The sequence below is a fragment of the Strongylocentrotus purpuratus genome, unplaced genomic scaffold (assembly GCF_000002235.5).
Source record: "Strongylocentrotus purpuratus isolate Spur 01 unplaced genomic scaffold, Spur_5.0 spur5_scaffold_7, whole genome shotgun sequence".
Classification (NCBI taxonomy): domain Eukaryota; kingdom Metazoa; phylum Echinodermata; class Echinoidea; order Camarodonta; family Strongylocentrotidae; genus Strongylocentrotus; species Strongylocentrotus purpuratus.
In genome coordinates, this window is record NW_022145613.1 from 23497018 (window position 1) to 23569106 (window position 72089).

At 37.0% G+C, this 72089-nt stretch overlaps 4 protein-coding genes and 1 long non-coding RNA gene across 5 annotated transcripts in view; all 5 read right to left on the reverse strand.

Annotated features, from left to right (window-relative positions):
* Positions 1–10757: 10757 nt before the first annotated feature.
* Positions 10758–17970, reverse strand: LOC115919887 (insulin-like growth factor-binding protein complex acid labile subunit). Its single transcript, XM_030974474.1, has 3 exons — positions 17611–17970; positions 11958–12559; positions 10758–10896 (listed from the first exon to the last, which is right to left on the reverse strand). Exons 1-3 carry the CDS (start codon positions 17962–17964, stop codon positions 10758–10760), a joined length of 1095 nt encoding a protein of 364 aa, XP_030830334.1. The 5' UTR covers positions 17965–17970.
* A 7187-nt stretch (positions 17971–25157) lies between these two features.
* Positions 25158–34377, reverse strand: LOC115919888 (protein artichoke-like). The gene is made up of 3 exons (XM_030974475.1): positions 34139–34377; positions 30238–31413; positions 25158–25691 (listed from the first exon to the last, which is right to left on the reverse strand). The coding sequence occupies exons 2-3, from the start codon at positions 31393–31395 to the stop codon at positions 25173–25175; spliced, it is 1677 nt and encodes a 558-aa protein (XP_030830335.1). The 5' UTR covers positions 31396–31413; positions 34139–34377; the 3' UTR covers positions 25158–25172.
* A 6821-nt stretch (positions 34378–41198) lies between these two features.
* On the reverse strand, positions 41199–49801 carry LOC105441126 (insulin-like growth factor-binding protein complex acid labile subunit). Its single transcript, XM_030974476.1, has 2 exons — positions 49436–49801; positions 41199–42017 (listed from the first exon to the last, which is right to left on the reverse strand). Exons 1-2 carry the CDS (start codon positions 49787–49789, stop codon positions 41199–41201), a joined length of 1173 nt encoding a protein of 390 aa, XP_030830336.1. The 5' UTR covers positions 49790–49801.
* Positions 49802–59926: 10125 nt separating this feature from the next.
* LOC105437498 (leucine-rich repeat-containing protein 15) lies at positions 59927–64821 on the reverse strand. Its single transcript, XM_011664145.2, has 3 exons — positions 64701–64821; positions 62389–62783; positions 59927–61054 (listed from the first exon to the last, which is right to left on the reverse strand). Exons 2-3 carry the CDS (start codon positions 62662–62664, stop codon positions 60221–60223), a joined length of 1110 nt encoding a protein of 369 aa, XP_011662447.2. The 5' UTR covers positions 62665–62783; positions 64701–64821; the 3' UTR covers positions 59927–60220.
* A 6150-nt stretch (positions 64822–70971) lies between these two features.
* LOC105437499 overlaps positions 70972–72089 on the reverse strand; it is a 2018-nt gene continuing 900 nt past the window's right edge. Inside the window, exon 3 of the long non-coding RNA XR_004062138.1 lies at positions 70972–71619. This is a non-coding gene — a long non-coding RNA (uncharacterized LOC105437499). The remainder of the gene's footprint in view (positions 71620–72089) is intronic.

The window sequence follows — 72089 nt, forward strand, 5'->3', positions numbered from 1 at the left end:
CCAAGGTGATATATGCACTCCATCTGAAGGAGTACCAGTAAACCTCATGGAAGGGAAAGATCCAGTGTATCAAAAACACCCAGACTTTGTCACTGACATACTTAGTAGATTCCAGAATGATGACGTTGGGAATACGTGTAGAACGGACAAAGTGATAGTTAATGTTGGACATCGACTGTGGACTAAACACAGATCCAAAAAAGACAAGAAACTTGAAGTAAGAAAATCAGTTATGGCTGATATGAGAAGACTTGCCACCTTATACACTGAGTTTAAGAAGAAACACGAGGTTCATGGGACTGCAGATCTCACAATGGGACATGCTGGAGACATGTTCAGTAGAGAGCACTTCGAATCTTTGACAGAGGCAATCCAGACGCTCACTTATGATGAAACTGAAGGCAAACTAAAGCCAGGACTGAAACTCTGCTTGTACTTTGTGCTGAAAAAAGCTAGCAAAATCACTAAAGCTAGTTTTCTTGTATCCAGGCTAGATGAAGATGCATCTGAGATTGACAAGTTCGTAGAGATTCTTGACTTGAACCAGAATTTGATTTTTGGGGATGCACACTACGAAATCCAAAAGAATCGCCAAGTGCGTTTGAGGAAGCCTGCAGAGCTCCCGCTTGAGGCTGACATTGAAGCATTGAAGACATACACTCAAAAGAAAGTCACAGAAATCATCTCTGATGAGTTCCTGGTTTGGGATTATCACACATTTGTAGAGTTACGAGATCTGACTTGCTCGCGATTGACATTGTGGAATGCAAGGCGTGGTGGAGAACCCAGCAGGCTTACAACCGAAGAATGGAGAGATGCAGAAGAGGGTGTATGGATGCAGAAAGACAAGATTCATGAAGTTAAAAATCCAGCCCATCAGGAACTTTTATCTCAGCTCAAGATATGCTACCAGACTGGGAAGGGCACTAATCGCTTGGTTCCAGTCCTGTTCCCAAGAGACACTGTGAAACCTGTGCAACTTCTATGTGATCAGGAAATCCGGCATACAGCAGGAATAAGACCTGATAATAAGTACATATTCGCTTGTACTCAAATGTCTCATGACCATGTTGGAGGGTGGCATGCTCTAAAGAATGTCTCAGACAACATCAGCCTTTCGTCCAACGTTACGGTGAATGCCACCAAGAACAGGCACAGAGTGTCTACAATTTACGCATCCCTCGACTTGCCTGATGCTGACTTGGAACTATTTTACCGGCATATGGGACACTCCTCTACAATCAATCAAACAATCTACCAGACCCCACTTGCCATCCAAGAAATCACCCGAGTAGGGAGTCATCTCCATCATATAGATATAGGAGGTAGGTAAACATTTATACAAATTTTGCATTGGTTCAATGTACCATATTATATGTACAGCAAATTTATGATTATCTCGAGTTCAGATTTATAACAGCGAGGCAGTAGTAATAGAAATAAGAGCTGATATAATTTTGAATTGGGATAGCATATAGGATAATAACATCGAGCAACAAAACAACCAGTAAATGATACACCCAATTGTACATTTATATGAAAACAATTGCAAAATATTGATGGAAAAAACTTGCACCATTTCATATTCCCAAATCTGAAGCAAACCTAACGCAGAAAACAAAAATGTTCATCAAGTGATATTTACTATTTATTTATTTCATAAACTCTTTGTGTTTGGTATATATTTATTTTGTATTTGTTTGATTGCACTATTACAAATTTGTTAATTTGTTTATGCTCTCTCTCTCTTATATTGACTGTTGTTATATCGTGTATGCAAATTATTGATGTTCGCATTTTATATGTCTTTCCCTTCCCATAGGAATGAGGGCACGCAAAGAATCTGAAGCGTCTGATGACGATGGCTGCTCAAGTGCACCAGCGACCTCAAAGGATGGCTGCTCTACAGCACGGGTGAACTCTAAACATGACGACTCAACTCTAACGGTGACCTCTGAGGATGGCAGCTCAACTACACCAGCGACCTCAAAGGATGGCTGCTCTACAGCACGGGTGAACTCTGAGCATGGCAACTCAACTCTAACAGTGACCTCTGAGGATGGCAGCTCAACTACACCAGCGACCTCAAAGGATGGCTGCTCTACTGCAACATTGACCTCTGGGGATAGGTCTTCAGGTAATATGAAAGCGAAGTGTTTTTATGCCTCCGTTACGAAGTAGCCGGAGGCATTATGTTTTCGGGTTGTCCGTCCGTCCGTCCGTCCGTACGTCTGTACGTACGTCTGTACGTACGTCCCGTTCTTGTGATCGCGTTATCTAAAGAACCGATTGATGGATTCCTGCCAAACTTTGGTAATGTATGTATCTTGCAGAGCCGATGAACTGATTAGATTTTGGGGTCACGAGGTCAAAGGTCAAAGGTCACAGGGCTCATTAGGTATGCAAAAACAGCTCGTGATCGCGTTATCTGAAGAACCGATTGATGGATTCCTGCCAAACTTTGGTCATGTATGTCTCTTGCAAAGCCAATGAACTGATTAGATTTTGGGGTCACGAGGTTAAAGGTCAAAGGTCACAGGGCTCATTATGTATGCGAAAACAGCTCGTGATCGCGTTATCTCAAGAATCGATTGATGGATTGCTGCCAAACTTAGGTCATGTATGTTACTTGCAGAGCCGATGAACTGATTAGATTTAGGGGTCATGAGGTCAAAGGTCAAAGGCCAAAGCGCACATTATGTATGCAAAAACAGCTCGTGACCGCGTTATCTCAAGAAGCGATTGATGGATTCCTGCCAAAATTAGGTCATGTATGTTACTTGCAGAGCCAATGAACTGAGTAGATTCTTGGTTCATAAGGTCAAAGGTCAAAGGTCATGGGCTCATTATGTATGCAAAAATAGCTTGTGAACGCATTCTCATTAGAACTGACAGATGGATTACTATTTAACTCAGGACATCTTGCAGAGCCAATGAACTGAGTAGATTTTAGGGTCATGAGGTCAAAGATCAAAGGGTCATATATGTATATGAGAAATTGCTTGTAATCACGATTTTCTGAGAACCTGTCAATGGATTACAATTGAACTTGAATTCGAAAAATTTCTTCTGTTTTGGTTTGTAAAATTGCTCTATGACGGAGGCATCATTTTCGACTGCGCGCAGTCGAATTCCATCTAGTTTTTTTTGCACATTGTTGCTTTGATATTAAACAGGGAGTTGTTCCCATTAACTCTGCAGTTCAACTATCACATGTGCTGAATTCATAGTTGTATTGTATTGTTGAGAATCATAGGCATGAGTTCAAAACTTGGTTCTTGTAGAATGAATCAGTTCATAAAGGTTTCAGCATATGATACAATGGAGATTCATGAAGAAAAAAAAAAGTAGTAGATTCATGCATTTATATGACAAATATTGGTGTAAAACTAATTGGATCTGCTCAGGAACGCAACACTGTATGGGAAAAGTTTATAGCTGACCATAATGAGAAGTTTTCCCAGCAACCATTGTAAATACTGAAAGATTGTGTGATATGGATACAATTTGAATCTAGCAACTGCGAGAGTAATGGTAAAGGTGTATTTGGCCTAGACATTTAAAAGTTGGAGGGACACATGGGCTCTAACTACCTGTGCGCATGCATACAGCTTGTTGATTGATTTATTCCATATTTTTTAGCCCATGTGAGCAGAATGCTCAAGTGAGATTTTGCCATCCGTTTTGTTTGAAGGGGGTATACTGGAATCAGCGTGCAGTCGGTTGGGCGGTCGCGCGGTCGGTCGAATCTTGTGTCGTGAACTACTTCCTCAGTTTTTGAACAATTCTAGTGAAATTTGGCACAAATGTTTGCCTTGGGGTGTTGATGAGCAGACACACTATAGGCCCCTGAGCAAATTTACAAACTTTTTTTTCCCCCTTGGGGCACTATGGGGAGGTTGCGAAATTCAGGTGAGCATCTAGTCTACTGGGCTCTTTTTGAGTATTTTTTATTTTATTTTTGCCACATCATATGAGATGGGGATTTGAGGTTTGCAAAACATTAATCACCCTGTTTAAATTACAGTATCTTTTGCCCATAAATAAATTGGTACATGTAGGTGTCCCGATGCTGTGGTTATGTTTCATGAGATAAAGCAAATTCAGGGGAGGGTAGTCATGCAAGCTGCAACCGGAGTGTTGTGCGTTTTAAAGTATTTTTCTTCTTTTCAAACATCTTTCATAGATGTAGGCACAACATGTGACAAACTGTGAAACATGTCTGAAGCGTAGAAGTATATAAGGCTTATATGTTATGTCATTACAGCCCGAAGGTACAACCGCTGGTCAAAGCAGGGAAGCAAGCAGTGCAAGCAGTATTTCTCTGCAGCAATCAAACAAGGGGAACCATTACCAGGTAAGCTTCTTTGTGTTTATGTTTAAGTGCATCTTTAGGCAAAGGGTTGAGAAAAGTTGTAATTTTGTTGTCATTTTAAAGGGCAGGAAACTGGTATAGCATGTATTAGAAGTGTGCATATAATTTATATAAAAATCAGAATATTGTGTTCCAAGAAACTAAGTTCCAGGGATCCCCAGCTTTCAGTTTTGGTAGCTTCCATTTACTAGTTTCAAGGTCTAGTCATTATTATACCCCTGCCAAACGAAGTATATAGGAATCAGCGTGTTGGCAGAAGTTGATGACAGTGGCAGAAAGTGCATTGCCATGGTAATGGCATATTATGACAAACAAAGGGGGGGGGGGGATCTTGCGTCGCGAACTACTCCTTCAGTTTTGAACAATTACGTGATAACTCAAGTATGACTTGATGGAATATCATCAAACTTTGAGTAGGACTTGGCAATTAATAAATTTGATTTTGAGTGACACTGCAATAGCTGGGGGGGGGGGGGGGGAGGGGGTTATTCCCCCATCCATCAGATGTTCTTCGTTTACGCGATAATTTGAGTATGACTTGATTGATGTCATTAAACTTGGTGAGACGGTCATGTAGGACATGACAAGTAACTCAGGACTCATTTGATTTCCCCACCCCCATCTCGGACCTCGGCCATATATCAATGTGTGGCATGTGTGTATACATGGATTATTTGTTTTACAAAAATGCATAGTCAAATTTATTGTTATTCCTATTTGATTATGCACATATGCAACTTTTTTTTCCAGAAGTTCTACTTTTTTTCTTCAGTTTCCAGCATTTATGGAGAAAGTGCACTTAATTGACATTAATTGGCTTTTCATGTACTCTGAAAGATAGCTTAGTCAAATTAATAATAAGTATTGAAATTTCATATGAGTTGATAGTGCAAATATGCAAATTTGTTCAATATAATGCAGTGCGTGAGAGGGCAGAGGCATACCAGTCGACTAGTTCCTATTTAATAACCTAAGATAGTATCGATGATGACAAAGGATTTAGAATGTATTGTTCTTATTTCATACCCAGGGAGGAAGGCCTGCACCACTTTCCTGCAAAGACATCAAATCACCATGGAATGGCAGGCGGTAAGAAATAAGGTGATGAACGAAAGGAATAAAGCAAAGAAAAACTTTGATGACAGAGAGAGGAGCTTCCTAAACTAATAATATTAGTTGGGTCAGATCATATGGTCTGATTAACATCTTTTGTTGCCTTTTTTGGCACAATACATGTACCTTCACCTGTATATTCCAGTAGGTATGTGGCTTCTAAATGAATATTCATGAAAGAGCTTGCACAAGGACTCATCCTCGTTTTGTTTCAGTGTCAAGCCTGGTCCTTTATCTGCACATGCGCAACCTGTAACTTGCTCTAATTTGTGATAGAGCTGAATTGATGAAAGTCTAATATGGTGGGCAAAGAGGTCAGTTGAAACATTGGTGTAATGATGATTAATGAGCCTGAATGAAGTTAGTTTATTTCGGTTTTCCCTGCCATTGACTTAGTGTATGTATTAAAGAAAGTGCTAAATGGTTATATAGTGGACATTTTGTAACCTGGATGTATGCAAGTTAAATGAATATTAAAGGTAATACAAAGTTTTGGGAATATTTCACTAGGGTCGGAGAATAACGTTTAAATTTTCATTATCATTGTAAAACCTTGTGTACGAAAAACCGCCTCTGAATAAATTGGGCTCTAAAACGCTTTGGATTTCGAGATATTCTAATATGAAATTTATCGGTGCTCCCGATAAATTTCAAATAGCGCCTACGGTCATATAACGGTAGCTGCGACCATGAAAATCTCGGAATATGCAGTTCTGATATTAGGTTTCCAAAAGAATAGTCAAGAAACATTGCTTTAAAGCTAAAGTAATATCAATCCGGAGAGGGCGCTATACAACATAAAGAGTTTATTATCTACAATTTCATCACTTTAGACTCGATTACAACAGCGACAACGATCATTGTGTTTTGTTGGATCGTATATATGCTTCCAATATGTACATTTGAACAAAATTCATGACCCCATACCAAAACTTTGTATTACCTTTAAATTTAATTCAGGATCAAATGAAGATGACATGTATCTAATTAATGATGTAATGATGAATACTGCTTTCAGTGCATGATGAAGGTTTGGACATTAGAAATGATTGGTTGCACACTGTACAGTGAAGTGTAGTTATGCAGTCAAACTTCAAGTTCAATTCAAGTTTATTAGAGTGAACTACATATTATTAGACAAAGGGTATTTATAGTACTTGATAATGATGTCAGTTTGAGCACAATCCCTTTTCGAAGTGTTTTTGAAGAGCATCAACTTGATTCCACAAGCACAGATATTACAAGACACTTAGATGTCATTTTACTATCTAATCTTGCATATATATGGATTGCACGTTTGTATCTAGTTGAACTTTTGTTATTGTTATTCCTGTTATTGGAATATTTTACAGCATTGCCTTTTATATGGTGTACATATTTGGCTACATCAGTGTTCTTTGTGACAAGAGTAAATAATGCTAATTTGCTCATTTAGTGCTATAATAATTACATGTGTTAATGTTTTTATTCATGAGAAATGTAGGAAAAGTATAACGATTACATTCTGACCCACTAGGTTGTAGTGTTGCATAACATTGGGCACTGTCCCTATTCATCCCAGAATAGACATCGAAATATGAAAATGACTACATCGGGATTAATTTCAGAACCGAAGATCTCCACATGTATGTTCTTTCTTTTGCTTTCATTTGTGAGGACCCAGACCAAAAATGAGATGACTTCCTTTACTAGATTCAAAAGATACAGGCAAAGTTTTGACCACATCTTAATTTTACACCTTTTTTGAGAAGCTCTGTTTTCGTTCATGCACGAGTGGTTATTCATTGGTTCATGTCAAGTTAGTCATGGTTGGGTAGAGTATGTATGTTCCAATTATATGTAGAATTTCAAGGTTAAGCATTATTAGTTTTATAAATATTTTAGAAATATAAAACTACTACTGCTACTACTACTACTACTTCTACTACTACTACTACTACTACTACTACTACTACTACTACTACTACTAGTCTTGTATTACTACAACTACTACTAGTAGTACTACAGTACTACTACTGCTGCTGCCACTGCTGCTACTTTTGCTACTACTACTACTACTACTACTACTACTACTACTACATTGGAACCTCTTTATAACGAGGTCCTTGGGACCATGAAAATTACCTAATGTTATATCAGGTTTCTCATTATATCAGTGTAAAAAACCAAAGAAATATAAAGAGCTGGGACCAGCAAAATTACCTCGTTATAAGAGGATTTTGTTATATCCGATATCGTTATAACGAGGTTCCACTGTACTACTACTACTACTGCTACTGCTGCTACTACTACTACCACTACTACTACTACTACTACTACTACTACTACTACCACTACCAAGGAGGTTTACTACCAAAACCACCACCACACTACTTTGTTCTGTCTCTCTCCCCTTCCTCCCTCCCTTTCCCTATTTCCAATTTTCTGTCTCTTTCTTGCCATTTCTTTATTTTCTTGCCTGATGATGTGATACACTGAAATATTTTCTTGTATTGTCTGTGCAATTTAAATTGTTTCTTTAATATTCAATGTGACTATTAATTTAATATTTTGCATTGAGATCTCTCCCATTTATATAATATATGTATTCTACTTCATGCTTATTTATAATTTTGAGCATGTGCCCAATTTTATTGCTTGATTTTAGACTTGCTCAATTAATCCATGGTTTACCTTTGTAATAAATTCCTTGCTAATAAAATAACTAAATAGTTCCCGCGTTTTGTTTTTGCTTTTGAATGTGACCTTTTGTGGATGACCAGTTGAAGATGTGAATGCATATTTTGATTGAGTTTGTGTCCATATACACATGTCTGTGAGATTCGTTGTGTCTGGTTCGTTTTGTTTGGCTTGTGCTAAACGATCGGGTCGCGTTCGGGTTCCTTTTTGAAAGTTAGCATATGGTGTCTTCACATGCAAGATTCTTTTTCCTTTTCATATTTTTCTTATAGTATACAAATCCATTCATATGACATTGATAATGATATTATGATTTATAAAGAGGATAGTTATAATTATGATAATGGGATGAAGATGGTAAAAACTGTTGCGCACCTGTTGCGCCCTGGATCCGCCACTGCATGTCATATCGAGTATTAACAAAAACAAAGGACATGTGCGAATATACCTCCACACAAGAAAAAAATGATAAAAAAAACATTAATAATAACATAGACAAAATAATCGATAAACTTGTACTTCAAGGAGACACAAATATGTCTCCATTGAGTGGGTGTTTCCTAGAAGTAATGCATGTCTTCAAAGACCCAGGAAGTTTCCAGTTTGTGGAATTAAATCAAATAACAATAATAATAATGATGATGATAATATTTCTATAGATCTGACATTTGGGAGACATTTTGGTGTTATTATACCTACTTATAGGAGACACCCACATGAAGGAGACATTTTCGTGTTAATAAACAAGAATTTATAACAATGTTAATAGAAATGATAATAATGATAATAGTTATTATAATTATAACGATAATAGTAATTTAATATAGACTAAGCCTATGTGCAATCCTTATAACCCTTTAGGCTTGTATGAAGACTAATAGTATGTTCAAAAATCTATAAAGCAAAACATACATTTTAATTATGTTACATTTATATATATATATACATATATGTGTGCATGCTCAGTATCACTATCATTAGGAGACATGTCTCCCAATAGTATGAGAAAGACAAAATGTCTCCCTTTTGTTGCTCAGATAGTAATGAAACGTAAAGGAGACATAAATTACGACGGTATATCTTTTACCGAAAAAGTGTGTCTTTGAGGGTAAAAAGTAATTAAGTAATTGAAAGACTCTGGTTTGAAGATCTTTTCTGCGAAATAAAAACGAAAGTTTGTATGCTTGTTTTAACTTTATGGTACCATTTTGCTACTGTCTCCAAAATATTGATTTTTATCACATGTCTTCCGTATGTGCAATCCATAGTTATATATATATATATATATATATATATATATATATAAGAAGTTTAGAATTAAATGTACCCTTTAACATGGTATTGTCTACTGATAATGACAAAATTCACACGTTTTGTTATTATTTGTTTATTATAATCAGGGAGGTGATCACCCCCTGTTATAATTATTTCCAAATCGAGGAGTGTGAGATTTTGAGAATGCATTGCAATTTTGCAAATACCCACCCCAATCCAAGGATGGTCGCGACTCCTTCTCTTCTCTTCCACACCCCCCCCCCCTCTCTCTCTCTCTCTCTTTCTCTCTCTCTCATTTTCATATCTGTCTAGGCTTTCTAGCATACGTTCGCTTCTTTTCTTCTTCAGTCATGTAATGTCTCCCACAGCATGTTTCAGAATGGAAATAGATATAACCAGACCAATAAATAATACAAAGGGAAAGGATTGTGGAAAATACAAATTTATTAGTTGCGTCATTGTTTAGGTATAAACATTTATCTGTTCAAGGAATGAATGAATTCAACAGTAAGACGATTACCAGAGATAGAAACAAAACTGTTCATTTTAAACATCGATATATATTTTTAGCACGCTTCATTAAATAGCATAATTAAGAATCTGAAATAGCATGAAAGAAATAATAAAACAAAATGTATATTTATGAAAATGGTTGTAAACACAAATCTCATTGAATTAATTTTGTTTGCGACTTGTACTTCTCGTTATACGCCACATGTCGCACTGGCAAGAAACACAATTGTATCACTTCGATAAAGAAGAAAATGTATGTATATGTATGTATGTACAGCTAAAAGTTCAAGAACACGAATATTACAATTCCAAATGGGATGATCGATGATTATAATGTATTTTATTTTACATCGGACCACTGGGCCCGTCTTATACAGAGTTGATATTAATTGCAACTTATATATGTACATAAGAGATAGGAGATTGCAAATTTGGGATTGATTTGGATCAATCGCAACTCTTTATAAGACGGGGCCCACAATCTCACAAACAGGCACGGGCAATATTTGCACCATTTACAAAAAATAGAAGATTTGCTATAATATACATGTATGTACATCTTTAACGCTCTAACGATATATTACAAGCATTATACATAGGCCTATATACAATTTACAAATACAAAAATATCAATTTAAACAAAAAAGGAATCGGAAAACTAAATGATATACATCTGGGGCCTGCTATGCTATGCTACGAAAGCGCACCATACCAGGGAAAAAGGAGATATTGACACGAATTTCACTGCTTTCCACTTCTCTTATCAAATTTTTTTTTTAATTTTTTTTTTTTTTACTACATATCAGTTACTACCCTTCACTTGTTTCGATTCTCCATTGTATCTTTTGCGTAAATCCGATGACTTAACTTCTATTCCCTTATTGCCACACGCTGGTGTGCCCGGTGATAGAACAGCCCATCTGTATTCGTACAAGTGTGGGCTGATGAGTTGGAGATTCGAGAGGGAAGGTGGTTAACATTTTGGCTTGAGGGCTGGTAAGTTCGTTGTCGCCGAGCCACTTGATGAAATTAGAATATACAAACACATTGCAAATCCATTGGCAAAATTTAGTCTCATAGTCCTGTTTTGAGATTGACATTTCGATTCTCTCAACTTCTGGTTTGATACTTTTAATGTGTTTATTGATTCGAATTCTCTGAATATTTCTTAGAATGGATTTTTGCTAATGTATAAGATTTGTATGTATTTGAATAAAATCTATTTCAAATTGGCCAAGAGATACAATAATAATATTTTACTTGATTGTATATGTTAAGTTCTATATTTTTATCTTTAATATATAATCAATAAAGGAACAATATATGTATTCAGGCAAAACTTTCTGTGATTTCTGAACTATTATTCAAATTTATTTTTCTCCTGCTTTTTTTATGACTGCCCTCCTCTACGATTATTTCTTTATTTTGTGTCAGATCTGTGCCTCTAAGTTTTCTTTCACGTTTTAATGGTGTGCGTTCATTTACGTCTTCTTCTTCTTCTTCTTCCTCCGATGAAGTAGTTCTCCCTTCGTTTAACTCATTGACTACAATTGCCTCATCCTGTACTTGTGAAATGAATTTGCCCCCACCCGAGATTCTATGTCCGTTACTTTCAGAGTATTTATTTTCTTTTGTATCATTGGAACGCCTCTTTAGAAAAATTACCCTTAGGATTATGAGAGAGACGATAACGATTATGACGACTATCGCTACAACAACAACCACAATGATGATAACATTCAATTTACCATCTATTTTACTAGTTTCAGTTCTTCTAGTGACATCTTGATACATCTGATCAGCAGCCATTAGGATGTTTCTATTCTGACCGTCATCATGGATGACGTTCAACGTAGAAGTTTCCATACTTTTAGCTACTATCTCCTCGCAAAAAGAAAAGTTCAAAGAACTTATATTGTGATTTGCTAGTCCATTTGGATTAGAACATATTGGATTATCAATCTTGACGTCTTCATCGTTGGTTATTGAGAGTTGTTGATACCACTGACGTAACGGCTCCAGGCCACAGATGCAATCCCATGGGTTGCCTTCCAGAAACAGAATTTCAACATTGTTTGTCAAGATTTCCAAAGTCACATTGTCAAGTTGAAGTAGACTGTTCCAACGTAAGTCCAGACGAATGTTTGGAAGATTAAGAACATTGCCAATGGCAACCAATCTGTTTCCAGAGAGATCAATGGTCATCAGATGATCCATATGCACAAAGAGATCAATGGTAAGGGATGAGAGAGAATTGTTGGACAGGTCTAGGTAAACTAACGATGACAGGTCTTTGAAGATATCTTCAGGAAGATCAAGGAGTTTGTTCATGCCGAGGAAGAGACGTTCAAGGTTCTTTAATTCTTGGAAGACGCCTGAAGTCAGTTGAGATAGGTGATTCTGGTAGAGGTCAATAACCTCTAGCTTCGGTACGAGTTGAAAGGTCCCGTTTTCTATTACTCGTAGCGAATTCCTACTCAGGTAGATGTTTCTGAGTCGATTTTCTGTTCCATTTAGCGCATATCCATCGAATGTTTGTAGATTGTTGTAGAGAAGCTTGATTGACTTGAGTTGAGGTGCCCCAATAAATGTATTTGCTTCGATCTGGAGAAAGTAAGACAGAAAGGCCTTGTAAATAATCTCCAGCATAACAATTGATATGTTTACTGTACTAGAAACCTGTGAAATAATTCAAGGAGGGGGGGGGGGGGGGGACTAGGCAGTGAAGCCCACTTTGGGAGACCAATACCAATATTGAGAAGAACATCACCTCACATCGGATAGCGAGTATGTAAAGAAACACAGGACTATGAAAATGTGCTTTATGTGCCCATTTGGTAATTAGAGGCGATTCCTCAATGGAAAGACCCAATAAAGTCATTGGATTGTACAATGATGTGTAATAATTTGTTATTGTGATCAGTGAAACTTTACCTCATCTGAACTTAGAGGGCAAAGGTGCCCTTTGTGCAAACAAAAAATAGCTCATTTATGTGCAATAAAAGCCTTTTTCCCTCCAAAATATATAATACAATGCAATTACTTTATATAATTATGAGATGGGTTTCTATTTGAAAAAGACATTAATGTAGCTCTACAGGATAAATTACCCCATGTCGGCTATTTTGAAGGGGGACAAAATGGGCACAACGGACCACAGTGACTAAAATATGAAATTAATTATATATGTACTACCCCTCAGGAGCGGCGGAGCGACTTCCGAAGGTGGAGAGGGGGGGGGGGACCAACAAAAAAGGGCACTTTCTGGAAATTGGTAGACATTGGTATATACCCCTGTGTGCCATCCACGCCAAGAGGGTTACCATCATGCCCAAAGACATTCCCATTCCTACATTGGGATCAGAGGCGGCGCTCCCGGGGGTGAGGGCAGGGGGGGGGGGGAGGGGGCACAGTGCCCCCTCCCCCCCACTTTTTGAAGTACCCCAAAAGTGCCCCTTTTACTTTTAAAGGTGCCCCTAGTAATTTTTTAAAGTGCCCCTTCCCCTTTCCACCTCTGATAAGTGCCCCTTTTATTTTCACACGTACCCCTTTTCCTTCGACAAGTTACCATTTTCCTTTGCAATAAGTGTCCATTTTCCATTCTCATAAGTGCCCTTTTGCATCTCTAGTAAGTGCCCCTTTTCGCGTTTGATGAGTGCCCCCTTCACCTCTGATAATTGCCCTATTCAAATCTGAGAGGTGCCCCTTTTACTTTGACAAATACTCCCTTTTTTGTAAGAAGTGCCCCTTCCCCTTTTGATAACTACCCCTTTTTAACTCGGATAAGCGCACCTTTTCATCTATGAAAACAGTCCCTTTTCATTCTCATAGCCCCTTTCCATCTCTGGTAATGACTCTATTAAATTCTGAGAGGGACTCGTTTTACTTTGAGTGCCCCTATTCCTGCTGATAAGCGCTCTTTCCATCTTCGATAACTCCCCCTTTTGTGTTGACACGTGCCCCTTTTCCTTCCTAAAAAATGCTCTTTTCCTTCTTATAAGTGCCCCATCCCCTTCTCATAAATCCCCCTCCACCTCGCGATAAATTCCCCTATAAAAAATCTGAGGTCGCAGTTGTGTTTTTTTTTGTGTTATCGGCGTTTCATTCTTTTTGAGAATATTTACGCCTTTCAATTTTTTTTTCTCGTATACTTTCTGTAAAATTCGTTCTCTTCATAAATCTCTATTTTTTTAACATATTTTCATTTCTCTTATCCCTTCTTCTTCCCTTTCTTCCTCTTCCTCTTTTTTTAATAGCTTAATCAGTGCAAAAACTACATCTTTTAAAGGAAAAAACACAATCCAGATGGGGGAAAAAGAAATTTTCTCATAATGGAAGACTAGAAAGACCTTTGATAAGTAACTTAATTATATCATCTATAAATGCGAGCGAGCTTTCGGGGAAATGGCTCGTGGTTGCTTTAAATTATGGACGTTTAATGATGAAAGTAAGTGATAAGACACTGATTAGAAATGAAAAGAAGCACGTGTCAAACTACAAAGGGTAATTATCAGAGGTGAACATGGGGCACTTCTCACATCAGAAATGAGGCACTCACTAGGGACGAAAAAGAGCACTTATGAGAATAAATAACGAGCACTTATGATAAATGAAAATGTCCATTTGTTGAAGAAAAAGGAGCACCGATCAGATTTTTTAGGGGCATTTATCGGAAGTGAACGGGGCTTTTATGCAAAAGGGGAAGTGGCTCTTATCAAAAAGAGAAAAAGAGGCACATGTTAAAAGAAACGGGGCACTTATCAGAGATGAAAAGGGGTAATTATAAGAAGGGGAAGACGCACTTATAAGAAGGAAAAAGAGCATTTATTAGAAAGGAAAACGGGTAGTTTGTAGAGATGAAAAGAGCACTTATCAGGTGGGGAAGGGGCACTTGTCAAAGTAAAACGAGCATCTCTCAGATTTGAAAATGGGCAATTATCGGAGGTGAAGGGGCACGTATCTGAAGTGAAAAGGAGTAACTTCTCGTACCTGAAAAAGTTCACTTACCAGGGTTGAAAAGGGGCACTTATGAAAATTAAAAGGGGCATTTATAAAAAGGGGAAGGGGCTCTATTTTATAAAAATGGGGGGAATTATCATAAGGAAAAGGGGAACTTATTGTAAAAGAAAGGCACATGTGAATATAAAATGAGCGCTTATCCGAGTTAAAAAGAGGTAGTTATTCAAAGAGCCAGTGGCTCTTCTTTCAAAGGAAAAAGGGCAATTATCGGAGGTGAAGGGGGCACTTATTAGAATGAAAAGGGGCATTTATAAAAAGGGAAAGCGGCTCTATTTTATAAAATTGGGGGGGGGGGGGCTTATCGTAAGGAAAAGGGGAAATTATTAGAAAGGAGAAGGCACATGTGAATATAAAAGGAGCGCTTATCCGAGTTAAAAAAGAGGTAGTTATTCAAAGAGCCAGTGGCTCTTCTTTCAAAGGAAAAAGGGCACTTGTCAAAGTAAAAGGGTCACCTCTCAACAAATTTAAAGATTTGTTAGGTCTCAATGCGAAAAATTACATCTTCTAAAGAGGAAAAAACCCAATCCTGATGGGGTTATAAGAAAATTGCTAATAATGGAAGAATGAAAAGACCTTTGATAAGTAACAAAATTATATCATCTATAAATGCGAACGAGCGTAGGGATCAAGCTTTGGGGGAAATCGCTCCTAGAGTAACTTCTCGTACCTGGAAATGGTCATTTACCAGAAATAAAAAGGGGGCATTTATGAGAAGGGGAAGAGGCTCTTTTTTAATGGGGCACTTGTCAAAAAGGAAAAATGTGAAAATAAAAGGTGTGGTTTCCCCTGTTTAACTCGGGTTAAACAAAGGTAGTTATTAAAAGGGGAAGGGGCACTTCTTACAAAAGAAAATTGGCACTTGTCAAAGTAAAATGAGCATCTCTCAGATTTGAAAATGGGCAGTTATCGGAGGTGAAGGGGGCACTTGTCTGAAGTGAAAAGGAGTAACTTCTCGTACCTGGCAAGTGTCATTTACCAGATATAAAAAGGGGGCATTTATGAGAAGGGGAAGGGGCTCTTTTTTAATGGGGCACTTATCATAAGGAAAAGGGGCACTTATTTGAATGGAAAAGGGGCACATGTGAAAATAAAAGGTGTGGTTAGCCCTGTTTAACTCGGGTTAAACAGAGGTAGTTATTAACAGGAGAAGGGGCACTTCTTACAAAAGAAAAGGGGCACTTGTCAAAGTAAAAGAGGCACCTCTCAGATTTGAATTGGGCAATTATCAGACGTGAAGGGGGCACTTACCGAAAATTAAAAGGGGCACTTCTCGTACCTAAAAAGGGGCACTTACTAGAGATTAAAAAGAGCACTCATGATAATGGAAAAAGGCCACTTATGTGAATGGAAAATAGACACTTATAAATGGGCACTTGTCGATGGAAAAGGGGCACATGTCAATATAACAAGGGCACTCATCAGATGCAATAAGGATCTGGAATCATCTGCCAGGCTCAGCAGTTGCTCAGCCGCTCTACCCTCCATCAGAATGATGCAGCCCCCTGTTGGTTCCCACATACTAGCTTGGTTTTTACTTGCACTGGACTTAGCACATTTTACTGTAAATTAACGAGTGCTTTGTCCACACACCATTCCTGCAATTCATGACACTCCTTGTAGTTACTCGCCTCACCTACCATCCCAGCATAGATTCCCGAATGAGCTGCCAAAGGGATTACCCAACCAAGTACCAAGGTGAAAAGGGGAAGGGGCTCTTTTACAAAGTAATATGTGCACTTGCCAAATTAAAAGGGGCACTTTCCTATGTAAAAAGGGGCACTTTTGGAGTGCTTGAAAAAGTGTGGGGCACTGTGCCCCTTGCCCCCTCCTCGGAGGGCCGCCTCTGGCACTATGCCCCCTGCCCCCCCCTCACTTCCCGGGAGCGGCTCCTCTGCTACCACTTCTGCTACAGTCAAATGTGCTCACACCTGTACTGTGCCATCACAATGTGCACAGTATTACTGATCTGAGGGGAATACCCGGCCATTGTGTTTGAATTTCAACGGCCGTTTTGAATTTCAGTTACCATTTCATTGGTCGTAGCCTACAGTATTTGAACACAACATACAAGCAATTTATAGTTTCAATGTACTACGCTTGAAATCCTGTGCATCGGAGTAACTTATGGTTAAGTTGAATTAGACTACAACTGTCTTATTCAAACAGTCTCAACGGGTTTCCATACCCCCAAATAGGAAATACTGAGAACATACATGCAGGTCTATGGATCATATACATGACAATTATATTTAATTCAACCTTGGACTTTAGTTTACAAGTCTACGTTTCAAATATTTGTTTTCTTTCGATGACCTGTCCAGGTCCTCGGTAGATTATAAAGACAATACCCCCACAACTCAAAATTTCTCCTGAACTCTATGAAGAGAAAACCAAAATACACTCCATATTTTCCATTGAACTCTATACACTACGGGTTCATTGATATTTTCTCTATCTCTCCTTCTCTTTTGTTCTGCCTTATTCTCCTCTCCCCCTCTCTCTCTTCTTCAAGTGGAGTCTCTTCAATATATCTCAATCTCTATAGATACATTCCCTTATATTGCTCTAACTAATAACAACATAATTTATATATATATTTACATTGATAATAGTACTAATTACAAGGCGGTACTTACGTGTGATATGTTGTTGTTAGACAACAAAAGGTACTTCAGGAAAGGAAAGCCTCTGAATATCTGAGGTTCGATCGTGGTGATGTGATTGTAACGGAGAGACAAATACGAAGCAGCATTGCATTCGATGGGTATAGTGTCCAATGATCTGTATTCACAGTTGGCCTGCTGGAAAGCTTCAACGTATGAACATTTTCTATGACAAGGCGACGAGCGTTGAGATTCAACGCACTGACACAGGCACATGATCAAGATGGTAAGAAATATAGTAAAGGATTTGACTCCTTGCCCTGAAAATGACGCTATATACACAGAGAACACAGACATTCTAGAATTTGTAGTTTTAACGGAGGCCATGTTTAGTTTGTGATCGTTGCTTGAGTGTACCAGTATCAAATGAAATTAAAACGGCCCGCGGTCGATTTGTATACATATTCATAGCACTATTGTCAACACTACTATTGGTTGAATCATATCATGTGATCCAGCCTAATTGTATTTAAAGGTAACTGCATACATTTCACAATTTACCGCCAAGTTCAAAGTGCACACAGTGCTGTTTATTGTATCTAGTAAACAATAAATGCTTTTTTGAAAATATGACATGAATATGACGGTTTATATTAATTATGCCACGTACTCTGGTGATCTCTTTTGCCGAACCACAACGATCTCGTGTTTTCAACGTAAGAGGAAGAAAATAATCATCCCGAATGTTTGACCCCCTCCCCTCTGAAGCCAAGGTCTTGTTGCAAAAACAAAAACAAACAAAAACTGGACTATTTTTTATTTCATGATTTAGCCGCTTTTCATGAAATTAAATTACCATCCTGTGAACAATCAGGTTTGCATCTTTAAATTAATGTTTAATGCATTGCTTCTTAAAATCAAAATAAACTTATCACCAAATTCTATGATCAACCAGTACTTTGTCCAAGACAATGACGTAGTTAAACGGGTTCATAGGGGCCCCTAAATAAAAGAAGAGAAGAAATAGAAAGAGAGAGAGAGAGAGAGAGAAAGAGAGAGAGAGAAAGCGGGACAGGGGAGAAGAACATGGAAAGGGAGACGATATCAGAAAAGAAGATGAAATGACCTCTCCCTTCTTCTCTTTACTGTATTTCATCCACCAACCGTTGCCATCCCCTACAATGATGCAGGTGCCAGCTCCCATTGTCTGGGCCCACGCTACGCCACACAGTTCAAAATAAATACTCATTGAGGCAATGATGAGTTGAAAATGGTTAACGAGGCCACACAATTCAAAATAAATACTCATTGAGGCTATGATGAGTTGAAAATGGTTAACGGGGCCACACAGTTCAAAATAAATACTCATTGAGGCTATGATGAGTTGAAAATGGTTAACGGGGCCACACAGTTCAAAATAAATACTCATTGAGGCTATGATGAGTTGAAAATGGTTAACGGGGCCACACAGTTCAAAATAAATACTCATTGAGGCTATGATGAGTTGAAAATGGTTAACGGGGCCACACAGTTCAAAATAAATACTCATTGAGGCTATGATGAGTTGAAAATGGTTAACGGGGCCACACAGTTCAAAATAAATACTCATTGAGGCTATGATGAGTTGAAAATGGTTAACGGGGCCACACAGTTCAAAATAAATACTCATTGAGGCTATGATGAGTTGAAAATGGTTAACGGGGCTATAACATATATATTATTTAGAAGGGGGTTTAGGGTGTGCCTTCAAACGCACCCCAAGTGTAAAAAATATAATGATGGGGTTTGTTGGAAACAGGCTGATATTTACAACATGTAGGTTACTTTTTGGCTTGACAACTGTAAATGTACGAATGAGTCTCGGAGTAATCAGACTAATCCCACTTCACACGATACAACTGCGATGTCGAAATACTAACGGAAAGTTCAAAGTGCGCAGTGCTCTTTATGTATCTAGTAATCAATAAATGCCTTTTGAAAATATGACATGAATATGACGGTTCACTTAGTTCTATTATGCCACTTACTCTGGTGAGTGGTGACGAATCACAATGATCCCGTACATGTTCATGGTTTGGCCGCATCTAAAAGAATTGGAGATTGTTAGTTTTTTTCTTCTGTTGAGAATTAATCGAGGGAGATGAAACATAATAAAAAGATCGTTCAGGCCCGCTTTTAAAGATGCTACTTTGTGGATGGGCTTTATAGGTTGAACCAATCATTAGTCATTGTCAGTGCACATGTTCATATTACTACAGGGTGAAGATAGAATATAAACAGAATTGCTGTTTCTCGAAAAGGATGCAAAATATCCATATTTCTGTATACATGTCTGCGAACAGGAGTGTCTGAAGAAACAGAGTCGGTAATTTGGGAACCTCGTGTTAGAGGCATGTCGTTATCAGTCTAAAGAACGAAGAAAATCAACGGGAATAGGAGGAAAATAATATTATTTACGTAGTGAGTATGAGCAGGAAAAAGAGTAGGGCAAAGGGAGGGGGAGGGGGGGGGGGGGCTATCACGATGTATTGAAGAGCCGCATCAAATTGGTTGAACTTGTAACTTATAATAACATAATTAAATACTTTGATTTGATAGGGGTGTCGTGATCTAGTGGATATGTCTTATGGATCATATAATTCGCAGTTCGAGTCCTGCCACTCTTCACCCAGTAAATGGGTACCTGATAGGTATTTATTCCATGAATGCTTTGAGCGCCACAGGGCAGATGGGCTGAAGCCAGGGTAATAATACTACTTCAAGGGTGTCTTGAGCATAGCCTGGAAAGGATACGTGCGTAATACAAATGTAAATCTTTATTATTATCAAACTTGAACTTGAGAATTTTCATCCAATATTAATCATATAGCAATAGGTATAAACCGTTTTATACAATAACATAAAAGTATAAAAGGAAATGCAATATAGCATGAAAGCTATTTGTCAAAGATATATATATTATACAGAGAGAGAGAGAAAAGGAGAGAGAGAGAAAGAGGCAAAGAGAGAGAGAGAGAGAGAGAAAGAGAGAGAGAAATCAAGAAAGAGATATTACACGGTATTTCTACTGATAAGGCCAACAGCAGGGGTGGGCGGGCGGATTTATTTATTTATTTTTTTTTAAATTTATTTTTTAATTTTTTAATAATTTTTTTAGCTTCATTTTTTGATTTTTTTTTTTAAAATAATTTTTTTCCAAAAAAAAAAAATAATAATTGGGATGTCAAGCATTTAAACAAACATAGTCTATAAAACACTTTAACCCATTGCTTACTAGAACCGGGTGGTCCCTGTGGGAATTAGAGAATTCAGTAGTCAACAGGTTAATATGGTGACTAGTTTAATGTACAATGAATATCAAGACCAACACAGAAAGTATTTTTGGCTTTGAAAGACAGCACCTTTTTAATCTCCATTGTACTACTTATAGCTACTTGCGCCCTCTATATAGCAAACAATGCCTAATCGGTAACCATTGGTCCCCCATGGTCCTCTTTATCTTATGTTAACTGAGAGCTGATTTTAAGAGATAACCACCTGTCCAGTGACCTTGCAGGGTGGTCTAACCCCTCCTGTAAACTAGTACAGATGAGCTTAAAATGAGTTTAAGAATGCTCAGAACCTGAATTGAATGAACGGCATTTTGACATAGAAAAATAAAAATAGCAAGTTTAATAAATAATAGTTTTTGGCTTTGAAAGACAGCACCTTTTTAATCTCCATTGTACTACTTATAGCTACTTGCGCCCTCTATATAGCAAACAATGCCTAATCGGTAACCATTGGTCCCCCATGGTCCTCTTTATCTTATGTTAACTGAGAGCTGATTTTAAGAGATAACCACCTGTCCAGTGACCTTGCAGGGTGGTCTAACCCCTCCTGTAAACTAGTACAGATGAGCTTAAAATGAGTTTAAGAATGCTCAGAACCTGAATTGAATGAACGGCATTTTGACATAGAAAAATAAAAATAGCAAGTTTAATAAATACAGAATTGCGTACTGAAAAGACCAAACTGGCAACGGGACGCATTTTTTTTTTTTTTTAAAGTACATGTATGTACAGCTTAAAGTTCAAGATCAAGTACTTAAGATTTCTATATGGTTGATCAAAGATTCTAGTGTATATTTTTTTACACCTTCGAACGTGTTATAATTGACTTAAAAATAAATCAATATATTATTGTATATCGGGACATCGATCCCTCCACCAACAGCTTACAAAAACTGATAATGAAGACTTGGTAAACACGTAAACCGTCAGAAAAGTTATGCCCGCGAGACCGATAGTAATAGTCTTATAGGGTGTCCGTTTCGTGCGTATATCCCTGATTAATTTGTTTCAACGAGTAACATATTGCTCCGATTGTCTCATTTTCGCTCGCGTGAACATTGCCAGCACAAACCACTGACCTCTACCTCCTACACGGATCATCGCACATTCCCTTTCACTATACGTTATGTACTATGTACAGAAAGTATTTTTGGCTTTGAAAGACAGCACCTTTTTAATCTCCATTGTACTACTTATAGCTACTTGCGCCCTCTATATAGCAAACAATGCCTAATCGGTAACCATTGGTCCCCCATGGTCCTCTTTATCTTATGTTAACTGAGAGCTGATTTTAAGAGATAACCACCTGTCCAGTGACCTTGCAGGGTGGTCTAACCCCTCCTGTAAACTAGTACAGATGAGCTTAAAATGAGTTTAAGAATGCTCAGAACCTGAATTGAATGAACGGCATTTTGACATAGAAAAATAAAAATAGCAAGTTTAATAAATACAGAATTGCGTACTGAAAAGACCAAACTGGCAACGGGACGCATTTTGATCCTTGCAAATGCATAAATGGTATGTTTGGCATTTAAGATTGCTCCCCCCCCCCGTAAAAAATAATAATTGAATTACAAAAAAAAAAAAAAAAAAAAAAAAAATTACGAGCGGGCGGTCGAGGACAACCAAATAATTTTTTGTTGTTGGCCTAATGAAAAAAATTCCAACGTTTTGTTATTGTTTATTATAATCATGCCATTTTTCGGGAGGAGTATTCTCTCAATAACTGGACATACTTGAACCTTTTCCGCAAGATGAAGAGCATATTCATAACTTTTCCAAATCGAGGAGTGGGGAGATTAACAATTATGAGAATGCTTTGCTTTTATGCAGTGTACCCACCTTAACTACGGAAAGTCGCAACTCCTTTCTTTTCTCTTCCTCACCCATTTCTCTCTCACTCTCTCTCTCTCTCTCTCTCTCTCTCTCTCTCTTTCTCATGCATACTTTCGCTCCTTTACTTCTTCAGTCATGCATTGTCTCTCCAAGATCCCATTTTCTATATCCATCTTAATATTATCTACTTGCCTTCATCACAACTTGCATGTCCGCAACATTGTTCAGAATGCAAATAGACTTGACCACACCAACAAAAATACGGAGGAAAAGACATTTGGAAAATACAAAATTTTATTGCGTTGCTTGTAGGTATGTACATTTATCTCTGCAAGGAGGCATAATTTCGACATTAAGGAATTGCACGAAATGGAAACAAAGCTTTTCATTGTAAATATCGACAGATTTATAAAACGCTTCATTAATTACTAAATAGGTTGTAACCAAAAATTTAATTGGGTTTTTGTTTTGGACTTGTAGGTTTTTTTAAAGTACATGTATGTACAGCTTAAAGTTCAAGATCAAGTACTTAAGATTTCTATATGGTTGATCAAAGATTCTAGTGTATATTTTTTTACACCTTCGAACGTGTTATAATTGACTTAAAAATAAATCAATATATTATTGTATATCGGGACATCGATCCCTCCACCAACAGCTTACAAAAACTGATAATGAAGACTTGGTAAACACGTAAACCGTCAGAAAAGTTATGCCCGCGAGACCGATAGTAATAGTCTTATAGGGTGTCCGTTTCGTGCGTATATCCCTGATTAATTTGTTTCAACGAGTAACGACAGTACCGGTCTAATTTAGGCGATTTTTGCCGTTGTAAAGCACATTGGTAACAGTACTGTGTCCCAAAATTATGATAATATCTTGATGAACTTCATCATGATATAAGCAATTCTTCAAAATATTAAACAAAAAAAAATCAAATGTACTTTAAGAAAGACGGCATGCACAAACCAGCAATCAACAATGGTAATGTTTATCGCTGCGAAATTATTTCTTTATGTAGAGCTGTATTGTTGCATCGTCACCATTATGATTTTTCCATAAATAAGCTTTTATTGTAAATATCACTATTACGTTAATATTTTCATGTAGCTACGTTTCACTAAAGTATTATAGCTGTGTAATATGCACAGGATTTCGAATTAGTTCAAATTTTCCTCCAGCAAAAATTTGCTCCTAGACTGCTTACATTTAAGCTTATATTTATTACCGTTCTGTTGCAATTTCTCACATTTAACGACCTATATTAACTTCCCAAGTGGTGATATATTATCTGGAACATCGATAATTGACTTATTGCTATGATACAAGAAAACTGCATAATTTTCCGTTGTGATATCAAATGGGAATAATAAAAATGATGAAGATATTGACCTTCCAATTCTTATAATAATTAAATGCTATCATTGTATACTCTAACGCTAGTACGCTACAATAGAAGCAATATGCATACACAATATAAGTACACACATGTCATTATCAACAACAGACAATTTTTATCGGAAAGCCAATGATATGTACATCTAGGGCCTGTTACGTAAAGGAACACGTTTTTTTAAAGCTACGACCCAAAGAAAGATATTTACACAAACTTCACTGCTTTTCATTTCGGTTATCAAAAAGATTTGTTCTACATTTTCGGTTAGTACCCTTCACTTGTTTCGATTCTCCACTGTTTCTTTTACGCACTTCCGATGACGTAGTTTCTCTTTCCCTTCTCCCACATGTTGGTGTGGACTGGTGGGTAGGAGATTCGAGAGAATGACCCGTCTGTAATTTGGCAAGTTTCAGCAGATGAGTAGGAGATTTGCAAGGAGAGGTGGTTGATATTTTGGCTTTAGGGGTCGTTAGTGCGGGGTCGCCGAGCCACTTGATGAAATTAGAATATACAAAATAAAACACATTGCAAGCCCCTTGGCAAATCTTAGTCTCATGGTCCTGATTACAGATTGATATCTCGTTTCTCTCAACTTATGGTTGGGTACGTTTAATGTCTTTATTTGGATTTGAATACTCTGAATGCTTCTTATATTTTCTTACAATGACCAGTGCGATTATGAAAAGTAATAGTACACCAAACACGACTACAGTAGCAACAATAATGACCACCTGACGTGTGTCATCTCTGTAACTTATTTCAGCATTTTCTTGTACATGTAGACGGTCAGTGTTTACGACATCATTCTTCCGACTATCAACTGATGAGGTACTGATTTTGATGTTCATCTCGGGTATTTTCATCCTTGCTGGCGTTTCCGTACATAAAGTAGCATTCAAAATGCTTATTGTAAGATTTGCTACTTCACTGGGACCAAAGCATACGGGACTATCAATCTTGACGTCTTCATCGTTGCTTATGGATAGTTGTTAATACCATTCACGCAATGGCTCCAAGTCACATCTGCAATCCTACGGGCTGCCTTCCAGAAACAGACGAATGTTTGGAAGATTAAGAACATTGCCAATAGCAACCAATCTGTTTCCAGAGAAATCAATGGTCATCAGATGATCCATATGCACAAAGAGATCAATGGTAAGGGATGAGAGAGAATTGTTGGACAGGTCTAGGTAAACTAACGACGATAGGTCTTTGAAGATATCTTCAGGAAGATCAAGGAGTTTGTTCATGCCGAGGAAAAGACGTTCGAGGTTCTTTAATTCTTGGAAGACCCCTGATTCTAGACCCCCTCTACCAGAAACTGACTTCAGTTGAGATAGGTGATTCTGGTAGAGGTCAATAACCTCTAGCTTCGGTACGAGTTTAAAGGTTCCATTTTCTATGACTCGTAGGGAACTCCTACTCAGGTAGATGTTTCGGAGTCGATTTTCTGTTCCATTCAGCGCATATCGATCGAATGTTTGTAGATTGTTGTAGAGGAGCTTGATTGACTTGAGTTGAGGTGCCCCAATAAATTTATTTGCTTCGATCTAGAGGAGGTAAAATAACATAACAGATTTTGTTTGAGAAAGGCCTTGTAAAAAGATCTCCAGCAAAGCGATTTCCTATATCAATGTAAAGATCTAATAAAGCCATTCGGTTTTAGAAAAATGTGAAGTTATTCTTATTGTGATCAGTCAAACTTTACCTTAAACTTCTGACTTTGTTTCATAGATTTTTAAATATTTTTTGAAACATTTGTTTTCCAAACTTGCTCCACCTAAAAAACCTCCAGATCTCATTCCCCTTGTGACATCATCTGTCAGTCATCAATGAGCTAACTTGAGAAAGTGGCATGTAACTTTGCCAAGGTTTACCACCTGTTACAATACCACAAACAATAGCAACATATAAGTTGCTATGCCAGACATTTCAGACTAAACTAATATTCTAGAATAGACAATGGTATGTAATTTCCCCCAGCTTAGCACACGTTCATAATATAATTGCATGCTTCCATACATATACAATACATCATCATTGCCTTTGTCTTCCTGGTGATGCTACAACATGTCTGACGTAGCAACTTGTATGTTGCTATTGTATTACGTATTGTAACTGGTGGTCGACTTCGGCAAAGATACATATCACTTTCTCAAGTTAGCTCATTGATGACTTACAGATGATGTCACAAGGGGAATGAGATCTGGAGGTTTTTGGGGTGGAGCTTAGCAAGTTCGAAAAACAAATGTTTAAAAAAATATTTTAAATTCTATGAAACAAATTCAGAAGTTTACATATCAAAATATGAGATGTATGCAGGACTGCACACCAACATGAATACACTTGTATTTCGATGTCATGGGCCCTTTAATGTAGATCTACAGGATAAATTACCCCATGTCGGCTATTTTGAAGGGTACGAAATGGGCTAAACGGACCGCAGGGACCAAATATGAGATGAATAATAATTATTCAGGTACACTCGCCGTACCAATCACGTGTGCTCATACATGTGTCATCACAATGTGCACAGTAGACTATATCTAATCAGAGGGGGATACCCGTCCATTGTGTTGTGCATTTCAACGGTCGTTATCAATTTCAGTTTCCATTTCATTGGTCGTACAGCATTTGAACACAAAAGACAAGCAGTTTATAGTTTCGATTTACTACGCTTGACATCCTGTGCATTCGGAGTAACATATGATAATTTTGATAAAAGACTAATTAAAAACAGTGTTATCCAACCCGTGTCAACGGGTTTCCATATATACCCCCAACTACAAAGTAGTGAAAAAATACAAGCAGGTCTATGGATCACAAAACATGATAATTGGACTTTAGTTTACAGGTCTACATTTCAAATATTTGTTTTCTTTCGATGACCTTTCCTGGCCCTCGAAAGATTATGAAGAGAATACCCCCAAAACTCAAATTTTTCTACTAAACTCTATGAAGAGAAGACCAAAATACACTCCATATTACCCATTGAACTCTATACACTACGGGTTCATTGATATTTTCTCTAACTCTCCTTCTCTTTTGTTCTGCCTTATTCTCCCCTCCTCCTCTCTCCCTTCTTCAAGTGGAGTCTTTTCTAGAAATCTCAATCTCTAATTGTCAGATACATCTCCTCAGGCGCGTACGCAGGATTTTTTTTTCGAAGGGGGGGGGGGGGTTTCAAAATTTCGTAACGACTCAGCCAGCCGCTGAATAAGCGGGGAAGGGGGGGGGGGAGGGGTAAGAGCACATTTTTTGGTCACCCAATAGCACAATTTTTAAAATATTTTTTTATATTTTGTATTAAAATTAAGGGGGGGGGGGGTTTCCTCCAAAACACACCCAAAAAAAATTCCCCTTATATTGCTCTAACTACTAACATCACTTATAATATATATATATATTTATAATGGTACTAATTGCAAGGCAGTACTTACATGTGATATGTTGTTGTTAGATAGTAAGAGATACTTCAGGAAAGGAAAGCCTCTGAAAATCTCAGGTTCGATTATGGTGATGTGATTGTAACGGAGAGACAAATACGAAGCAGCATTGCATTCGATGGGTATATAATATAGTATCCAATGATCTGTATTTACAGTTGGCCTGCTGGAAAGCTTCAACGTACGAACATTTTCTATGGCAAGGCGAAGAGCGTTGAGTTTCAACGCACTGACACAGGCACATGATCAAGATGGTAAGAAATATAGTAGAGAATTTGACTCCTAGCAGTAAAAATGAAAAGGACTTATACATCTAAAAAATATAACTAATTAGGAAGACTTCCTCAAAAAAACGAATGATAATAGGTCCTTAAAAACGTACTTTAATGGGTTGACTGTAAAATATACTTGATGTGACCAATACAATTATTATGAAAGAAAGTAGTGATAAACGAAATGGCAATTTTTTCTTTCTAGCCCTTCACCTTCTATTGTTTATTCTCTTTTCTTTCTTTTGTGGGCGTGGAACTTTTTTTTTTTGGGGGGGGGAGGGCAGCATCCCCAAGCCCCTGCAGTAGGCCAGTATGTCTAGTTCGTCCTCCTTCATTTACCTCCCTTCTGTTTTGGATAGCGAGAGAGATACAGAGAGAGAGAGAAAGAGAGAGAGAGAAAGAGAGAGAGAGAGAAAGAGAGAGAGAGAGATAAAGAGAGACAGAGTTAGACAGAGAGAGAGAGATTGTTTATTGTACTATATATTGTAATACTTTATGGTTTATATATGTTATTTTAATTTTGGATATTTTGGTAGAAAAACTAAATCAAATCAAAATATACATTTTATATAATTATATATATATATAAGAAGTTTAGAATTAAAAGTACCCTTTAACATGGTATTGTCTACTGATAATGAAAAAATCCCCACTTTTTGTTATTATTTGTTTATCATGATCAGGGAGGTGATCACCCCCTGTTATAATCATTTCCAAATCGAGGAGTGTGAGATTTTGAGAATGCATTGCAATTTTGCAGATACACATTCTTAACTAAGGATTGTCGCGACTCCTTCTATTCTCTTCCACATCCTTTTCTCTCTCTCTCTCTCTCCCTCTCTCTTTTTTTTTTTTCTCTCTCTCTCTCTCTCTCTCTCATTTTCATATCTTTCTAGCATAATTTCGCTTTTTTGTTGTTGTATTGGCTCCCACAGCATGTTTAAGAATGGAAATAGACATAACCATACCAATACATAATACAAAAGGAAAGGATTTTGGAAAATACAAATTTTATTGCGTGGCGTCATTGCTTTGTATATACATTTGTCTGTTCAAGGAATACATGAATTGGATATTTAGACGATTGCAAGAGATAATAATTTAAACTGTTCATTGTAAATATCGAGATATTCTTAGTACGCTTCATTAAATAGCATAATTAAGAATCTGAAATAGCATGAAAGAAATAATAAAACAAAATGTATATTTATGAAAATGGTTGTAAACACAAATCTCATTGAATTAATTTTGTTTGCGACTTGTGCTTCCCGTTATGCGCCACATGTCGCACTGGCAAGAAACACAATTGCATCACTTCGATAAAGAAGAAAATGTATGTATATGTATGTATGTACAGCTAAAAGTTCAAGAACACGAATATTACACTTCCAAATGGGATGATCGATGATTATAATGTATTTCATTTTACATCGGACCACTGGGCCCGTCTTATACAGAGTTGATATTAATTGCAACTTATATATGTACATAAGAGATGGGAGATTGCAAACTTGTGATTGATTTGGATCAATCGCAACTCTTTATAAGACGGGGCCCACTATCTCACAAACAGGCACTGGTAATATTTGCACCATTTACAAAAAAGAGAAGATTTGCTATTATATACATGTATGTACAACTTTAACGCTCTTACGATATATTACCAGCATTATACATAGGCCTATATACAATTTACAATTTGGAAAACTAAATAATATACATATGAGGCCTGCTATGCTACGACGGCGCACGATACCACGACAAAAAGGAGATATTGACACAAATTTTACTGCTTTCAACTTCTCTTAGCAAATTGATTTTTGCTACATTTTCAATTACTACCCTTCACTTGATTTAATTCTTCATTGTGTATTTTTTCGTAAATCCGATGACTTAGCTTCTTTTTGCCTTTTCTCACACGCTGGTGTGGACCGGTGAGTACGAGCTTCGAAAGAATGGCCGTCTGTATTTTGGCAAGTTTCGGCTGATGAGTTGGTGATTTGAGAGGGTAGGTGGTTAACATTTTGAAATTAGAATATAATATACAAAATAAAACATTGCTAATCCCTTGGCAAAATTTAGTCTAATGGTCCGGCTTTGAGATTGACATTTCGTTTCTCTCAACTTCTTGTTTGAAACTATCAATTATCTTTTTTTTAATTTAAACTCTCTGAATGCTTCTTAAAATGATTTTTGCCTATCTATAAGATTTTCATGTATTCTAAAGTGGCAAGGAGAAATTATACTTGATTGTAAATGTTATATTGTATAATTTGTATCTTTAATATTGTATAATCAATAAAGGAACCATGTGGAAGGGTTAAACAGTATATGAATTTAGACACAACGGTGTGTGTTTTCATAACTATTATTCAAAACAAATTTTTCCTGCATGTTCTTTCCTTTGGTGTCAGATCTATGTCTCCACGATTTCTCTCGCGTTTTAATGGTGTGCGTTCATTAACGTCTCCTTCTTCTTCTTCCTCCGATAAACTATTTCTCCGTTCCTTTGTCTCCATTTGTATACTGGTTTTGTTCCCACCCCAGTTTCCTCGTCCGTTACTTTCAGAGTTTTTATTTGCTTTTATATCATTGGAACGCCTCTTTAACAAAACTACCCTGAGGATTATGAAAGAGACGATAACGATTATTACGACAAACGCTACAACAACCACAACAATGATAACATTCAATTTACAATCTATGTCACTAGTTTCAGTTTTTCCAGAGACATCTTGGTACATCTGGTCAGTAGCTATTAGGGTATTTCTAATCTGACTGTCATCATGGTTGACGTTTAACCTAGAAGTTTGCGTACTTTTAGCTACTATGTCGTGGCAAAGAGAAAAGTTCAAAGAATTTATCAACTGATTTGCTAGATCATTTGGATGAGTACATATCGGGTTATCAATATTGACATTTCCATCTTTGATTATAGAGAGTTTTTGATACCATTGACGCAACGGCTCTAAGCTACAGGTACAGTTCCATGGATTGCCTTCCAAAAGCAGAAATTCAATATTGTTTGTCAAGATTTCCAAAGTCACATTGCCAAGTTGACGTAGACTATTCCGACATAAGTCCAACCGAATGTTTGGAAGATTAAGAACATTGCCAATAGCAACCAACCTGTTCCCAGAGAGATCAATAATCATCAGATGATCCATATGCACAAAGAGATCAATGGTAAGGGATGAGAGAGAATTGTTGGACAGATCCAGGTAAACTAACGATGATAGGTCTTTGAAGATATCTTCAGGAAGATCAAAGAGTTTGTTCATGCCGAGGAGGAGCTTTTCCAGGTTCTTTAATTCTTGGAAGACCCCTGAAGTCAGTGGATATAGGTGATTCTGGTAGAGGTCAATAACCTCTAGCTTCGGTACGAGTTGAAAGGTTCCATTTTCTATGACTCGTAGCGAATTCCTACTCAGGTAGATGTGTCGGAGACTATTTTCTGTTCCATTCAGCGCATATCCATCGAATGTTTGTAGATTGTTGTAGAGAAGCTTGATTGACTTCAGTTGAGGTGCCCCCATAAACGTATTTGCTTTGAGCTGGAGGTAAGATAAGATAACACATTTTGTTTTAGAAAGGCCTTGTAAAAAATCTCCAGCATAGCAATTCAATGTAGAGATCTAATGTATAGACAACTATGGAGTTATCCTTATTGCGATCAGTCAAACTTTACCTCCGATAGTCTAAACTTATATGACAAAGGTGCCAATTGAGAGAAACAAAATATGTAGCATCTCCCTCTTCTATGTGCAATAAAAGCCCTTCTACCCCACAAAATATTTTGTTGTCATTTTACACCCATTATACACTGAAATTACTTTAATTGATAATGAGATGGGTCGCTATTTGAACTCACTGTCGCTCATATAGTTGGAATATTTTTGTTGAACCCCAATTGATGGAATTATTTTGAAGAAAAAAAAAAAATAGATCTAGATAATAGTATACATTCTCAGATTTCATTGACTAATTATTTGCCAATGTGTGTTTTGCGTGACTGCTAAAACATGTGTATGCTACTATGCTTATCAACTAGGGGACCTACCCCCTTAAGTCATAAATAACAGTAATGAGGATTAATGCCCCACAAAAGGGCACTAATATGGCACATCGACACGGTTTTGATCCTGGGGCCTCACAGATGAACATATTTTGATACCTTGTCAGGTCCCGGAAGCTTAGGGGTTTAAGGCAATAAATTACAGTCAGATAAGCATTCAGGGGCCCGCCTTAGGGCCCTGGTGGGGTCGAGAGGGCGTAGCCCCCGGAAGCTCAGGGGTTAACTATTCTTTCTTTCTTGCACTCTTTCTTTCTATTTCTCTTTAATATACTTTTTCAAAAAAAAGGGGGGGGTGGGGGGAGGGAGCTTGAGGCTCCCGATCCCCGCCGTTCCCCGGGCCCTGAAATGTAGGCATCTCAGGAAGCATATTTCTTGCCTGGCTGTAAATTTAGGAATTTGTCATTTTCCAACAAACGCATAAAAAAGTATAATTTACTAAAAAAGTGAGGAAAAATCTCGGAAAATTATGTCATATCAGCGTTATTTGTAACCACCGTTATGGAATTAGAAATAAACCACGTTTGAATTTTATTCTTGTAATTTATTCAAACGCATTCTTGAGTTCTAAAGCGTAACAATGGGATGTGTAACATTCCACTTGGCTTTGAAGTTCTATGCTCCGAACCGCGCTTCCACTGCGGGGACTTTCGGAAGCCAGGCACCAGTTTTACATTTATTACAAAATATTAAATTACCGGCAAAATTTTAGTGTAAATCAAAAACTTTATATGGGGATTTTATTGGGAATAGTGCATCAAACAAATTTTCAAATTTAAAACTCCGTCCTTCCTTTAATTTGTGTGCCAGAGTTGGTAAAAGAAAAATTACGTCCTGTCAAAAACTCAATATTTTAGGATGATGCGCTAATTTGTGCATGCTTTAATGTCCCGTTATTTGATCCATGGTTTACAATCTTCAATAACATTAAGTTTGCTAATGCGTGTTTTCGCGTGTTTTTTGTATTTTTCAAGTTTAAAAAAGGATGAAAGTACACAAGTTTGTGTTCGCTTGTTCTACTCTTTACACATTCAACAATGGATGAGAAATCATTGGAAGGGACAGCGAACAGTTGCAGTGATACCATTTTCTGATGTAGGAATTCTAACTCCCGAAATGTCATGCGCTCTTTTATCTCACCACCTGGTCAACAGTTGCAGATTAGCGCATACCTTTTCGGCGGCTTGGAGCATGGGGTCAAAGGAGAGCGGCTTGATTCCAGTCCTTCTCTATCACGTCCCTGCCCTAACCTATGTCAACGTGCACTAGCGTGTTGGTTAAAATTCACAAACGTCGGCATACGTTACTGCTATACGTCTGGTGTACGGAGGCATAAAAAGATATTAATGTAGATCTACAGGATAAATTACCCCATGTTGGCTATATTTAAGGGGGACATCTCATATTGGGTCCCTGCGGTCCGCAGGGACCCAATATGAGATGAATTATCCATGTTCTATAACTGTATCTGAGGGGATACCCGTCCATTGTGTTTGCATTTTAACGGCCGTTATCAATTTCAGTTTCCATTTCATTGGTCGTACAGCATTTGAACACAAAAGAAAAACAGTTTATCGTTAAGATGTACTTCGCTCGACATACTTGGAATTTGGAGTAACTTATGGTAATGTTGAATTAGACTACAACTGTGTTATCCCACCAGTTTCAACGGTTTCCATACCCCGCAAATTAAGGCACATAGTGAGAATATACATGCAGGTCTGACAATTGGACTTTAGTTTACGAATCTACGTTTCAAAGTTTTGTTTTCTTTCGATCACCTTTCCTGGCCCTCCGTAGATTACATGGGCGTAGATCTGTAATTGATACCTATTGTTCAGGGGGGGGGGGATGATCTATTCATTCACCCCCTGAACAATAGGTATTACGTAAGGATTGACGCCCATGGTAGATTACGAAGAGAATGTCCCCCAAAGTCAATATTTTCTACTGAACTCTATGAAGAGAAGACCAAAATACACTTTGTCCAATTTATACGACACGGGTTCAGTGATATTTTTTCTATCCCCCTACTCTCTCGTTCAGTTTTAGTCTCCCCTCGATCTCTCCCATTCCCTCTACTTCAAATTGAGTCATTTCAAGAAATCTTAATCTCTAATAGATAAATCCCCTTAATATATAGCTCTAACTACTAACATCACTTATATATTTTTTTATAATGGTACTTATTGCAATGCAGTACTTACATGTGATATGTTGTTGTTAGACAACAAGAGATACTTCAAGAAAGGAAAGCCTCTGAAAATCTCAGGTTCGATCGTGGTGATGTGATTGTAACGGAGAGACAAATATGAAGCAGCATTGCATTCGATGGGTATAGTGTCCAATGATCTATATTCACAGTTGGCCTGCTGAAAAGCTTCAACGTACGAACATTTCCTATGACAAGGCGACGAGCGTTGAGTTTCAACGCACTGACACAGGCACATGATCTCTAGGAGCGCGTTTATCTAGGCTTGCCACTAGATATGTACATATCGTACCCCACTATCGAACCCCACTATCGTACCCCACTATACGATCGTGATTTTCGGGATGTCGCGTTTATCGACCCTTCACGATTCAAAATAAAGGCCTTGTGTCTGCCCAGCTGTTTTGACCCGAGAAGCAGACAGTTTCTCGGAGGTCAACTTCACACGTATGCTTGTACACAGCACCTGGGAGGTCATATTTGTATGTGAGGTTCAAAACAGCTTTGCGTTTATCGATCTCTCAGAAACGTGATTCTGGCTGTATGTCACATTCAAAACGCACCTTTTTGCGTCTTTAGATATGCCCATATCTAAAGACGTTTGAAAAAGGCTTTGCGTTTATCTACTTCTAAATTTGCCTGAAAGACGTTTGAGAAACCTGATTCTAGCCAAAATTTTGCTAGATAAACGCAACCCAAGATAGTAAGAAATATAGAACAGCATTTCACTTCTTGTCCTGAAAATGACGCTTTATACACAGAGATCACCGACATTTTAGAATTTGTAGTTTTAACGGAGGCCATGTTTAGTTTGTGATCGTTGCTTGATCGTACCAGTATCAAATGAAATTTAAAAGCCCCGCCGTCGAATTTGTCACGGTATACATATTCATAGCACTAGTCAACACCATTGGTTAAATCATATCATGTGATCATTCATTGTATTTAAAGGTATCTGCATACATTTCAATTAACCGCCAAGTTCAAAGTGCACACAGTGCTGTTTATTGTATCTAGTAAACAATAAATGCTTTATTGAAAATATGACATGAATATGACGGTTTACATTTATTATGCCACGTACTCTGGTGATCTCTTTTGCCGAATCACAACGATCTTGTATTTTCAACGTAAGAGGAAGAAAATAATCATCCCGAATGTTTGACCCCCTCCCCTCTGAAGCCAAGGTCTTGTTGCAAAAACAAAAACAAACAAAAACTGGACTATTTTTTATTTCATGATTTAGCCGCTTTTCATGAAATTAAATTATCATCCTGTGAACAATCAGGTTTGCATCTTTAAATGAATGTTTAATGCATGGCTTCTTAAAATCAAAATAAACTTATCACCAAATTCTATGACCAACCAGTACTTTGTCCAAGACAATGACGTAGTTAAACGGGTTCATATGGGCCCCTAAATAAAAGAAGAGAAGAAATAGAAAGAGAGAGAGAGAGAGAGAGAGAGAGAGAGCGCGCGACAGGGGAGAAGAACATGGAAAGGGAGACGATATGAGAAAAGAAGATGAAATGACCCCTCCCTTCTTCTCTTTATTGTATTTCATCCACCAACCGTTGCCGCCCCCTACAATGATGCAGGTGCAAGCCCTCATTGTCTGGACCCACGCTACGCTACACAGTTCAAAATAAATACTCATTGAGGCTATGATGAGTTGAAAATGGTTAACGGGGCCATAGCATATATATATATTTATATATATAGTTTTACATAAATATATACATATATATATATATATATATATATATATATATATATATATATATATATATTATTTAGAAGGGGGTTTAGAGTGTGCCGTCAAACGCACCCCAAGTGTAAAAAATATAATGATGGGGTTTGTTGCTATGCCAGACATGTCAGACTAAACTAATATTCTAGGATAGACAATGGTATGTAATTTCCCCCAGCTTCATAATTTCCCCCACACGTTCATACTATAATTGCATGCTTCCATACATGTACAACACATCATCATTGCCTTAGTCTTCCTTGTGATGCTACAACATGTCTGACATAGCAACTTGTATGTTGCTATTGTATTACGTATTGTAACAGGTGGTCGACTTCGGCAAAGATACATATCACTTTCTCAAGTTAGCTCATTGATGACTGACAATCTGATGATGTCACAAGGGGAATGAGATCTGGAGGTTTTTGGGGTGGAGCTTAGCAAGTTTGAAAAACAAATATTTCAAAAAATATTAAAAATTCTATGAAACAAATTCAGAAGTTTACAAATCAGAATATGAGATGTATGCAGGACTGCACACCAACAGTAATACAGAAATGGGCTAAACGGACCGCACTGACCAAATATGAGATGAATAATAATTATTCAGGTACACTCACTGTACCAGTCAAGTGTGCTCATACCTGTGTCATCACAATGTGCACAGTAGACTATATCTAATCAGAGGGGGGATACCCGTCCATTGTGTTATGCATTTCAACGGTCGTTATCAATTTCAGTTTCATTTCATTGGTCGTACAGCAAGGTAAGTGGGACTGACCGGTCCCCCTGACGTATTTCCGACCAAGTAAAAGGATAAAAGATAACTTAATAGTTAATGAGGAAAGGGGAAACCTCATAGATTATGGGCATTTTAATTTTTAAACACAAAAAGAAGAAGATAATAATCCCGAATGTTTGACCCCCTCCGCCGCCAAGGTCTAGGTGCAAAACTGTACTTTAAAAATGTTTTTAAAGGGATCGTTTAACAATGTTAAATCTGAGATACACGGCCCTACGTGTTATCAGTGTCTGTGGTATGATGTAACATTGAAGCCCTAAAAAAAAATGCGCTTCAAAATGATCAAGAAGTGCCTCAAAAAAGTAAAAATCTTTGAGTGACCGGTTTTACCATACTCGTTTTCCCCAATAGACTGTAGTGTTATGAAAACCGTCAGGCGAACGGTTTTCAAAATTTGTAATTCCAATCATAAATATCTTGATAATCAGACAGGCGATCGGCTTGTAAAAGTCACGGGGTTCCTGACTGACCTAAAGGTTTATAATTATCATTGCATCATGAGCTAAATCCAGAATATGTTTTCAGATTCTGAGACAAAGTTACCGGATCCCTTTAGCTGGTCTTCATGAAGTTGAATTACCATTCGGTCAACAGTCAGGTTTACATCTTTAGATTAATGTTTAATGGCTTCCTAAAATTAAGACAAGCTTACCACCAAATTATATGATCACCCATTACTTTTTCCAAGACAATGACGTACATGTAGCTACACGGGGGCATAGGAGGCCCCTAAATCAAAGAAGAGAAGAAATAGGTGGTTGGGTTTTATAGATTGAAATCATTGAATCAATCATTAGTCATTGTCAGTGCACATGTAAATATTATTACAAGGTGAAGATAGATTATGAGCAGAATTGCTGTTCCTCGAAAAGGAGGCAAAATATCAACATTTCTGTCTGAACAAATGTCGGTGGCGGTGGTCCGGGAGCCTCGTGGTATGGGCCCGGGTAGGGGCTAGTCATTATCCGTCTAAAGAAATAAGGGAATGTAAGAAACGCAGTGAAAATCAACGAGAAGAGGAGGATACAAATATTATTTATATAATGAGTATAAGCAGGGAAAACAGTGAAAACAGAATGGCAAGGGGGGCGGACTATCCTTGTAATACGAGTCATGTATTCAGGCCAGGCACTAACCGTTCAATGTCCACAAATGAATGTTGGCACAGAGCCATGGTGACAGCTACTCTACTGGTTTTTCTTGTCTTTTTTTTCTTTTTTGGAACTTTTTGTTTGGTGGGGGGGGGGGGCAGCAGTCCCTAAGCCCCTGCACTACGCAAATATGTCCAGATCTTCCGGCTGACTATATCGGTCAATGTCATAATGATAATGTGTATGCCTGAAATTGTATAGATAAACATAATGTGGACCTCACCAGCAATGACGAGTCTAGAGGAAAGCTTACTAATAAGCTTACTTATAACTAATTTTATATAGATATATGACAAGAGTTTAATAAAATTAAAAAGTACAAAAGAATACGAGTTTAGCTCATTCAGTTACTTCTCCCTGTTTTTGGAGAGAGAGAGAGAGAAACAGAAAGAGTGAGAGAGAAGAGAGAGAGAGAGAGAGAGAGAGAGAGAAAGAGAGGGGTAGAAAGAGAGAGAAAGAGAAAGAGTTACCTGTAGATGAGAAGCTTAGGATTACTACTACCCTATTACATGGTATTGTCTACTGATAATGAAAGAATTCCAACTTTTTGTTATTATTTGTTTATTAGAATCATTCCATTTTTCGGGAGGGGGTCATTCACAGAAACACTCGAACTCTTTCCCGCTAAAATGCAGAGCATTCTCATAACTTTCCAATTCAAGAAGTTTGAGATTTACAGTTTTGAGAATGCTTAGAATTTTTGCAGTGTACCCATACCCAACTAAAGATAGTCGCCACCAGGCACGTACGCAGGATTTTTTCAAGGGGGGGGGGGGTTTCAACATTTATAAATCGGTCCGAAAATTTCGCAACGACTCAGCCAGCCGCTGAATAAGCGGGGGGGGGGGGGGGGGGGAGTAAGAGGACACTTTTTTTTTTTGTCTCGAAATTTGGAAATTTGACATTTTGCTCAGGTTTGGGGGGGGGGGGGGGTAAGGTCACCTTTTTTAGGTCGGCCGTGAGCATAATTTTTTATAATTTTTTTTATACAAAAAAGGGGGGGGGGGTTTTAGGTTTTTTTTAGGGGGGTTTACATACATAAAATTACCAAAGGGGGGGGGGATTAACCCCCAAACCCTCCCCCCTGCGTACGCGCCTGGTCGCCACTCCTTTCTCTTCTATTCTTTCAACCCTCTCTTTCTCTCGCGCCCTCTCAATTTTCATATCATGCATTGTCCCTGCAAGTTCCTATATCTTCTAATCCTATCTATCTACTTCATTTCATCTCATCATGCATTTTCACAGCTTGTTTCAGAATGCAAATACAATAACCACACAAACAAATAATATGAAGAGAAAGGACTAAATAGGAAAATACAAAATGTTTATTGCGTAGCGTCTTTGTTTAGGTACATAGTCATGTATCTCTGCAGGAATTGCACGAAATACGTTTCATTAAATAACATAATTACGATTCTGAATCTGTAATGTCTCGACAGAAATAATAAAACAAAATGTATATTTACTAAAAAGGTTGTAAACACAAGTTGCAAGCCGCGCTGGCAAAAATACATTTGCATCAATTAAAAAACGAAAAAGATTTGTATACATGTATGTACAGCTTAAAATTCATGAAGGTAAACTTTAGAATTCTATACGGGATGATTAATGGTTCTAATGTACCTTATTTTATGTCAGACCAGTTTTTCACAAACAGGCACTTGCAAGAAATATATTTGCATCATTAAAAAAAAATTAGATACCGTTTTATATCTGACCACTGTGCCCCGTCTTTTAAAGAGTTGATATTATTATTAACCACAACTTATTTGTGATTGATATCAATTGCAACTACGTACATGAAAGATAAGAGATTGCAAAATTACGATTGATTGGAGGACTTGCGATCGATTCGGATCAATCGCAACTCCTTAAAAGACGGGGCCCAGTTTCTCATAAACAGGCACTGGCAACAAATATATTTGACACAATTAACAAAAAATAGAAGGTTTTATACATGTATGTACAACTCTAGCGCTCTAAAGATATAATACAAACAATATGCATATACACAATTTACAAGTAACCATTTTTTTCAAATAACCATTTTTAAAAAATCAAAAAATAACAATGTACATAAGAGACTGCAAACTTATGATTGATTGGAGGACTTGCGATCGATTCGGATCAATCGTAACTCTTTAAGACGGGGCTCAGTTTCTCACAAGCAGGCACTGGCGACAAATATATCTCCACCATTTAAAAAAAGAGAAGGTTTTTATACATAACAACTCTAACGCTCTAAAGATATAATACAAGCAATATGCATATACAAAATTTACAAGTACCCATTTTTTTTGTATAAGCAATAATAAAACGGAAAACTAAATGATATACATCTGGTAGGCGCACTTTTGGTCGATACCACGAGAAAAAGGAGAAATCGATATACATACTTCTCTTATCAACGAGATTTTTGCTACTTTTTTGTTAGTATACCCTTCACTTGATTTAATTCTCCATTGTATCTTTTGTGTAAACCCCCTTTTCCTCACGCTGGTGTGGATTGGTGGGTTGAAGATTTGAGAGGGGATCGACGTGGTTAACATTTAGGCTTGAGGGCTGGTAAGTTCGTGGTCGCCGGGCCACTTGATGAAATTAGAATATACAAACACATTGCAAATCCATTGGCAAAATTTAGTTTCATGGTCCTGCTTTGAGATCGACATTTCGTTTCTCTCCACTTCTTGTTTGATACTTTCAATTGTTCTTTTTAAAATTTAAATTCTCTGAATGCATCTTATAATTTAATTGGCCTATGTATAAGATTATCATATATTTTGAATGGACAAAAGATACAGTAAAAAATTCCGCTTTATTGTAAATGTTATGTTGTATTTTTTAAAATCTTTAGTATTGTATAATAAATAAAGGAACCATGTGGAAGGGTTTACAAATATATGTATTTAGGCATAACTGTCTGTGACACGACTATTATTCAAAATTAGTTGTTTCCTGCATTTTTTATGACTGCTCTCCTCCATAATTATTTCTTTTTTGGTGTTAGATCTATGCCTCTAAGATTTCCCTCGCGTGTTAATGGTGTGTGTGCATTTACATCTTCTTCTTCTTCGTTATCTAATGAACTAGTTCTCCTTTCGTTTAACTCATTGACAGTTGTCTTATTCTGTACTTGAATATCGGATTCGCCCCCACCCAAGTTTCCTCGTCCGCTACTTTCAGAATCTTTATTTGCTTTTGTATCATTGGAACATCTCTTAAAAAAAACTACCCTGTGGATTATAACAGAGACGATAACGATTATTACAACAAACGCTACAACAGCAACCACAACAATGATAACATTCAATTTACCATCTATTTTACTAGTTTCAGTTCTTCTAGTGACATCTTAAAACATCTGATCAGCAGCCATTAGGATGTTTCTATTCTGACCGTCATCATGGATGACGTTCAACGTAGAAGTTTCCATACTTTTAGCTACTATCTCCTCGCAAAGAGAAAAGTTCAAAGAACTTATATTGTGATTTGCTAGTTCATTTGGATTTGAACATATTGGATTATCAATCTTGACGTCCTCATCGTTGGTTATGGAGAGTTGTTGATACCACTGGCGCAATGGCTCCAGGCCACAGATGCAATCCCAAGGGTTGCCTTCCAGAAACAGAATTTCAACATTGTTTGTCAAGATTTCCAAAGTCACATTGTCAAGTCGAAGTAGACTATTCCAACGTAAGTCCAGACGAATGTTTGGAAGATTAAGAACATTGCCAATAGCAACCAATCTGTTTCCAGAGAGATCAATGGTCATCAGATGATCCATATGCACAAAGAGATCAATGGTAAGGGATGAGAGAGAATTGTTGGACAGGTCTAGGTAAACTAACGACGATAGGTCTTTGAAGATATCTTCAGGAAGATCAAGGAGTTTGTTCATGCCGAGGAAAAGACGTTCGAGGTTCTTTAATTCTTGGAAGACCCCTGAAGTCAGTTGAGATAGGTGATTCTGGTAGAGGTCGATAACCTCAAGCTTCGGCACGAGTTGAAAGGTCCCGTTTTCTATGACTCGTAGGGAATTCCTTCTCAGGTAGATGTGTCGGAGACTATTTTCTGTTCCATTCAGCGCATATCCATCGAATATTTGTAGATTGTTGTAGAGAAGCTTGATTGACTTGAGTTGAGGTGCCCCAATAAATGTATTTGCTTCGATCTGCAGGAGGTAAGATAAGAGAGAAGATTTTGTTTTAGAGAGACCTCGTAAATAATCTCCAGCATAACATTTGTTTTTGTTTATACTGTAATAAAAACCTATACATTTTTTCAAGCGCGGAGGGGTTGGGGGGGGGGGGGGGGTTGGCGCTAGGCACTTTTAATATTACCCATATTGAGGCGAAAATCCCCTCATAATATATCGATTTTGTAAAGTAACATAACACCATTACAATGTGTTTTAGGTGCCCATTAAATTTGGTCATTAGAGGCGATTTCCTGAATCAATGTCAAGACCTAATAAGGCAATTGGGTTAAAGAAAGATGTACTATTATTCTTATTGTGATCAGTCGAACTTTACTTCATTTGAAGTTATAGGGCCAAAGTGCCTATTATGAGGGAAAAAAGTAGAATCTACCCTATCTATGTGCAATACAATTCTTTTCCCTCCAAAATATTTTGTTGTAAATTCTACACCCATTAGAATCTAAGATGAAACCTATATATCAACGGAATATGAAAAAAGTTTTGTTTAAATCATATATACTAAGGAGAATTTGTCCGATTATTGCACAACGCCAAGCAGAATTTTTTTTATAAATCCGTGATATACAATATCATTTTGATTACTGTGATATCTATGCAAATACAGGGGTTACGAACTTAAGAAAACTTCAAACTTTACAAAATAAAGCGCTAACAATTGTTTTAAGGAAAGACCCAATATTCTCAACAGATCAGCTTTTCCTATTTTTGAATTTAGATAACATTTTAGAAAGATAAAAAAGGACATTAATAGTATTAGTGATGCACCAAATATTTTATAATAATGCACCAAAACTTATTCTACGTTTCTTTGAAAAGCGCAACCCCGTGTATGATACCCGACACTCTTTTCATAAATTCGCATTACCTAAAGGTTAAACGAATTATAAAATAAGGAGTTTAAGTTATAGAGCGGCGAAATGCTGGAACACAATTTTACAGGAACCGAAAACTATAGAGAATAAAAATGTTTAAAAAAAACACATCATGTCACCACCTAGGTAGCGGGGGAGGGGGGGGGGGGGGAACTGACCTTTGGGAGGAGAGTCAATCAGACTCTCGGTTTACAATACACTTCTCTGATAATTATCTACTTTTTATTCATTATTGTTAGTTTGTATTTGTACTTTATAATCATTCATGTTTTTTTTCTTTTCTTATTCTTCATAGTTTCCCATGGCAATTATGTTTTCCTTTGTTTTGATTTGATTCGTTTATTTTGCATATGTGCCCCCACTTTTTGAAGTACCCCAAAAGTGCCCCTTTTACTTTTAAAGGTGCCCCTATTAATTTTTAAAAGTGCCCCTTCCCCTTTCCACCTCTGATAAGTGCCCCTTTTATTTTCACACGTACCCCTTTTCCTTCGACAAGTTACCATTTTCCTTTGAAATAAGTGTCCATTTTCCATTCTTATAAGTGCCCTTTTGCATCTCTAGTTAGTGCCCCTTTTCACGTTTGATGAGTGCCCCCTTCACCTCAGATAATTGCCCTATTCAAATATGAGAGGTGCCCCTTTTACTTTGACAAGTACCCCCTTTTTTTAAGAAGTGCCCCTTCCCCTTTTAATAACTACCCCTTTTTAACTCGGATAAGCGCACCTTTTCATTAATGAAAACAGTCCCTTTTCATTCTCATAGCCCCTTTCCATCTCTGGTAATGACTCTATTAAATTTTGAGAGGGACTCGTTTTACTTTGAGTGCCCCTATTCCTCCTGATAAGTGCTCTTTCCATCTTCAATAACTTCCCCTTATGTGTTGACACGTGCCCCTTTTCCTTCCTACTGAAAATGCTCTTTTTCCTTCTTATAAGTGCCCCATCCCCATCCATCTTCAATAACTTCCCCTTATGTGTTGACACGTGCCCCTTTTCCTTCCTACTGAAAATGCTCTTTTTCCTTCTTATAAGTGCCCCATCCCCTTCTCTGATAATTATCTACTTTTTATTCATTATTGTTAGTTTGTATTTGTACTTTATAATCATTCATGTTTTTTTTCTTTTCTTATTCTTCATAGTTTCCCATGGCAATTATGTTTTCCTTTGTTTTGATTTGATTCGTTTATTTTGCATATGTGCCCCCACTTTTTGAAGTACCCCAAAAGTGCCCCTTTTACTTTTAAAGGTGCCCCTATTAATTTTTAAAAGTGCCCCTTCCCCTTTCCACCTCTGATAAGTGCCCCTTTTATTTTCACACGTACCCCTTTTCCTTCGACAAGTTACCATTTTCCTTTGAAATAAGTGTCCATTTTCCATTCTTATAAGTGCCCTTTTGCATCTCTAGTTAGTGCCCCTTTTCACGTTTGATGAGTGCCCCCTTCACCTCAGATAATTGCCCTATTCAAATATGAGAGGTGCCCCTTTTACTTTGACAAGTACCCCCTTTTTTTAAGAAGTGCCCCTTCCCCTTTTAATAACTACCCCTTTTTAACTCGGATAAGCGCACCTTTTCATTAATGAAAACAGTCCCTTTTCATTCTCATAGCCCCTTTCCATCTCTGGTAATGACTCTATTAAATTTTGAGAGGGACTCGTTTTACTTTGAGTGCCCCTATTCCTCCTGATAAGTGCTCTTTCCATCTTCAATAACTTCCCCTTATGTGTTGACACGTGCCCCTTTTCCTTCCTACTGAAAATGCTCTTTTTCCTTCTTATAAGTGCCCCATCCCCTTCTCATAAATCCCCTCCACCTGCCCCTATAAAAAATCTGAGGTCGCAGTTGTGTTTTTTTTTTTTGGTGTTTTCGGCATTTCAATCTTTTTGAGAATATTTACGCCTTTCAATTGTTTTTTTTTTTTTTTTTCTCGTATACTTTTTGTAAAATTCGTTCTCTTCATAAATCTCTATTTTTTTAAACATATTTTCATTTCTCTTATCCCTTCTTCTTCCCTTTCTTTCCTTTTCCTCTTTTTTTTAATAGCTTAATCAGTGCAAAAACTACATCTTTTAAAGGAAAAAACACAATCCAGATGGAGGTAAAAGAAATTTTCTCATAATGGAAGACTGAAAAGACCTTTGATAAGTAACTTAATTATGTCATTTATAAATGTGAGCGAACTTTCGGGGAAATGGCTCGAGGTTGCTTTAAATTATGGACGTTTAATGATGAAAGTAAAAGGGGACACTTATCGAAAGGGATGCAACACTGATTAGAAAAGAAAAGAAACACGTGTCAAACTACAAAGGGTAATTATCAGAGGCAGGCGCGTACACAGGGGTCGCAGTTGTGTTTTTTTTGTTGGTGTTATCGGCATTTCAATCTTTTTGAGAATATTTACGCCTTTCAATTGTTTTTTCTTTTTTTTTCTCGTATACTTTTTGTAAAATTTGGTATTTTTTTGTGTGTAAACCCCCCTTAAATTTCCCTAAAACATCCCCCTTTTATTTTTTTTATTTTTTTATTATTAAAAAAAAAAAAAAAAAAAAAAAAAAAAATTCCCATGGCTGACCTCAAAAAGATGACCTTACCCCCCCCCCAACGGAGCAAAATGTCAAATTTTCAAATTTCGATACCAAAAAAAAAAAAAAAATATTCCCATGGCTGACCTCAAAAAGATGACCTTACCCCCCCCCCCCCCCAACGGAGCAAAATGTCAAATTTTCAAATTTCGATACCAAAAAAAAAAAAAAAAGTGACTTCTTACCCCCCCCCCCCCCCCCGCTTATTTAGCGGCTGGCTGAGTCGTTGCGAAATTTTCGGCCCGATTTATAAATGTTAAACCCCCCCCCCCTTGAAAAAATCCTGCGTACGCGCCTGATCAGAGGTGAACATGGGGCACTTTTCACACCTGAAATGAGGCACTCACTAGGAATGAAAAAGAGCACTTATGAGAATGAATAACGAGCACTTATGATAAATGAAAATGTCCATTTGAAGAAAAAGGAGCACCGATCAGATTTTTTTAGGGGCATTTTTCGGAAGTGAATGGGGCTTTTATGCAAAAGGGGAAGTGGCTCTTATCAAAAAGAGAAAAAGAGGCACATGTTAAAATAAACGGGGCACTTATCAGAGATGAAAAGGGGTAATTATAAGAAGGGGAAGACGCACTTATAAGAAGAAAAAGAGCATTTATTAGAAAGGAAAACGGGTAGTTTGTAGAGATTAAAAAAGCACTTATCAGGAGGGGAAGGGGCACTTGTCAAAGTAAAACGAGCATCTCTCAGATTTGAAAATGGGCAATTATCGGAGGTGAAGGGATACTTATCTGAAGTGAAAAGGAGTAACTTCTCGTACCTGAAAAAGTTAATTTACCAGGGTTGAAAAGGGGCACTTATGAAAATTAAAAGGGGCATTTATAAAAAGGAGAAGGGGCTCTATTTTATAAAAATGGGGGGAATTATCATATTAGAAAAGAAAAGGCACATGTGAATATAAAATGAGCGCTTATCCGAGTTAAAAAGAGGTAGTTTTTCAAAGAGCCAGTGGCTCTTCTTTCAAAGGAAAAAGGGCAATTATCGGAGGTGAAGGGGGCACTTATTAAAATGAAAAGGGGCATTTATAAAAAGGGGAAGCAGCTCTATTTTATAAAATTGGGGGGGGGGGGGGGAAACTTATCATAAGGAAAAGGGGAAATTATTAGAAAGGAAAAGGCACATAAAGGCAAATAAATAATAATAATAATAATAAATAAATAAATAATAATAAATAATAAATAATAAAGGAGCGCTTATCCGAGTTAAAAAATAGATAGTTATTCTAAGAGCCAGTGGCTCTTCTTTCAAAGGAAAAAGGGCACTTGTCAAAGTAAAAGGGTCACCTCTCAACAAATTTAAAGATTTGTTAGGTCTCAATGCGAAAAATTACATCTTCTAAAGAGGAAAAAACCCAATCCTGATGGGGTTATAAGAAAATTGCTAATAATGGAAGAATGAAAAGACGTTTGATAAGTAACATAATTATATCATCTATAAATGCGAACGAGCGAAGGGATCAAGCTTTGGAGGAAATCGCTCCCAGAGTAACTTATCGTACCTGGAAAGGGTCATTTACCAGAAATAATAAGGGGGCATTTATGAAAAAGGGAAGGGGCTCTTTTTTAATGGGGCACTTGTCAAAAAGGAAAAATGTGAAAATAAAAGGTGTGGTTACCCCTGTTTAATTCGGGTTAAACAAAGGTAGTTATTAAAAGGGGAAGGGGCACTTCTTACAAAAGAAAATGGGCACTTGTCAAAGTAAAATGAGCATCTCTCAGGTTTGAAAATGGGCAGTTATCGGAGGTGAAGGGGGCACTTGTCTGAAGTGAAAAGGAGTAACTTCTCGAACCTGGCAAGGGTCATTTACCAGAGATAAAAAGGGGGCATTTATGAGAAGGGGAAGGGCCTCTTTTTTAATGGGGCACTTGTCATAAGGAAAAGGGCACTTATTGAATGGGAAAGGGGCACATGTGAAAACAAAAGGTGTGGTTACCCCTGTTTAACTCGGGTTAAACAGAGATAGTTATTAACAGGGGAAGGGACACTTCTCACAAAAAACGGGCACTTGTCAAAGTAAAAGGGTCACTTCCCTGTTAGGTCTCAATGCGAAAAATTACATCTTCTAAAGAGGAAAAACCCCAATCTTGATTGGGATATAAGAAAATTGCTAATACCGGAAGAATGAACAGACCTTTGATAAGTAACATAATTATATCATCTATAAATGCGAGCGAGCATAGCGATCAAAGCTTTGGGGGAAATCGCTCCTAGAGTAACTTCTCGTACCTGGAAAGGGTCATTTACCAGAAATAAAAGAGGAGCATTTATGAGAAGGGGAAGGGATTTTTTAATGGAACACTTGTCATAAGGAAAAGGGGCACTTATTTGAATGGAAAAGGGGCACAAATAAATAATACCTCTGTTTAACTCGGGTTAAACAGAGGTAGTTATTAACAGGGGAAGGGGCACTTCTTACAAAAGAAAAGGGGCACTTGTCAAAGTAAAAGAGGCACCTCTCAGATTTGAATTGGGCAATTATCAGACGTGAAGGGGGCACTTACCAAAAATTAAAAGGGGCATTTCTCGTACCTAAAATGGGGCACTTACTAGAGATTGAAAAGAGCACTCATGATAATGGAAAAAGGGCACTTATGTGAATGGAAAATAGACACTTATAAATGGGCACTTGTCGACGGAAAAGGGGCACATGTCAATATAACAAGGGCACTCATCAGATGCAATAAGGATCTGGAATCATCTGCCAGGCTCAGCAGTTGCTCAGCTGCTCTACCCTCCATCAGAATGATGCAGCCCCCTGTTGGTTCCCACATCATATAAGCTTACTAGCTTGGTTTTTACTTGCACTGGACTTAGCACATTTTACTGTAAATTAACGAGTGCTTTGTCCACACACCATTCCTGCAATTCATGACACTCCTTATAGTTACTCGCCTCACCTACCATTCTAGTATAGATTCCCGAGTGAGCTGCCAAAGGGATTACAAGTACCAAGGTGAAAAGGGGAAGGGGCTCTTTTACAAAGTAATATGTGCACTTGCCAAATTAAAAGGGGCACTTTCCTATGTAAAGAGGGGCACTTTTGGAGTGCTTGAAAAAGTGTGGGGGCACTGTGCCCCTTGCCCCCTCCTCGGAGGGCCGCCTCTGGCACTATGCCCCCTGCCCCCCCCCCCCCCCACTTCCCGGGAGCGGCTCCTCTGCTACCACTTCTGCTACAGTAAAATGTGCTCACACCTGTACTGTGCCATCACAATGTGCACAGTATAACTGATCTGAGGGGAATACCCGGCCATTGTGTTTGAATTTCAACGGCCGTTTTGAATTTCAGTTATCATTTCATTGGTCGTAGCCTACAGTATTTGAACACAACATACAAGCAATTTATAGTTTCAATGTACTACGCTTGAAATCCTGTGCATCGGAGTAACTTATGGTTAAGTTGAATTAGACTACAACTGTCTTATTCTAACAGTCTCAACGGGTTTCCATACCCCCAAATAGCAAATACTGAGAACATACATGTAGTTCTATGGATCATATACATGACAATTATATTTAATTCAACCTTGGACTTTAGTTTACAAGTCTACGTTTCAAATATTTGTTTTCTTTCGATGACCAGTCCAGGTTCTTGTTAGATTATGAAGACAATACCCCCAAAACTCAATTTTTCTCCTGAACTCTATGAATAGAAAACCAAAATACACTCCATATTTTCCATTGAACTCTATACACTACGTACGGGTTCATTGATATTTCTCTATCTCTCCTTCTCTTTTGTTCTGCCTTATTCTCCTCTCCCCCTCTCTCCCTTCTTCAAGTGGAGTCTCTTCATATATCTCAATCTCTATAGATACATTCCCTTATATTGCTCTAACTAATAACAACATAATTTATATATATATATTTACATTGATAATGGTACTAATTGCAAGGCGGTACTTACGTGTGATATGTTGTTGTTAGACAACAAAAGGTACTTCAGGAATGGAAAGCCTCTGAAAATCTCAGGTTCGATTACGGTGATGTGATTGTAACGGAGAGACAAGTACGAAGCAGCATTGCATTCGATGGGTATAGTGTCCAATGACCTGTACTCACAGTTGGCCTGCTGAAAAGCTTCAACGTATGAACATTTTCTATGACAAGGCGACGAGCGTTGAGATTCAACGCACTGACACAGGCACATGATCAAGATGGTAAGAAATATAGTAAAGGATTTGACTCCTTGCTCTGAAAATGACGCTATATACACAGAGAACACAGACATTCTAGAATTTGTAGTTTTAACGGAGGCCATGTTTAGTTTGTGGTCGTTGCTCGATCGTACCAATATCAAATGAAATTTAAATGCCCCGCCGTCGCATTTTGTATACATATTCATAGCACTATTGTCAACACTACTATTGGTTGAATCATATCATGTGATCCAGCATAATTGTATTTAAAGGTAACTGCATACATTTCAATTAACCGCCAAGTTCAAAGTGCACACAGTGCTGTTTATGCATCCGGGAAACAATAAATGCTTTTTCGAAAATATGACATGAATATGACGGTTTACATCTATTATGCCGCTCTGGTGATAGACATATCGTTTTGGCTACATTGTGAATGGGCTTTGTAAATAAAATCAAACAATTAATATTTCTGTATACATGTCGGCCAACACAAGTGTCTGAAGAAACAAAGTCTGTGATCCGGGAGCCTCGTGGTAGAGGTAGTCTAAAATATAGTCTACACAGTGAAGAAGGAGGGGAATGTAAAAAAAAGCAATGAAAATCAACGAGAAGAGGAAGAAAAAACATTATTTACATAATAAGTGTGAACCAAGAAAAAGGATAATTCATAACTTCGCAGTTATTAAAGTGAGGACATTTTTCAAGGAAAATCTCATATTATTGGCATTTTCAACGTAAGAGGAAGAAAATAATCTTCCCGAATGTCTGACCCCCTCCCCTCTGAAGCCAAGGTCTAGGCGCAAAACAAAAACACAAAATGGACTATTTTTTATTTCATGATTTAGCCGCTTTTCATGAAATTTAATTACCATCCTGTGAACAATCAGGTTTGCATCTTTAAATTAATATTTAATGCATGGCTTCATAAAATAAAAACTTATCACCAAATTCTATGATCAACCAGTAATTTGTCCGAGATAATGACTTAGCTACAGGGGGGGGGGGGGTTATATAGGCTCCCTAAATAAAAGAAGAGAAGAAATAGAGAGATAGATAGGGAGAAGAAAAAGGTTGACCATATTTGAAAAAAGAGATGATTATGACCCCACCCACACCCTCCCCTCGGTGTAAGCCTTTACATTTATTCTCTTTATTGTATTTCATCCGCCAACCGTTACCGCCCCCTTCAATGATGCAGGTGCCAGCCCTCATTGTCTGGACACAGGCTACGCCATATAGGTCACGATGAATACTCATGATATATAATTGCGAGTTGAAAATGGTTAACGGGGCCATTACAATCTGTTTGTATTCGGAAAGGGGCAGGATGTGCCTTCAATCGCTGCCCAAGTGTGCTATAATATAAATACAATGATGGTGTTTGTTGGAAACGGTCTGATTTGTTTACAATATTTAAGTTACTTTTGGACGTATATGCACAAATGAGTCTCGGAGTATCAAGACTAATCCAAACATTCATTTTTTTCTATTCATCCGTCTAACTGTTTCCACTGCTACACACGATAAAACTGCAATATCGCAATACTAACGGAAAGTTCAAAGTGCGCAGTGCTGTTTATATGCATTAAGTAAACAATAAATGCTTTTTGAAAATATGACAAGAATATGACGGTTCACTTAGTTCTATTATGCCTTGTACTCTGGCGATCTCTTTTGCCGAATCACAATGATCTCGTACAGGGGCGTACACAGGGGGGGGGGGGGTTTGGGGGTTCAACCCCCCCTTTGGTATTTTTATGTGTGTAAACCCCTTTAAAAAAAAACTAAAACCCCTTTTTTTTTAAATTAAAAAAAAAAAAAAAATATGCCCACGGCTAAGGTTAAAGTGACCTTACCCCCCCCCCCAACGAAAAAAAAATGTAAAATTTTCAAATTTTGAGACCCCCCCCCCCCCCACTGAGCGACTTTTCGGTTGGCTGAGTCGTTGCGATTTTTTTTTGGACTACCAAAAAAAAAAAAAGTGTCCGCTCCCTCCCCCAAAAAAACATTTTTATATTTTTGTTTTGTTCTCGATACAGTTTACTTATATCTCATTAAACAATTCAATACAGAAAGAAAAAAGAAAAATAAATACAAAACTCAAATCCATTCCATAACGATGAATGGAAACAAAGAGACGCTGATAATATTAATAATCAAGGATGGGCACCATATAGCAAAACATTCAAGACAACAAAGCAGAATCTATCATACAATGAGTACTATAAGTTCCTATATCTTCCCTCCTTCGACCACCAAATTGGCCTCAACTCAAAGGGACATCTACTAAAAAACCCTTCCCCTAAAGACCCTTGTCCACTCCACCCTATCACATTTGGCACCACCCCGCCCTTCCCATCCACTTACACTTACACGTACGCACATACAAACACATGCACATCCTGCTCACTAGAAAGGAAAACAAAACTTAGATTAACACGTAAAGTGCTCTCCAGTCTCCACACACAAATATCGCCCACACCCACCCTTCCAACGTAGAAAGACACAACTATAACTAGGATATTTTTTCGAGTGCGAAATTGCTAACATTGTCTGTATGAATTAATGTAAATGTATGTAGTTTTATGTTAGGTGCATGAAGAAAAATCCTTTACCTTTTCGGAGATATTTGTGTGCGTGTGTGTGTGTGTGTGCGTATGTGTGTGTGTGCAGATACATGTATTTGTACTATGAATTCAACGTGTTATTTGTATTTAAATGAAATTAAAATGAAGAAATAAAAACAAGTAACAAAATCGGTTTCATTGTGTTATTCCAAATGTACATGTATTTATCAAAACTGTTCAAAAACCCATAAATTTTGACGATTCATATTGATATAAAAATTACATGAACATTTTGCAGAAAAACTATTATATATAAACATTATGTCAGAAAAATATTGTATATAAATATAACAAGAATTATATACACTAAAACACATTTAAAAAGTTGGAACGATTTATAATTACGCTTTTTCAAATAAAAATTGAATATAAATTTATCTTTCATAGTTATCACACAAACATTAATCTTCTGTAAGATGATATGTAATCGGAATCACATCATTCACGCATTGGAGAGCATAGCCATTTAACAATAAATATGTGGCTGAAAGAAAATGGAAAAAATTGGGGCATTTGGCATTCAAACATTGATGAGCATTTCCATATTGTAGAGTCCAAAAGAAAAAACTTAAAAGAAAGTAAAGGAGACACATGTTTACCATGCTTGTCAAAACCATGCAGTTATTAGACTACAGTTGACATCCTGAGCTCAATCCTCCTCATTGTTTCTCATTCTCGGTTTTCATTGTTGAACAGGTATATCTTACAGAATGCACATGTTCATCAACATTTGAGTGACTCATTGCTCTATATTTGCTTCAAACGGTTATATGAACGTGCCCATCCAAGCGTCAAAGTTCAAAACTTGATCTGAAATAATATTGGTAGAGTATTAATTTTCCTTTCATATGATATATATGTTATTATATTCTATCAACTTATGAACATTTAACATTAAAGAGTGTCCACTTTTTTTGCTGAGATTATGTACAATATAATACAAACCCTGTGTTTTGTATAATCATGAGCACCATTTTTGTTTTCTGTCAGCAACAGTGTTTATAACAGTGTGACCAGAATACAAAGTACTACGTGAAAGCACACTCCTATAAAAGGTAGTCATTGACAAAACTAAAAAACTGAAACAGAAATACATGCAAATGTAAAATAGATTTTTATTTCTCCATAGCTTCAGCCGATTTATTTTGCAAACGTTCCCCCCCCCCCCCTCCGTTTGAATACGGGTCATGTAAGGAAGCCTCATAGTTTTATTTTACATACATGTAAATGCACGCAGGCAAGAAATTAATTTTACATTGCTTTCTGCTTTCACTCTGTTTTGAATATCTCCCAATTGTTTTCTTTATCATTATTCACTCGCATCCCAGACTTCACGTTCCTTCTTACCTACTTTTTAACTAGTTCAGAACCGGGATTTTTAGAGCTAAATTGATCACATATTGATCTTCAAATTCGTCACAATAATACTTTTCCTTTAAGCAAATATAAATCATTAATATTTGGAAGAGTGAAAGTAATAGCTATTAATCTGTTTGCAGAAAGATCAAGGCTTTCCAATCGTTCCAAATTTGTGAAAAGGCCATATGATAGGCTGGATAACAAATTGTTGGATAGGTTTAATTTGATTAAGGATGATTGGTCCTTGAAAATGTCTTTAGGAAGATCAACAAGTTTGTTATTGCTGAGAAATAGAAATTTAAGGTTTTTTAAATCTTGGAATACAGCAGGAGTCAGATAAGTCAGGTTGTTCCAGGAGAGGTCGATGAGTTCTAGCTTCAGTACTAGTTGAAAGGTCCCCTTCTCTATGGAACTGAGGTTATTCATTCCTAGGTTGATGGAAAGAACGTTCTCTGTGCCATTTAGTGCATATCGGTTGAAGGTACGTAGATGGTTGCAGAGTAACTCGATGAAGCTCAGTTTATGTGCACCATTAAATGCGTTTGCATTGATCTAAATATAAAAAAAGAGAAACACAAGATATATTAATAGTAGTTAAGTGCGAGGCATATTAGCAAGGTCATATCAAGGTATGTGGAATTATACAATATTTAAATTTCGTGGTTTAATTATTCTATTTCATGTCTCGGACCTTCTTTAAGGACGACTTTAATAATGCCGTTTGATCCTTTGATATCACAAACTGATTGCCATAGGTATTTCATTAGTCCAATGCTTAATCCTTTTGTATAGCTATAGCCCTACATTCAACAGTAAAAATATATGTGTTATTTATAAATGATATAGATGTAACAAAAAAGTCCATTTGAAATTTATTTGAAATTGTTCATCTAGTTATGAAAATTACCATGAGTTGAGAGTATCTAAAAAGGATTCTTACTGAGAATGAATAATTTGTTATCATTTTTTTTTTAACCTTCAGGGACGTTTTTCCTTTTTCTTTTTTATATTTCTAAGACAATTTAGCAAAATTTGTATTTTCACCACCAAGTCGAAATCTTACATAATGACTTTGATCTTAAATAGATAACACTTGCAATGATCTCCTTTAGATCATAACATGGAATTAATATTTTTTATCTTTATATTTGAATTTTTGCTTTTTTTTCAGAGGAACAGTCCCGATAAGTTTTAGACGATTTACCAACAGATTACAGAATTGACTAATTGCTTGCTTTTCTAAAAATATTGATTTGTAGACAATCCCAGTTTTGGAGTATCGATACAATATTATTATGCTATAAATTTGCACTGAACTATGCTCATATTCTTAGTCTGTTAATCTTGCTTTCATTTTCTAGCTACTGTACTACTCATGTCATTTGAAATGTACTTACTTGAACAATTTTGTTATTCGACAGTATAAGTTGCCTAAAAAAAGGAATTCTCTGAATATTCCAGGTTTGATGTCAATGATCAGATTATGACTAAGTGCGAATATCTACATTGACTACATTCGATAGGTATAGATTCGAGTAGTCTCATCTCTCAGTTGGCTTGCTGAAAGTCTTTCTTGTAGGAACATAGCACGTCACAGGTTGTCGGATTCCGCTGAGGCCCAGCGGAGTGAAAAAGCACAAGCAACAACGATATGATCACGAATGGACCCATGATTGGGCATAGAACGTTGGTTTTCAGTAGGTTTATTCGACCTAGATTTGATACACAATATTCAAATACGGCCTTAATTCCAATTTTAACACATGTCATGTTAGTTCTTGGTACATCGCTCATCAAATCTGTTTCCAATGCAATCAAAATCTTTAACTGTTGCTTGAAACTAAATGTTCACTTGGTTGATTCAGTACGTAATCCATACCACGGTACCGTACTGTGCATGTACAGTTACGCCAACAATTTGACCTCGTTGAAGTTTCCCGCTTTTTTTTTTGCAATATCACAAGTGCTATCATGATGGTCCAAAGTTCACCTAAAGCCTCGGTCACAAATACCGCTACGGGCTGCTGCGAATGCCGTACGAACGATTTTCAGACAATGGAAATTCGGGAAAACAATGGAAAAACAGGGAGATTCGTACGAAATAATCGTTCGTAAGAACCTTTGTGACCGTAGCTTGAACTCCAAACAGTGTGTTTACGTAGGGGGGGGGGGGGGGGGGGGGGGATAAACATGTATAGGACAGGAATAGAATAAATTCAAGCATACATTAAGTGCATTGTTGTATTCTTCATCAGTATTGCATATCATTTTGTTAAAGTATTCATCTTTTCTCTGAGTTGCATACGAATGATTCATCAGATTCTCAAAAGTAGAAAGTTAAGTATTGGCAAAATTATGTTACAATATTATAGAGTATATTTTTAAAATGACATTTGTATCAATTGCATGCATTTTGGTGTATTTTTTTTTTTTGTAATCCCATTTATTTTGAATAAGATATGCAAAAAAGCTCACTCACTTCAGGGTCCTACATTTAGAGTTAGAGTTCGTGTTTTGTAAAGATGTATGCACAGTTTTATGTTTGGTTCATAAAGGAAACCGTTCACCTTTTCGGAGATATTTGTGTGTATGCGTGTGTGTGTGCGTGTGCGTGGGTGTGTGTGTGGGCAGGTACATTAAGTCAATGTGTTATTTGAACTTAAGTGAAATCAAAATGAAGAAATAAAAACAAGAAATAAAATGGGTTTCACTTTGTAATGTTTGAATTCTAAATGAATCTATTAGTTACAAAACGTCGTAAAGTTTGCATTTCAATAATGATGCAGCGGAACAATTTTCAATTATCTTTATTTTGACAATGGATATTGATATTAAAATACATTGTAGTATAGGACATAAACATATGGCAGAAAAAAGGTATATATAAAAACAAAAATAGAATTATTATACACTCAAAATGCAAAAAAAAAAGAAAATGGAAACGATTTATAATTACGACTTTTGAAATAAACATTGAATATAATTTATTTTTCAATTATATCACACACAAATTGATCCTATTTAAGATGATTGCAGTTGGAGCATGAAGTATCTGAAAGAAAATGGAAAAAATGGGGCATTTGCCATTCACATTTAGATGAACATTTCCATCAACACAAAAGAAAAGGCATGTTGACCATGCTTGTCAAAGCCATGCCGTCCCGAGACTACAGTTAACCTCCTGAGCTCAATCCTCGTCATTGTTACTCATTCTTAGTTATTATTGTTGAACAGGAATATCTTACAGATGCACATATTCATCAACATTTGAGTGACTCATTGATATTTTTTGTAATTTCTTATTAAGACGTTCTAACAGTTAAATGAATGTGCCTATCCAAGCGTCTAAGTTCAAAGCCTGAACTGTAATAATGTTGGTAGAGAATGAATTTTTATTGACTCATGAAAAGTGATCATTAAAAAGTGTCCACTTTATTTTTTTTTGCTGAGTTTATGTACAATATAATAAAACCCTGTATTTTTTATAATCATGAGACCCTTTGACATGTTTGTTTTCTTTCAGCAAAATTACTCTTAGTAAGAGTGTGACCAGTATACAAAACACTAAGTGAAAGTACTTTCCTTAATAAGGTAGTCAAGTGATGAATGATAAAATGCAAATGTAAACAAAATGAAATACTATTTTATTTACAAGACTGATCGCAACTTTCTAGGCTTAAATTATTTACTCACCGCTTCAGCCTATTTATTGTGCAACAGTATTTTGTTTCCATCCGAGTACTGGGTTGTGTAAGCCTCTCAATTTTAGTTTACATGCAGGTATGCACACAGGCAAAAAAAGTAATTACACTTCGTTTTCTGCTTCACTCATTTTGAATCTACCCAATTGATTTCTTTATCATTACTCAGTCATATCCCAGACTTCATATTCCTTCTTACCTCCTATATTTAACTCGTTAAAACAGGGATTTTTAGGGCTAAATTGATCACATACTGTACTTCAAATTGGCAACAATTTTACGTGTCTTACGTTGTTCTACAAAAAAAACCAATGTCTCTGAAAACATCAATTGTGGAAAACATTAAAATTTGCCAATTTCGATTGAAAAATAATGATTTTGAACCTTTCGATATGTTGTCAATTTGATGACTTCAAAGCTAATTTTCCTTTTTAAAATTCCTAACGTCAAACAAATATGGTTAAACAACAAAAATGGAAAATAATTTTTGGCTTTTACATAATTATATTCATCCATCTGGTATATTTTTAATGATCTGAATCAAAAGTTACTGAGTCAAACCACATAATGTGGAATGTTTGTCCCAAATGACGATAGGTTTTCAGAGATATAGTACTGTAATTACTTGTGAAATCACGATTTCTTGTATTAATCGTGAGCATTTGCTTATTATTATTTTAACCTTTAAATTAATATTTCCTCTGGGAAATTCTTCATCACATATGACTTTGATCGAAATACATATGTATTCAAAATCTTATGTAATAGCAATCTTGAAACTACATGTACGTAAAAACAGGCGCGTACGCAGGATTTTTTTCAGGGGGGAGGGGGTTTAACATTTATAAATCGGGCCGAAAATTTCACGACTCAGCCAGCCGCTGAATAAGGGGGGGGGGGGGAGGGGGGTGGTAAGAGGACACGTTTTTTGTGTTTTTTTGGTCTCGAAATTTGAAAATTTGACATTTGGCTCCGTGGGGGGGGGGGGGTAAGGTCACTTTTTTAGGTCAGCCATGGGAATAATTTTTTTTTTTTTTTTAAATAATTAAAAAAAAAAAAAAAAATCCGAAATGGGGGGGGGGGGGGGGGTTAGGGGGTGGGGGGGGGGGGGGGGGGGGGGGGGGGGGTTTACACACATAAAAATACCAAAGGGGAGGTTTAACACCCCCCCCCCCTGTGTACGCGCCTGCGTAAGAAAGGTATTACAATATAACATCCGTCAGAGTCAACATACACGTCTGATATTATTGGTCCAGTTTATTTCAATGTCTGACTGAAGTGCACTTGTATTAAACTTTCTGTAGAGAACGTAATTTGATTTGATTTGATTTGATTCGGTTTATTGAAATAAAAGAACAGCAGAGAGCTGAGAAGCTGAAATTATTCAATTTACAAAGTCAATATACAACACAATAAACGATCAAAATATGAATGACTAAAACGTACGACTATAATGAAACAAAATGAAAATCAAATATTACATCAAAATCGAAATATATTACAAACATTACATCAAAATCTAAATATATTACGAATATTACATCGAAATCTAAATATATTACAAATATTACATCAAAATTTAAATATATTACAAATATTAACAACTTTAAAAACCTTCTGTGTCATCAAAAAGGAGAGAGAGAGAGAGAGAAAGACGGAACTAGAAAGAGTAATAGAAGGAAGAAGAAAAAAGAAAAAAAAGTTGATCAAAGAATATACGAATGATTGGAGGAGAATGGTAGAGAAGGGCAGAGTAGAGCAAGAAAAATAGAAAGAGAGGAGAACCGTACAGCCTTGAGGAATGTTTTTATCAAAACCGGAAAAAAGCAAAGCGAGCCTCTGCCAAGTGCACCTCAAGTTGAAATATGATTTAAAAAGTAAAAATAAAAGATAACAAAAATAAACTGTTTGAATACATAATATATCAACGTCATTTTAAAAATTCGTTAAAGTCAAACGAGTAAAGTTATGCCAATCCCGCAACACATCCAAGTTCAATGCAAATAACTTTGTAACTCAAAAGGATTACATGTAGATTTACAACAAAAAAAAAAAATGAGCCTAGAAATACTTTCAAATTTGAACTACATGTATTAATTTGTAATCAAATAACATTTGAAGTGGTATTTCAAAGGGTTGACAAAATCATCACCATCTACCTTGACACCATTTGTAAAATAGTTGGGATGGGTTATTCACGTGAGGCCACAAACATGACAACAATACCAAAGACTAAAATTATTAGTCTATGCATTCATTTTAGTATGGTTCTAGTAATAAAGTACGTTCGGGCTCATTAAGCCCCTTACTCCTTTACATTGTGACTTACTACTTGGGCAAGTTCAAGACATGCGTGCTATTCTTTCATCAAGAGAATGGAAAAAAAATAACTAAAGAAAGACCAACAAAAAAGACCCCCCCCCCCCCCACACACACACACAAAAAAAAATCCGCCCGCCCGCTCCTACTCCAGAAAAGTAATCGAGGACAACCAAATGATTTTTTTGTTGCCTAAATGGGACAACAAATGAACAAATACTCTGGACTTTTTAAAACATATGTTATGTAAATGGCGTCAATACGAGGCATTAGAGGAGTTGAGACACGGGTGGCTTCCTGACTTCGTGTCAACTGGGATGGAACCAAAATCATCACACAGATTTCTCCTACACCCATTTATTTCTAATTCAATTCCATCTCCACTTTTACCAATGTTTTTGCTCGGAGGGGCTGGTGGGTTTAATAAAGGGACACTTACTTGGAGTCCTATCACAGGGCCTTTTTGTCGAATGTCCTTTAACTGTGATTTGATTATTGTACGAATGTTAAATAGTTGGGCCATGCCTACATCCTCTGTAGATAATCACCATAAGTAGTAGAATACTATGCCTAGAGGCAATACCAAAGCAAAGAAGGAATAGCGCGAATGTTCACTGATATGGCCATTTCTTCCACCTACATTAGTAACTTCGGTTGTCGAACTGATGTTTTGAAGAGGACATGTCTGATTGACATTTTTTAATGACTGATTAACAAGGACCAGAGGACTGGCACAGACCGGATTATCACGTATGTCGCAGTATGGTGACACTCTGAACCTGAACGAACGAAAAGGCTCAAAAGAACAATTACATGCCCACGGGTTGCCTTCTAGATATAGATTCCCAACACGGCCGGTCCAGTTTTCAATCGAAGCATTACCGAGATGTTTTAGTTCATTGTCACGCAACTTTAAAGATAAAATAGTTGGGAGAGTGAAAGTAATAGCCGTTAATCTGTTTGCATCAAGATCAAGTATATTTATTTGTACCAAATTTTTGAATATATCACGTGGTAGGCTGGATAAAAAATTGTTGGCTAGGTCTAAGTAGATCAAGGATGACTGGTCTTTGAAGATGTTTTCAGGCAGATCAACAAGTTTGTTATTGTTAAGAAATATATTTTTAATACTCTTTAAATCTTGGAATACAGCAGGACTGAGATAAGTCAGGTGGTTCGAGGAGAGGTCGATGATCTTTAGGTTCAGTGCTAGTTGAAAATTCCCCCCCTCTATGGAACTGAGGTTATTCTTTCCTAGGTCGATGGAAAGAAGGTTCTCTGTGCCATTTAGTGCATCCCGATTGAAGGTATGTATATGGTTGTAGGTCAAGTCGATGACTTCTAGTTGATATGCACCATTGAATGTGTTTGCATTAATCTAAAAAAAATAAGAGAAACACAAGACATACTACTAATAGTATTGCAATGACATGTCATAGCAAGGTCATGACAAGGTATGTGAAATTATAAAATACTTAAATGTGTCGAATTTCCTTGTTTAATTATTCTCTTTAATGTCTCAGACCTTTCACGAACTAGTTTAATGATGCCGTTTGATCTTTAATGTCACAAATTGCTTGCCATTGGTATTTCTTTAGTCTTATGCTTATCTTGTTGTATAGAGATTTAACATTACATTAACAGTAAACATAAACATGTTTATGGTTTTTGTTAATGTTAGATGTAACAAAAATCCAAACGACTATAGAAATCAAAATAAAATTTATTTTAAATTTTTCATCTACAGTTATGATAATTACCATGAGTAGAATTCTTATTGAGAATGGATAGTTTTTATAATTTTTGGGAAACCTTCAGGGACGTTTTTTCCTTTTTATTTTTTACATTTCTAAAACAAAATCTTACATACTTTAATCATAAAGGTAATACAAAGTTTGGGGAAATTTTGAAAATTGGGTGGATAGTGATTCGTTATAATTTTGATATCCTTGGATGCCTTTGTGGATGTCTTATAAGCACTAGAAAAGTTAGCCCTTAAAACACTTCTGCTTTTGAGAAAAATAAGATATAACAATTTACCGGTGCTCCGGTAAATTTTGATGAATTTCAAATAGCGCCTACGGCCGTACAATGGTAGCTGCGACCCTAAAAATATCAGAATATGTAGTTGAGATATATAATTACCGAGCGGAAATATCTAATCGGTCGTTTTCAGTCAAGAAACATTGTTTTATAGTGTAATTAATATCTTGACCTTGAGAGGGAGCTATACAACATAACAAGTTTATTATTTACAATTTCATAACTTTAGCCTCGATTTCAACCGCGACAACGATCATTTAATATTGTAGGCTCGCTATGTTTCCAATTATGTTCATTTGAACCAAATTCATAACCCCATACCGAAACGTTGTATTACCTTTAAACAATACTTGCAATGGCCTCCTTTTGATCACAACATGGAATTAATATTTTGTAAATCTTTATATTTGAATTTCTGATTTTTCAGAGAAACCGTCCACATTTGTTATAGAAAATGTATCATCAAATTGCAAGATTGTCTATTATTGCTTGCTTTTCTCAAAATATTAATTTTGAGCATTGCAGACAACCCAAACTTGATTGTATCAATAAAAATATGCTATAAAATTTGCACTGAACTATGCTCATATCCTTTAATAGTCTGTTAATTTTGCAATTTTGTTCTCGCTATTCTGTATTACTCAGTGTCTTTTGCAGTTATATACTTACTTGATAAATGTTGTTATGAGACAGAATGAGTCTCTCCAAATGAAGGAAATCTCTGAATATTCCAGGTTCGATTTCAGCGATCTGATTATAACGAAGTGACAAATATGTAGATTGACTACATTCGATAGGTATGGATTCGAATTGTCTCGAATCACAGTTGGTCTCCTGCAAGTCTTCTTCGTAGGAACATTGCACGTCACAGGCTGTCGAATTCTGCTGAGCTACAGCCGAGTGAAATAGCACAAGCAACAACGATAGAATCACAAACGGAGTCATGATTGGGCATAGAACGTTGGTTTATATTAGGAGTCCCGACCTCTACTATGAAATAAACCAAAAGGGTGACTGTCCATCAAGTTGAGACCATGCACATGTCTGGTAGCCAGTGGTTTAACCTAAATTTAATAAACATATAAAAACAATAAATTATCAAGTCGAACAAATATAGATGCATATAGCATACAACATCTTTTACAACTCTGTATCTTCAAATGAAATAATTCTGTGTTTTACACCAAGTACATATAGCTCCCAGCCCAATAAATTGTAAGTGTAAATAAATCATCTGTATAATTTAATAATACACTGTCGATCATATAGTTGGATTTTTTTTTTACCCCAATTTATGGAATTATTTTGACAATGATTTATTCCTAATAGATCTAGATAATAGTATACTTTCTCAGATTTTATTGAATAATAATTTGCCAGTGTTTTGTTTTGCGTGACTGATTATTAACTGGAAGACCTACGCCCTCAATTCATAAATGACAGTAATGAGGATTAATGCCCCTCAAAAAGGCATTAATATAGCACATCGACACGGTTTTGATCCTGGGGCCTCACAGTTACGAGGCCATTGCTTGGCCTCTGAACCATGACTGTACGCAGCGGGGCTAGGGTAGGGGGCAGTTCCCACAAATTAAAAAAAACCCAAAGAAAATGCAATACATTTTCAATAATTCCTTGCATTTTACCCCGGCCCCCAACATAAAATAAATCCTCTGTACGACCATGCATTATGCCTCACGTCGCTGAAACACGTACAAGTATTACTACTACGAAATATGACATTGTTGCATCAATTAGTTACAATTAACGTTATAAATGGAGCGAGTTGCATTTGAAAGGGGAGAATTTCTGCTATTTTGTGGAGTAGAAATTATTTCTGGGGACCTTTTAACGGGCTTTTAACCCCTCTGCCTTTTGTTCTTAAATGTTGTTACGCATTCATTCTCTAAGACAGAAGTCTATGGCAGATGCCCAAATTTTGTGTTGAAAAATGTGCACGGTCATGCTCAAACGGCTATAACATCTGAATAATTAGGGCGAGCAGATCTGGAGACATTAATGTTAAGCTAAAAGCTGATGTCAAAATCATTGTCATTGGTCCAATAACCTCTCTGCCTTTTTGTTTCCATAGTTTTCACCAATTGACGAAAAGCTCTGATAAATCGAAAACTAGCAATGACGTAATGGGAGATTCCATTATTGGTGTGAGGGGTAGCAGCATATAGCCCTTCAATCCCGCGCAAGGAGACGACAGTAACTTGCGATAACTATAAGCCAATAGGGAAGACCGAAATCATTGGAAAAGTGTCTGATTTCTTTAATTTTGAGCATTATGTGAATCCTAGATTCAATAATGTTTTAAGTTTCATTAAGTCAAGTATTGCTTATGAATAAGAGTTATACAAAGGAACAAAATAGAGCTTTTTCTTCGCCATGCTCCGCAGTCAATCATGTTTCCATTCTCACGTACCGTACTGTCGATTGCAATATGTGTACCTACTTACACTTCAATGACACAATGCAGGAATTATGACTGTGGGTGCATGCTGTACTGTACGTGTATTGACGTGTAAATTTGGGCTTGTAATGTTTGTGAGTGAAGTGATTGCGAGCCTGTAAACATGTGCAATGTATGAATACAATATACACCCAGGACACATGAACGTGTGTGCTAGATGAGGCGAGGGATCGGGCATTCAGTAGTAATTACACCAAACACCCATATTTACTGTAATGGAGCAGTCCAACCACTCTGCTCACTGAACCGCTGTAGCGTGATAAAGTAAACAAAACGTTCAGGTGAATCCAACATAGTACCTTTAAGGGCTTGGTCATGGTAATATTTTTATGATATTAATACCACATCCTAAAATGTGTCCGAAATCACATCTTCATACACACCCGACCAATATTGGACAGTGGCCTCGATGAATTTTTATGCCACATCTAGACTACTCCTAATTGCCTACGAAAATTAAAAATCGGAGGTAAAAATAACGAAATATTAGCAAATATCTTACCAGACCTACAGCTTGGGTTCCACATGTGCTTCTCTGCTGCATTACAAAGGCTCTGACTACTTGTGGTCAGTGTTTGTGTTAGAGGCGCTTGAAATGTGCTGCATATAGATGAAATGCATGCAGTGCGACACAGGGATGTTCTGATGGTGTGATGTGGGATGCTATATGTTCGCGTGCTAATCACGTCATGGCGATCTCAACTGGCATACCGCCATTTACGTTCATTGGTGAGCATGCACTGCTAGTTCGCCATTATGCTGGTATTAAAAACAAAAATTATGAAATTTAGAACACTTGTGAATTTTACAAAGTCTAATTATTTCTTTGATAATTCTGTCGAAATATTTCTCCTTATTTAAGTTCCCTCTCTCTCTCTCTCTCGCTCTCTCTCCCCTCTCCCTCTTATTTTCCTTTGTAGTTTTTGTCTTTTTTTATATTCCTTTCCAAAACTCTCTCTCTCTACTTTATCTTTTTTTCTCAATTCCTCTTTTTCCCCTTTCTTTGAAGTTCCTCTCTTTGTATATTTCTTTCCAACACACTCTCTCTCTTTCTCTCTCTCCCTTTTATTTTCCTTTGCAGTTCCTCTCTTTGTATATTTCTTTCCAAATCTCTCTCTCTTTCTCTCTCTCTCTCTCTCTCTCTCTTTTCAATCCCTCTTACATCCTTTGTAGTTAATAATAATAATAATAATATTCCGTGTTTATGTAGCGCTCAAAACATCGATCCAACTATTTGCCTAAGCGCTTTACAGATATATTATAAACCCGGTCATCGGATTCAGGCTTACCCGCACACAATGTATGTACATGTTCCACTCCCTGGGGAGCAATCCAGCCAGTTGCCATTTTACAAGCGCACACTTGCTCGTTCAATTATATATATGAACTTTCGCATCCTACAGGGTTCTTCTCTTTGTATATTTTTTTTAGAAAATGAACGCATTCAAAACTGCGATATTTCAGCCCGATGACGAAAAAAAACAAATAAAAAAAGTAAAAAGACTTCCGACCGACCGGCCCATGTTTTTGCACCTAAAGGGCAATACAACATTTTTTTTTTTTTTTTTGGGGGGGGGGGGGGAAGGGGGGGGGGGCCTAATTCAGTGTCCTGACACGTATAAATGGTTCGTCTCAACTATGCATATGGATCATTGCTATATCAGTGAAAAAAATACACAGGGGCTAGGGGCGAATTAGCCTCCGAAATGACAAAAAGAGCCACTGAAAGTCATAAAAGAGCCCCCCAAAAGTTCAATGCAAAACAAATTAAAGAGTGTTAATTTCATGCAAGCAAGCTTGAAAAGTAGCCCCCGAAAATTTTAAAGTATTTTTTCCCTGGCTGTATGTTTGCTTGAGATCAAAGTCCTTGAACTGCATGTATCTTGTTCTGCTTGGAAATCTGTGAACGAACTACCCTGATTTAATATTAGTATTCATATGGTGATCACTATACCCGTTGCACCTGGAGCGTCATTTGTTCACAGGGATAATTAGCGCAGGACGGTATTGACGCAATCAAAATGACGCATCGTGCGCAACAGATATGAAAAGCGATTAAAAAAAAAAAACAATTGTTATTTTTTTTTAATGGAAGGGATGGGGAGGGTAGACCAAGATCACTCTATTGAGAATGGTTGTCCTGAAATGTTCAGATGTGAATTATTCACGTTTCAAATTTAGTGGTTATTTCACGAGTTACTTGATAACATGCCAATTACGAACCGGTCCGTCGATTTAGAAAATCTGTAATCAGTATTATGATATTGATTTTTATTCATCCATGTTAAATAATAAAAACAAAATAAAACCAGACTATAGTCTAAATTCATTGCTGACTGATTTTTATTACAAATTTTTAGAGGAATATGAGATCCAACACACTTTAGCAGAGAACCTGTAAGTCAGTGAAATTGTGAGCCAGTGAAAAATATCTTGAAATTACTCCTATTTGACTACTTAGAAAGGGAAACAATCTCTCTAAAGTTTGCAGTGTCCTTGCTGGCCATTTGCCACATGGAAGCTGCCATATTGATTGAAATAATTATGTCAGAATAGTTGCTAAGTAATCAAACAGGAAAATTTCAAGATATTTTTGACTGGCTCATGATTTTTAATAAGGCTATCAGCTAAAGTATGTTGGGTTTCATTTTCCTTTAACCAGGAAAAACAAACCTTCGACAGTATGACATTTCACATCGAAGAATTCACGTATTAAATCAACCAACGTTTGTAACAGGGCAACTTAAGAAATTTGAATCATCTTCTTATCTTCTTTTTATAAATGCCGCACCAATGAATATGATCTTTTTATGATTTTTTTAAATATTACGTGTACGTGGGTATATATACACACATACGGACAGATTTATATATATGACATAACCACTATTATTATGATTATAACTATTCTTCTATTCTATTGTTCTTCTTCTTCTTATTAGTACTATCGTCAGCTTCATTACTCCATTGCTGTCATCATTACAATGAAATGTATACACTAGTGGAATAGCCCAATCATCACAGATGTGAGAAATGGAAGAGCGCCACTTACGTACCACGCATACAGGTTGTATCTGTTATAGTGCCTGTTATGATTTATGACACTTGATGTATCCTACTTAGATTTACTTCTCCTAATTAGTAATGCTATGTCTAATATTTGGTGAAGAAGGATACAGGTATTAGACGAAGTATGACCACGTCGGGTACGACATTTCCCAAATTGATTTGAAGCAGAAAAAGTGCTCTTTGTGATAATCTGCATTTTTTGTGCCCTATATTTCAAACGTTGAAGGGTCACAGGTGTTTTCGGAAAGTATGATTAGAATCTTTACGCTAATTGGCTCTTACATATCAAGATTACATTGCAATGGTCATTGACCGATTACAAACACACTACCGACATGTACAATATAATACAAATAGAAAACATTTCATATTCCAAACTAAAGTATATACACTGATGAGAACAACAACTTCAAAGTTTAGAGGTATAAAAGCACACTTACACCACACATCTTGTTTATAATCAGCATACTAGGCACACTACCGCTCAATTTCATCCAAAATTTAGAGTAAAAAACGCTCAAAACTAGAACCAGTAAATGGATTAGCTTTACAGTAAATGATAGATCATGTGATAAAAAAACCCATCTAAACCTCACTGCTATTTACAAAGCCATGATTAATATTTTGCTCTTCATGGTCATTCGTTTGCTTTTTGCTTTAGGTATTAATTTTCACCAATATTGTCTCTCACTCACTCTTCGTCTCTTTTCTCTTTCATTGCATTGTATTATCCGTGAACATGGACATTTCTACGTATATTACGATAAATTGTCATTTCGCTTGTTAAAGGTACTACGTCCCATTTGCAGGCCAAAAAAATGAAAAGGTTAAATTCCAACGGCATTTGAAAGACAATACTAATTTAGAACTTCCCTTAAAAAAAAGGGGGGGGGGCTTGAAAATGTGTTTAAGTGGAAAAATAACGACTATTTGTTGAATCGACTTAGGAGATATAGAGCCAGTAAGTAATAGTCTGATTTTTCAGACCATTGTACCGAATGGTCGTATGTTTTATGCTGCGCAAAGATTCAATCAAATTTTGGCCATCACAAGAAATGGGTTATTGATGTAGACAAATGCTCATGTACCCTTTACAGCTCATTTTATATATGTCATTACCAAAGATGAAAAAGCCAGTCAGTCACTCAATAGTGTCTGACAGTGAAGTCTAGCAAGTAAACGGGTTTCCTTGCATAATTTGAATATGAGGACACTGCTAACGTTTAAATTTGACAGATAGAACATACATGACATATTCATAATTCCTGCAAAGTTCTACAGAATTTGATGTTGGCTGCAAAAGGGACATAGTATCTTTAAGCATGTTTCGTATTACGTTTTTCTTTTCTTTGTTGCATGGAGTTTGAACTGATTTTTCTTTCTTTCTTTCTTTTGTTCCTTCTCCTCACGTGCACAAAGGTCACATTTGCAATAGACTAAATATTATGCCAACAGTATAAGTTTAAAATGTTTCAAGGTTTTCTTTTAGTTTTTCAAAGAAATCTGAATCATTAATACGAGAATTGTGTACATCGTAATTTTTTTCATTTATATGCAGTGTATTTTTCAGATCAAATTCAGGCGTCTCAGGACATAGCACGATCTATCTGACCTCAACTTGTACACATTCTTTTCCTTCTTTCGACACTGTAGTATCGCGTTACCCTCTAACCCTTATGTTTAGCCAACGTTTATATCAGCTATCGGGAGGTGGGAGTTGGTCTAGCGGCACGTTCACTTGGTCAGCTCTCTGTCTTTGCCCTCAAACTTGCTCAGGCGATCCCGGTTCGATACTGAGTCACGTCTTTGGGATGGCGACGTTAAAGGACGGTCCCCAGACGTAAATAATCATTTCTGATTGATACACGTCTGTTAAAACCAAATTATGCAAATTTGTATAAAAGCGCACGAAACCTTCTTCCTGTCAGCAACTTACCGAATCTCATGATAAAAGCATGAGGAGTTATACAAATATGACCTCATAACGTGATATATCAACTGCAGCAATAGTACGCAGTAAACCTTTTTTCTAATTCTTACCCTAGAATAACTGGTCTAACTACGAATGTGCTTAAATTCCCTAAAATATCAAGGTGAGATACACACAGCAAAAACTGTCAAATACTTCACAAAAATGTTTTATTAACAAACAAAATTACCTGCAAGGTAATGTCATTAATTTTTGAAAAAGGGTATTATTGTCATATCCAGTGCATGATAGCAAAATGATTTTACAACAGCTACAAGATGAATTCAATAATTAGGAAATATCTTTATATTATTATCCAAAAAGAAAGCATTTTTTTCCATTTCGCCATGCAGGTCGACCGAACAGTTGTGCTCCTTTTCGGCATTGCTTTTAAAAGCTCAATTTCAAAATCAGTATTATCCAATTACTTTTTCATGCCTAGATAACATTGACACGCCCGGAACAAAAAAATGACATTACCTTTGAGGTTTTCATTTTTAAAAAATCATCGAGAAATAACGCTAAAAAATATACAAAAACACCCACCGACCCATCCACTCTGTCATGACACTTAACACACACCCACACTCCACACACACATTGGAAAATTATTTTTCGTTACCCCACCTGAACTTGTCAGAAAGTAGCAAGAAAAATGTAAAGGGCGAGTTTTTACAAACCAAATGATGGTAGCTAGTCATTCTCTACCGGTTAAAGTCTCTCAAAAATGCAGCGTGAAACAGGCGCGTACGCAGGGGGGGTGTTTGGGGGGTTAAACCCCCCCCTTTGGTATTTTTATGTGTGTAAACCCCCCTAAAAAATCCCTAAAACCCCCCCCCCTTTGGATTTTTTTTTTTTAATTATTAAAAAAAAAAAAATACCTCCATGGCTGACCTAAGAAAGGTGACCTTACCCCCCCCCCCAACGGACCCCCCCCCCCACTGAGCGACTTTTCGGCTGGCTGAGTCGTTGCGATTTTTTTTGGACTCCCCCCCCCCCAAAAAAAAGTGTCCGCTTACCCCCCCCCCCCCCCCCCCCCCCCCCACTGAGCGACTTTTTGGCCGGCGCGATTTTCAAATTTTCCTGAGTCGTTGCGAAATTTTGGACCCGAGTTTAAACCCCCCCCCCCCCCTTGAAAAAATCCTGCGTACGCCACTGGCGTGAAATGTACTAAAATTTCAAGACGACAACAATTTTCCCCCAATTTTTTATCAAGTAATTCTTCAAATAGAATTTGTGTGCTTTGTAAAAGAAAGAAAAAATCTCTATTTTGACGGACTTGTGGCTGACTTGATGGCTTTCATGGTTTACTTAGCCAACGAAAAGAGATCAAAGCCCGTTGGCGAAGAGCATGGGAGATACAAGGCAGATTCCGAAACGGCAGACATGGATCTGCGAGAGATCTGCCACACCTAAATTATTCACTCTAGTCCTTCTCATTGCACAATGCATAGTAAGTATTTTTAAACAGTCATGCCGTGCCAATACTTGCTACAGAGTGTCAAATATTGGAAAACTGCCCTTTTATAGGACATGAGCACCAAGCAAGGATGCGGAACTCAAAACCTTCTGACTGGAATGTCCGATGAATGAACCACGCGTGCATCAGGATGCCGCATAAAATTAGTAAATTTGATAGATAGTTGCATGAATGTATTTGAGTTAAATGGCACTTGCAGCAAAGGTGCACGCTTCGAGAGACATGACAATCACATGTTTTTTTAAAGGGACCCTGTAGACATCAGACTTGAGGATTGAACAGACTCTCTATTGCGCCGTCGGATATAAGTTATAGCCACTTTAAATCAAGAAAAAAAGTCAGGACAACGGCACCGTGAGTGATGCACTGTGGAGGCAACTCTTGATAAGCACATAGAGTACAAGGCTGTAGATCAGTGCCTAGCCAAGACAGGCATGGCCCCCTATAAGATAAGAAAACATGGATGTATTTCAGAGAGTGTTGACTATATCGTTAGGTTCATGGTCCCTGACTTTGTAGAACTTGACCCGACCGTGTGGAAAGTAAATCTTGTACAGATAATAGGCGTCGACGATGAGTAGGATGATGAGGACGGGAATGGCCAGGAACTGCACGTACCACCAGAAAGGTCTTCCACGATGAGGACGTCTCCTGACGTGATTATTTCGTCCTTTGCCGTCGCGGTCGCCTTTCCCTTTCCCGTGGTCGATATCAGTTTCATCGTCGAAGTCGTCTATGTCTATGAGCTCGGTCGTGTTCTCGTAATTGAACCCCACGTAGTCCGGTTTGAAGATGTCGAGTACTACGACGAGGAAGATGATGTCGGTTCGAGGTGGGATGACTCCGCCTGCCCCGGCTTCACCGTATCCAAGACGATAAGGAACAAATATCCGTCGAGTTTGTCTGCAAACCAATCATTAAAAAAAATCACTGAATGGCATGGTATACTATAGTTCGTATCAAATCTGCGCATTACCAGATAAAAATACTTTCTAACCTAATTATTGTGAAACCAATTAACAAATATTTGTTAAGTGGTCAGTTTTTATTTATTCAGCAACGGATCATTCCATGGTACACGGGTGATTATGTTGATTTGTATTTCTTTTAATTTAAGGGTATACGAGCTATCCATGAAGTATATCAAGCTTTCACTTTGGGAAATATTATTCTTGAATTGACAAAGTGCGACTTTTCTTGTATAACAGATCTGTAAATACTTGCGATGTGAAGTGATATAAGCTGAACCAAACAAGTATATTTAACAAATGCTGATTTGGTTAGCTGCGTTAAAGATAAAGTTGAGTACCGGTCATGTGTTTTCTATTTCTGTGATTAATAATAAAATGATTCGATCAAAATTAATATCACAT

Excerpts from the sequence above, each read along its gene's own strand:
- LOC115919887 (XM_030974474.1), bottom strand. The coding sequence starts at position 17,964 with ATGGCCTCCGTTAAAACTACAAATTCTAGAATGTCTGTGTTCTCTGTG. Across the intron at positions 12,560-17,610 it reads CTAACAACAACATATCACAC|ATCGAAGCAAATACATTTAT; the intron begins GTAAGTACCGCC and ends TACTTTCTCCAG. Across the intron at positions 10,897-11,957 it reads CTGGAGCCGTTACGTCAGTG|CCCACACTTGTACGAATACA; the intron begins GTATCAACAACT and ends CCAACTCATCAG.
- LOC115919888 (XM_030974475.1), bottom strand. The coding sequence starts at position 31,395 with ATGGGGGCACCTCAACTGAAGTCAATCAAGCTTCTCTACAACAATCTA. Across the intron at positions 25,692-30,237 it reads GAACATGCAGGAAAAATTTG|ATCGAAGCAAATAAATTTAT; the intron begins TTTTGAATAATA and ends TACCTCCTCTAG.
- LOC105441126 (XM_030974476.1), bottom strand. The coding sequence starts at position 49,789 with ATGGCCTCCGTTAAAACTACAAATTCTAGAATGTCTGTGTTCTCTGTG. Across the intron at positions 42,018-49,435 it reads CTAACAACAACATATCACAC|ATCGAAGCAAATACATTTAT; the intron begins GTAAGTACCGCC and ends TACCTCCTGCAG.
- LOC105437498 (XM_011664145.2), bottom strand. The coding sequence starts at position 62,664 with ATGACTCCGTTTGTGATTCTATCGTTGTTGCTTGTGCTATTTCACTCG. Across the intron at positions 61,055-62,388 it reads CTCATAACAACATTTATCAA|ATTAATGCAAACACATTCAA; the intron begins GTAAGTATATAA and ends TATTTTTTTTAG.